General features: G+C 39.5%; 1 protein-coding gene and 1 long non-coding RNA gene across 8 annotated transcripts; both read left to right on the forward strand.

Moving 5' to 3' along the window:
• Positions 1-18,460: 18,460 nt before the first annotated feature.
• On the forward strand, positions 18,461-51,522 carry LOC131237110 (dolichol-phosphate mannosyltransferase subunit 1). 7 transcript variants are annotated; one of them, XR_009167037.1, is made up of 9 exons: positions 18,461-18,715; positions 26,787-26,886; positions 26,989-27,022; positions 27,117-27,193; positions 27,324-27,353; positions 28,719-28,879; positions 28,968-29,082; positions 38,677-38,835; positions 51,289-51,522. XR_009167037.1 is itself a non-coding variant. In XM_058234767.1 (8 exons), exons 1-8 carry the CDS (start codon positions 18,600-18,602, stop codon positions 38,779-38,781), a joined length of 738 nt encoding a protein of 245 aa, XP_058090750.1. In that variant the 5' UTR covers positions 18,461-18,599; the 3' UTR covers positions 38,782-39,001. The 7 variants fall into 7 exon arrangements, 1 of the variants encoding a protein (XP_058090750.1); XR_009167034.1 differs by lacking the exon at positions 51,289-51,522 and adding an exon at positions 47,768-48,164; XR_009167039.1 differs by lacking the exon at positions 51,289-51,522 and adding an exon at positions 47,798-48,164.
• On the forward strand, positions 27,360-28,557 carry LOC131237111 (uncharacterized). The gene is made up of 2 exons (XR_009167040.1): positions 27,360-27,839; positions 28,226-28,557. It is a non-coding gene; the product is annotated as an uncharacterized LOC131237111 (long non-coding RNA).
• Positions 51,523-72,089: the final 20,567 nt, after the last annotated feature.

Consider the following 72,089-nt stretch of genomic DNA (forward strand, 5'->3'; position numbering starts at 1 on the left):
CCCAAAGTCATCATTACTTTTTAGTTAAGCATTAATTGTCTTACATCTCATTATGACATGCCTCCTTACAATTAATGATGGCCTTACAAAGCCATCATTACATATCTTTCTCTTATCCCTCTCTCTCCTTCTCCATTTCTATTCCTTGCAATCTCCAACCGGCCATGAAAGCTCCCAAATCCAACAACTTCTAGCTTTAGCCTCTCCTAATCCAACCCTCCAAACCTCATCTCCACCATTGAAGAAGCCCCATTGGAGCTTTGGAGCATCAAGGAGGAATAAGGAAGGTGGGTGCTTCTCCTTCTCTCTCTTTCTTCTATTTTCATTATTATTATTATTATTTTATTTTTATGTTGCTGATGAGGTGTGGCCCACCTTGATGGTGATCCACGTTGTCCAAGTGAGACCCACATAGAATGAGTTTTATTCACACCGTTTAGCGTCCCTAGATGGATGCTGGACGTGTAGTGAGTAGTGACCAAACAGTGAGATGCACGCTGGACGTGCCATGTGAAAAAAAAATATCAGTTTGGTTTGAATCTTTTGGGTGGACTGCTCGTGCAGGCCCCACCTTAAAGTATATGTGTAATCCACGCCGTCCATTCTATTCCCCAACTCATTTTAGGCGTCGAGCCAAAATATGAGTCTAATCTGATTTCCTGACGGGCCATACCATAGAAAACAGTATTGCTGCTGTTGAAAACCCACCTTGATGTGCTACTCGCTAAAACATAGTGGATATTGGAATCTTTTGGACGGTATCGAGCCATGGAATCCAATGGATGGAGTGGATTCACTTGATGCGGGCCCCATAGGAGAAAAACCTCAGAAAAACTCTGTTTTTCAAAAAAAAAAGTACCAAGAGGCAGCAGGTGCTGCTGCTGGCGCCAGAGGACACTGCACAGCACTCCTGCGTTGGGCTTGAATGCTAGGGACATGGATCCCACTTGTAGGCCCCACCGTGATGTTTGTTATTCATCAACACTGTGAATTTGTTCGACCCCCTTTGGGACAGTGGGCCCTCTTAAAAATCAGTCACATTTGCAACTTTGGTGGCCCACATCACAGGAAATAGTGTAATTGAACGTCTCCCATTGAAACCCTTTTTTTTGGGTAACAGAAGTTTTGGATCTACCTGAAATTTGTTTTGCCCCTTGATTCAGGTCTCTGTGACCTTATGAGCGGATCGGATGGAGAATAAATGTTATGGTGGTCCCCACGTGGGACCCACCCTTTTGGAAGTGACTTGGCTGCTGTACTTGCACAGCTAAATAGCTGTTGTGTTGGCGTCATTAAGAGAGGTGGGCACCGTCATATCCCACTGCCCATTCACTGCTGGTGGGTCCCACACGTGTGGACCCACTCGGCATGTGTGGCATTCATCCACATCGCCCATGTCATGGTGGACCTCACTGTGATGCACGTGTGGATCCTCACCGTCCATGGCTTGGACAGTGGGCCACATCAATGTATGTGTTTCATCCAGCGTCCATCTATGTGGACGCTGGTTGCTGTTTTATAATAATAATAATAATAATATAAATAATAATATATATAATAATCATGCATATTATATATATAACTAATATATATATATATAATATATTATTATTATAATATGAAATATTATATTATTATGTTATTGGGAAGGGTGGCCCATCACGTGGGACCCACCTAATGGATTTCATTCTCATCTTCATTGGACCGTGGGACCCACTCCACACGTGTGACACATGTGGAGGTGGGGGCCACCTTGATGTATGCATTCTACCTTCACACTGTCCATGTGGACGGTGTGGTGTAAGGCCCGCCATGATGTGTGATATATATACATGTCGTCTGTCTATTTGCAAGGTGCGGGGCCCACCCCACACGTGATGCACGTGTGAGGGTGGGTCCTACCTTAGAAATGTATTGTATACCCTTACCGTCCACGTGGACAATGGTAACCCACCTGTTGAGTGAGAGGATTGGCTAGCCTACCACACATACCAGCTAGATATTGCTGACGTGAGACGTCAGCAAGTTCGGTGGGACCCACCTTGTATGTATATATCTTATCTGCACCGTCCATATGGACGGTGCCATGTACGTCCCACCATGATGCTGATTTACCTGGATAATGTTTGGATAGTGCTGATCATCGTCGGTGGGCCATGTGTCCCATGGAATGGTAGTATACAGTGATACACATGTTACTCCTACAACTATTGAAATAATTTATGGTGTGGTCCGAGCCCACTTAAGGCCCATTGGTGTGGCCCATTCATGAGGCCCATCATGATGTGTACTTAAGGCCCATACGATGGGGCCCACCTGCTTGAATCTGAGGCCCATGGGCAAGGTCCATTGTGATAATGTATTAGGCCCGTTGGTGCGGCCCATTGTTACGGCCCATGTGATATATTTAAGGCCCGTGTGTGGGGCCCACCTGTTGTGTATTTGAAGCCCATATGATGAGGCCCATTGTAACATATTTCTGGCCCATGTGCAAGGCCCACCTGTGATGTATATTTGAGGCCTACCTGTGATGTATTGAGGCCCATGTGCAGGGCCCACTTGTCATGTATTTCTGGCCCATATGTTATGGCCATTGTGATATATTTCTGACCCATATGTCGTGGCCCATTACGATGTATTTCGGCCCAAATGATGTAGCCTATTACAATGTATTTGTGGCCCATTTAGCAAGGCCCACCTGTGATGTATATTTGTGGCCATGGTGTTGTATATTAGGCCCATGTGTAGGGCCATGGGCCCACTATATGTTTAGCCGTATGAAGGTCACCCCTTGGGAGCAATGCTGGTTTGACGTCCACGTTGATGGGCAATGATGGTTAGATCCTCATTTATGACCTTCCCTTAGGCCTTGTTAGGCCCATTCTCTTCATGGATTAACCCAAATAAGTGGGCCCCATTCGCCGTAGACGAATAACTCCGTGCTATCGGATTTGATATAACAATGGTCAAGTGTCAATCCTTATACTATGGTTGATCGATTGATCATCTATGGACCCCGCTTTGTTTATCTGCCGATTGCCGATTCCAATTGTCGTGACCGATTTGTCGATTCTGACTATCGATCGATTCCGATTGTCGTGACCGATTTGTCGACTCTGATTATCGATCAATCCCGATTGTCGTGACCGATTTACTGATTCTGATTATCGACCGATCCGATTGATGTGACCGATTTGCCGATTCTGATTATCGATTGATCCCTATTGTCGTGACCGATTGCCGATTCCGATTGTCGTGACCGAATTGCCGACTCTGATTATCGATCAATCCCAATTGTCGTGACCGATTTGCCGATTCTGACTATCGATCGATTCCGATTGTCGTGACCGATTTGCCGACTCTGATTATCGATCAATCTCGATTGTCGTGATCGATTTACTGACTCTGATTATCGACTGATCCGATTACCGATTTGCCGATTCTGATTATCGATTGATCCCTATTGTCGTGACCGATTGCCGATTCCGATTGTCGTAACCGAATTGCCGACTCTGATTATCGATCAATCCCAATTGTCGTGACCGATTTGCCGATTCTGATTATTGATCGATCCGATTGTTGTGACCGATTTGCCGACCTGACTATCGATCGATCCCGATTGTCGTGACCGATTTACCGATTCTGATTATCGACCGATCCGATTGTCGTGACTGATTTGCCGATTTTGATTATCGATTGATTCCTATTGTCGTAACTGATTTGCCGATTCTGATTCAAATTTGTCGAGGCTGAGTATCGAGACCGATTTTGATTGGTCGAGGCCGATTGTATATGCCGATTTCGATTGTCGAGATCGAGTGTCGAGGCCGATTTCGAGTGTCGACTTCGTTTGTCGGGGCTAATTTTGATTGCCGAGGCCGATCGTCGAGGCCTATGTGATGAGGCCCATTGTGATGCATTTGAGGGTCAGGCAATGAAGCACATTGTGATGTATGTTAGGCCCATGTGAAAGGCCAATTGTGATGTAATTAAGCTCTTGAGTGAGGCCCATAGTGTTGTATATTTGGCCCTCGTATGAGGTCATGGGTCCACTATATGTTAGGATCTATGAGCATCATTTTTCGGGGGCAATGTTGGTTAAATGTCCACATTGTCGAGGTCGATTGTCGATGCCGGTTATTGATACCAATTATGAGTATGTGACAGCATAGCATCATGATATCTACCCATACGCATCATCTGCATGTTTGTTATGAGGTGTGGTTGATCTTTGTATATGTCATTGAGCATGTTGTTATGAGACTCCCTGATAGGCGGAGGTTATCTCACATGAGCGCACGGTATGCGTAAGATTAATGCATAACTGGATTGTATGACTCATGCATCTTGCATTATGATTACTATACGCCATAGCGACATCAGGGTCATAGCCTCCACAGGCATATCGTGGATGGCCAAATGGGGACACCGGAAATTTGTTCTACATGGGGTGCTATAGATATCCCTGGGTGAAAGTCCCTAAACCCTCTTGGTTCCAGAGGTTGCTCCAACGTCTAGACCGAGTGGATGCATGAGCGCATGAGGGCCGTATACCATTAGGCTGCGTCTCCCACTGTGTCGTGGTCGGTTGGAAGGGGGTGCGGCCTTACCTGCCCGAGAGGAGGGGGCAATGCTAGGCTGAGTCTGACCAGCTCGAGGAATGGGTCCGCTATCGACGAGCCGGGCTCGATATTGGCAGGCGGATAGTGAGGTCTCTTCCACTTACCTTATTGCGCGCGATGGGGCGGCAATCTGGTTTGGAGTGTAATAGACCCCGGTGATGATCCCAGAGAGTAACCGTACTGATATGTGGACTTATGGAGCAGGAATTGCATATTCATTCATTCATTCATTCCTTCACTATCCACTCGGGCTGGTGGTGCGTAACTATTTGTTACGTGTACCTTCGCATGACCAGGATTTCGGTTGGGCGCGCGACTAACCTGAGATTAGGAGTTTACCACATTGAGTCTGACTATCCAAATTTAGGTATGGGACTGGTTTGGATAGAAGTCCTTTGTGGTGGACCCCGTAGTCTGCGATACTACGTACTATCATCCCGACTTCACACGCCCGCAGGGTCATTACATTGCATCCACAGTACTTAGCATTTTGGTTACTATGTTTCTGCATTTATATGACTGATCTGAATTGCGTACTCTGATATCGTATGACTCAGGGGCATACCAATATAATTCTACTTACTCTGATTTCATATGATTTATCATCTTACTAGTGTTTCCGATATTGTATCATTATGGGTTTATCAGTATTTCCACTTACTCTGACTACTCTGATATTGCTTACTTGGCACTTACCTTGTGCACACACTTTCACCACCCACTAAGCTTTCTATAAGCTTACGCACGATAGATGCGTGCATGTGATGTTAGGTTGCAGCAGCATTGAGCCTGGAGCGTGCAGCGGTCTTCTGGAGCTTTGATTTCGATTTATGTATTTTTTTTCCTTTCAGCATTGTACTCAAATGATTATATTAGTGGATATGTGATGATGATGTTGCCTTTGTGAATTGGGTAATCTTGTGGTTATGCTTATTATGAGTTAAATGAACAAAAAAAAATAATTCTCCTTGTAGCATCTCAAGATCGGAATCTGGCGTATGGACGTTAGGAGCCGAGAATGGGGTACTACGGAGGCTGTCGGCACCGGACTCGGCGATCGTGATTCTTGTGAATCCGATTACCGCGTTTGGGGCGTGACAAGTTCCCTAGGTCTTCCTGAAACGGCCTAGCTATACGTCCTAGAGAGGGGCTGAATAGGACTGCAAATTATAATTATAACAGTGGAATAAAATAAAGAGATAGCTAAATAAAATAAATCAATTCACAATGTTAAAATAAAATTAACCTCAATAAACAAGTATTGAGAGGTTGATACGAATTCAGTTCAAAGGATAACCTTATACCATAAAAACCAAGGGTTTATGGTAGGACAACCTTATTTCTAGAACGTCCTTTGTATCAAAAACTCAATCTGAAGAGAAATAAATAAATAGTAAGGAATTGAAATAAATTGTAGGAATTTAAATCTAAATTATTACACCATTTCACACACTTGCTTGAAATATAAATTTTATAACATTCACATCCACACATACATCCCACAAACTTGAATGATAAAAGATATAAAACTTAAGCAAGCATTCAAACCACAAGACAAAGAATTATAGTGGTTCACCTATGTGTACACCAACTGTTTCACAACAGCCACACAGAATGCTACTCCACTCCTAATATCCTCACACAGGGGATATTAGCGTTCACTAACAAAATAGGTTTCACAGGTTCACCTAAAACCTTCACAATTGTGTCTTTTTAACTTGGGCTTGCACAATCCAAAAACCCACACTTTCTGAGTTTTCTGGCTCTCTCAGATAACCACACAATGAGATTTTTCTGGCGAATCTCAAACAAAAACCAAAAGAATAGAAATTTTACATAAACGTAAAATACCTGGATTTCTCCTTTCGTAGCAGCCCGGAAGAACCAATCAGAGTAGAAGTTCGAATCAATGTTCAATGTCCAATACTCACTTAAAATGGTTCGAAGTTCTAATTGATTTTAAATTAAATCAAATGGGCTAGCTATATTTGATTTTGATTCCAAGAAGAAGGAATTACAGAATTTTCCCTTTTCAAATCAGATTGGAATGTAAATCAGAATCAAATAAAAATAAGTTAACAAAAGGAAATATTAATTATGCACAAAGTAGCTTAAAATGAACACTAACTTATCTCAGAGTGGAGCCTTGAATTTCTTTAAATTGAGTTATGAAATTCTGAGATTCGTGCTCAATTTATAGAAGCAGAAATCACGTCTATGACTGGTCTTAGGGAAACGTCGACTGGTCGTAGCTTCAACAACATTTTAAATTTTTAAGCGCGATCTTTGAAAACAGTTCTACGACTGATCGTGGGGTGTCTACGATTGGTCGTGGACCACCTACGACCGATCGTAGATGACCCAGGACTGGTCATAAATCGCATGAGTAGGTCGCGTAGTTTGAGTCGAGGACCCACGACTGGTCAAAGTTCGAGTCGTGAACATACATACGACCGGTCGAAAGACCTCCAGGACTAGTTGTGGGCTGACCAAAAAATTCTAAAAATCTTCAACAACTTAGGACTGGTCGTGAAATTTCTTAGACTAGTCGAACCAATGCTAGGACTAGTCGAACAAGGTCCAGGACTAGTCTTAGAATAGACCAAATTCATATATAAACATACAGTTTGAATTATGTATCCGAAATGACCTACCCTAAGGTCAATCTAAGGTCAATCATACCTAGGACATGAAGTATGGACATTGAAACTCTATTCAATCAAATGATTATTGACCTTTGAACTTTACAAAGCTTGAGATCTGTACTTAATGTAGCTTGATCTTGAGATCTCCGAAAGCTTGACATCAAACTTCAACTTGAGTTGCTCTTAAGTCTTGAAATATACTTGAGTCTTGTACTCTTTATTGATGTAGCTCTGAACATTGATGTTTACAGTACATGGCTTGACTTGGCTTGAAGTCGATCATTGTACTTAACTTGAAGCACTTGTGAAGCAGTGTCTGGAACATATATAACAACATACAAACACAAGACACAAATAGAGTTTTGGCACAACAAAATTTGACAACCAAAGGAGCATGAGATCATAACACTTACACTTCCAAGCAGCAATCCATGGCTATTGCGCCTACCATATATACTGAAACTTGGTGGACATGTTCAAAGACAAGTTGTTAGAAATCTACTACTGACAAGCTGTAAAGATTTGCAGGAAGGCTGGGTTTGAGAAGTTATTGCACGATATCGAACTTGCCAACCCCCCGGTACATGCATGGTTGAGAGAAATATGGTATGAAAAGTAGGCATCTTTGTACTTTTCAGGAAAAAGATTCAATTTGGTCACTATAAACATAGTTGAGTGCGTTAATGCTCTATTCAAAGAAGCACGAGAATATTCCATGATTATGCTGATGGAGACAGTCAGAATTAAATTTTAAGAGATGTTATATAAGAGAAGAAATCAATATCATCATTTGTTGGACCGTTGACACCGTGGGCTGAGAAACAATTAAAAATCTCATACCGAAGGCACGAGATGTTTGTTGCCATGAAACTTCTCTAGATGAATACTATGTTGTGGGAGACTACAATGATACTGTCAAGCTCAGTGAGCTTTCGTGTACATGTTGCGAGTTTGAAGTAAAGGGGTTCCCTCGTTTTCATATTCTTTCAACCTATATAAACTATAATCTTCTTCATTATTCATACTGCTTCCTGTTATACACGACGAGAAATTACCATATCACGTATGAAGATTCTGTACACCCTGTAGGACCCATATTCTAGCCCGTACTATTCTGTAGGTTTCGCCGGTCATTCCGGTTGAATTATGGCGAACCGCGATTGGTTATCATCATTTGTGCACGACCCTGAGATGTGTCCCGTATATCAGAGTCGGCTTAACCTGAGACTTGTACCAGTGTGACCGCGCCGTCGCCGCGGTTTCGATGTCGCGTCTTGCACATCGATACGGTACCCTGGCCAGGAGATGTGGGCCCGCGTTCAGTTCAAGGAAAATACCGCACGTTACAAGTCCAGAGAGAATCCATCACATCAATTACCTCACTTATCAAAAGTACACCCATCACTCAACCCCTTACTCTCCCTATTCCTAAGTACAAAAGCAACTCCCAAAAGTTAACTTTCCTATCACCTCACCCTCTCTCTCCCATCACTTCTTTTACATCACTCTCTCTCATCTCTTTCATTCTCCAAAAACAATCCCAAGAGCTCTAACGTCCATGGCTTCCATGGAGAAGCTTGGTGTGGCCCACTCCCTACCACCCGATCCCATCCTCCAAAATTAATCTCGACCATTAAAATCCACCCCTTGGAGCTCTAGATCGTGTTGGTGGAAGAAGGAAAAGAAGATCCTATGGTGGGTGTCTTCTATGGTTAGATCCATCTTTATCTCTCTCCCTCCTCTCTTTATTTTCTTTTATGATATGATGATATGTGTGTATGGCCCACCTGATCGACAATCTGGACTGTCCAGATTTTCTGGATGTCTAGTGAATGGGGCCCGTCTTGCTGCCTGTTTTGAGCCAGTTAGGATGGAGGGAAATAACAAATATCGACTTGGTCCGTGTGGACCCCACCATGATTGATGTATTTCATCCATGCTGTGTGGGGTGGCCCCATGTACGTGGGACCCACCTTGATTAACATGTTTACGCGGTCCGTCCAGTGTCCCTGGATGCTGGACGTCTCCACTGAAGAGTGAAGAGACAGTGAGGTGCACTCTCTTAAAAAAAATAAAGAAGAAAAGAAAAAGGAGGAAAAAGGGAAGGGGTTTTAAGTCATTTGGGAAGGGCCACCTATGCAGGCCCCACCTTGATGTATCGGTCTAATCCACACCGTCAATTCCACTCCCCAGCTCATTTTAGGCGTTGATCCGAAAAATGGAGCCAATCCGAGGTTTTGGCGGGCCATAGCATAGAAAACAGTTCTTTACCATTGAAAACTACCCTGCTATTTTTGTACCCCGAGACATGCCCAATATTGGACTCGTTGCATTTTTAATATATTGCAGGAACCAATGGATGGAGTGGATTTTGTTAATGTGGGTCCCACCTGTGAAAAACCACAGGAAAATGAAAAAAATAAAATAAATAAAATAAACATGCAACAGGACGCTGCTGCTGCCAGTGGACGTGCAGGCAGTGCCTGCTGTGCTGAAGTGGGCCCCACCATGATGTGTTTGGAACATCAATGTTGGCCCTTTTAGGGCAGCGGGTTCCCCCCAAAAATTAGCCATATACGGCTCTCAGGTGGCCCACATCACAGGTAACAGAGTGATTAAACGTCTGCCATTGAAACCCTTTTGGGTGTCACAGATGTTCTGGATTAATATGAAATTTGTTTTTCCCTTTCATCCAGGTCCGTGTGACCTTATCAACAAGTGGATGAAAAATAAACGTAAGGTGGGCCCCACGTGGGACCCACTGATGTGTGTGTTTTATTTACACCGTCCACGGCAGTGGACGGTGGAACCCACATTAATGTATGTGTTCTGTATCCATGTTGTCCGTGGAGGGACGCTAGGTCCCAGCTACGCAGTCAGTGGGCCTCAGTTGAGGTATGTGTTATACTCACACGTCCATCCATTTGGCTGGAGGGGCCCACTATGATATGTGTTTCACTCATGCCGTCCACCAGGAGGTGGAACCCTCCGTGAAATATGTGTTTTTCCACACCGTCCAGACCCTTGGGCCGTCATCTTATGTATGTGTTATATCTCATCATCCATCTGTTGGGCGGCTGGCATTTTGCTGTTGTGAAGATGTCAGTAAGTTTCATGGGTCCCGCCTTGATTGTATTTATTTTGCATCAGTCGTCCATCTGACAGGCTATGTGGAGCGTGCCACAGTCCATTTGTGATCCACACTGTCCAGTTATCAGGTGGACCACACTATAGAAAACAGTGGTGAATTAAATGACCACCTTTGTATGAAATTTGTCTTACCTCTTATTCAGGTCTTTGTGGCCTTATAATTAGATTGGTTGGAAAATAAATGTTACGGTGGGCCCACTTAATGAAAATATATGCCCATTGTTGAGGCCCATTGATACGGCCCACTTGATGATGTGTGTGGGGTCCAAACCGTTCATGGACCCCACCTTGATTAATGCATTGCATCCGCACCATCCAACCCATGGATAGTGGATGCGGTTTGGCTGGGGAACCTCACACCAGCTATATAGCTGGTCATTTGACGTCAGCAAGTTCTGTGGGTCCCATTTGATATATGTGATCCCCAAGCCGTCCACCTATTTTGCCAGTGTGGACACCACCATGATGTATGTTTTATTCCTGATATCCGTCCATGTAATGCACCATGGTGTATCTATTTTATCATCGCCATGTTGTATGTATTGTATATCTATGCCATCTATTTGTACGGTCCGTCGTGATGCATGTATTGAATATTTATGTTGGACCATGTGATTAAACCCACCTTGATGTATCTTGTGGCCCATTTATCGGGCCCACCTTGATGTATCTTGTGGCCCATTTGTCGGGCCCACCTTGATGTATTTTGTGGCCCATTTGTTGGGCCCACTTTGATATATTTTTGTGGCCCATTTGTCAGGCCCAATTTGATGTACTTTGTGGCCCATCCGTCAAGCCCACTTTGATGTATTTTGTGGTCCATTCGAGGTGCCCACCTTGATATACTTGTGACCCATCTGTGAGGCCCACCTTGACGTACTTGTGGCCTATCTGTGAGGCCCGCCTGCCTTGTAATTAAGGCCCATATGATGGGGCCTACCATGATGTATCTTTGGCCCATGAGTGAGACCCACCTATTGTGAATTCATGGCCCGTTGGTGCGGCCCATTAACATGGCCTAACCTGACGTGATGAGGCCCATGTGCAAGGCCCACCTGTCGTGTATATGAGACCCATTAATGTGGTCCACTTGATGTATATTGAGGTCTACGAGTCGTAGCCCATTATGATGTATCGGAGGACCATGGGTCGTGGCCCATGATGATGTATATTAGGCCCGTGTATTCGGCCCATTGTGATGTATATCAAACCCTTGCATGAGATCGTAGGCCCACTATATGTTCGGCCATATGTGGGCGACTCCTTAGAAGCAATGTTGGTTGAATGTCCACATTGATGGGCGGTAATGGTTAAATATCCACATTGTGACCTTCCCTTAGGCCTGGATAGGCCCATTCTCATTGTCCTTTAGTGGGTTAACCCAAACGCTTGGGCCCCATTGATATTGTTTAATCCATCATTGGTCGTCCATATATAGACTTCGCCTTGCGACGAGGTCGATTACTGATTTCGATCATCAAGGCCGATTATCGTGACCGATTGCTGATTCCGATTGTCCTGGCCGATTCGATTGTTGAGGCTGATTATCGAGGCCGATTTCGATTGTTGAGGCTGATTATCGAGGCCGATTCTGATTATCGAGGCCGGATATCGAGGCTGATTGACAAGGCCCAATGTGATGTATATGCGGCCCGTATTTGAGGCCCGTTGTGATGTATATTCAGCCCGTGTTTAAGGCCCAATGTGATGCATATAAGGCCTATGTGATGAGGCCCATTGAGATGTATTTAAGGGCCAGACGATGTAGCCCATTGTGATGCATGCTAGGCCCATGTGAAAGACTCATTGTTATGTGTATTAAGCTCTTGAGTAAGGCCCCTGGTGTTGTATAGTTAGCCTTATGTGAGGCCATGGGTCCATTGTATTTAGGCTCTATATGGGTCATTCCTTGGGGGCAATGTTGGTTAAATGTCCACATTGTCAAGGTCGATTGTCGATGACGGTTATTGATACCGATTATGAGTATGTGATTGCATAACATCATGATACATGCCCATACGCATCATCTGCATGTTTTGAGATGTGGTTGATCATTGCATATGTCATTGGGCTGGTTCTTATGAGACTCCCTGATAGGCGGAGGTTATCTCACATGAGTGCAGGTATGCGAAGGATTGATGCATGACTGGATTGTATGACTCATGCATCTTGTATTGTGTGCCCTTACGACATCAGGGCCGTAGCCTCCACAGGTATATCGTAGATGGCTAGATGAGACACCGAAAATGTTTGGTTCTAGCATACGGGCGCCATAGATGTCCCTGGGTGAAAATTCCTAAACCTCCGAGGCCAGGAAACGCCCCCACGTCGAGATCGAGTGGATACATGAGCGCCCGAGTGCCAAATACCAGGAAGCCGCGTCTCTCACTGTGTCGTGGTCGGTTGGGAGGGGGTGTGGCCTTACCCGCCCGAGCATAGGGGGCAATACTAGGCTGAGTTTGACCAGCTCATGAATGGGTCTGCTATCAACGTGTCAGATAGGTATTGACAGACTATTGGCCAGGCGGATAGTGAAGTTTCTCACGCTCACTTGGACTGTGAGGCTAGGAGAGCGGCAGTGCCATTGGGAGTGTACTAAACCCCGGTGATGATCCCAGAGATGAACCATACTGATATGTGGACTTATTGAGCAGGAGTTGCATACTCATTCATTCATTCATTCACTATCCACTCGGGCTGGTGATGTGCAACTATTTGTTACATGTACCTTTGCAAAGGCCAGGATTTCGGTTGGGGTGCGCGACTAACCTGAGACCAGGAGTTTACCACGTTGAGTCTGACTATCTAAATTTAGGTATGGGACTGGTTTGGATAGAAGTCCTTTGTGGTTGACCCCGTAGCCTGCAAGACTACATACTATCATCCCGACTTTACACTCCGGCTTGGTCATTTCATTCGCATCGCATATTGCATTGCATCCTCCGCACATAATATTTAGTTTACTATTTCCGCATTACATAGCTGATCTATATTACTTCCTTAGTATATGATATTGGTTTATTATATTTTTGCATCGCATAGCCTGGATAAGGCTGATGGTATTTATGGGTCTATTAGCATGTATTCGCATTACTCTGATATTGAATGATTTATGAACTTACCAGTATTTCTGATATTGTATGATTTATGGGCTTATTAGTATTTCCGCTTACTCTGATTACTCTGATATTGCTTACTTGGCACTTACCTTGTGCACACACTTTCACCACCCACTAAGCTTTCTATGAGCTTTTGCAAGATAGATGCGTGCAGGTGGCATTAGGTTACAGTAGCGTTGAACTTGGAGCATGCATCGGACCTCTGGAGTTTTGATTTTTGATATATGTATTTTCCTTTCAGCATTGTATTCAAATGACTATATTAGTGGATATGTGATGATGATGTTGCCTTTGTGACTTGGGTAATCTTGTGGTTATGCTTATTACGAGTTAAATGTATAAAAAAAATCCTCCTTGTAGGATCCCAGGATTGGAATCTAGCGTATGGACGCTAGGAGCCGAGAATGGGGTACTATGGAGGCTGTCGGGACCGTATTCGGGGATCAGGATTCCTGTGAATTTGATTTCCAGGTTTGGGGCGTGACACACCCAATACGTGATAAGAGCCAATGAGAACTTTCTACTGAATTCAGACAGTATTGTGCGAGTATCAAGCCCCACGATAAATGAGGTTAGCTGGAAGACTGAAGAAGGCACAGATCCTTTCCCATGGAGAGGAACGAAAAATAGTAAAGTGCAGACGTTACAAACACAAATCCTTTTCCTTCTCTTTCAGCATTAGTTCCCTCTCCTTGAGTGATAGTTCTCTCTCCGTCTCCATCGATTCTTCTCTCTCTTTTAGTACGAGTTCCCTCTCATTGATATGCTTTTCCTTTTGATTCAACTCTTCTCTATCTTTCTCCAACAAAAGCCTCTCTGCATTCAACTCCTCCCTATCCTCCCTCAACTCTCTTGTCAATTGTAATCCCGCTCCCTCTCCCTCTCCCTCATCACCACTCTCTTCCTCTCCCCCTTCCTCTCACTCTCCCTCATCCTCTCCCTCATCACCACTCTTTTCCTCTCCCATTCCCTGTCCCTCTCCCTCTTCCATATCTTCATCATTATCATCTTTAATGCCTTACAAAATGAAGCAATGTATATATCAAATATGTAACATGTCAAAATAAATATAAAATCTCAACATAAAAGAAGAATTTTAGACATCTTACACAAGATTTATTGTGGACCTAACGAACGGCCTCCATCTTCAGTCCTTTAATGGGGGGTTCTAAGGTAAGAATTATCTCAGTCTGCAAGAGAACATCCTTCATATTCATGTACAATACAAAACATATATATTTCAATAAGTGACCACTTAGCTTTATATAAATTGACTTACATCTTCACTCTCAAGTATTTGATGAATTTTCTTCTACCTCCAACCATTCCATCTTCGATATTGTATGAATCTTGAAATTTGGGAAGAAACGTATGAAATGATGCATTCTTGAAGGGTTAGTACTCTCTCAAGGGACCATATCTGTTATAATAAAATAACAAGATGGTCTTAAATATCTATAGTTTTGTATAAACTCTAAATTCAAATAGACAAGGAAAGAATCCTTACTTGTAGAGGAAAGATGCAGCCGTTGACATTGTAGTGAAACCCATGTGATGCCATCACGACACTTTTGATCCCTTCGGCCATCGTCTGGAAGGCCGAACTACCCCAAGGGTAGATATTAAAGTCTTCCAACGAGTCCACTAGGTCAATATACTCCATACTGCACATAATATTCGTGTCGGTTCCCCTAACAAACCACTCTATGCATAATATTAGGGCTACCTTCACGACATCTTCGTATTTATCGCTATCAACTATCTTATTGAACACCTCCTATACGTGTTTCTTTAGGATAGAATATTCCTTGAAGTATTTCTCTCTTATTGACTTCTTGGAACGATGAATATTAGGTATGGAGAGGTCACCAGTCTTCAGCCATGTTATTAGGGTGAAGTCCATCTCCGAAAATTTTAAACGGTTCCCTTGTATCTCGAATACAAGATTACCTTTGTATCTCTCAATAAGTAAGTAAAACAAACCTCCTATAAACCTAAATGATTGAATGTGTAGTAAAAAAGAGAATGGGGACTGCCTAAATATATTTAATCTACTGTCATTCTTTTCTAAACCACTCTTCACGATATAAACTATCACGTTAATGAACATTTGCATGACAGATTCGAGACTGTAGCACCAAATCCCTTATGGAAGGGCTTGTCATCTACAAGGATGAATTAGAAATTATATCAGCAATAATGTTGAATATTTAATGAAGCATACTGTGAAAGTTGACTTGTTGTGGTGAAAAATCATAAAGTATACTGTTAGTTTCCCAAGTTGGCGGTCATTTTTGGCGAATTCCATGTGAAAGTGCCCAACTTATAAGTGAATTTCAACAAGTTTGTGGCCTGTTTTACTCATTTATCAATCAATTTTATGAAGTTGTTGGTCAATTTTCGCAACTTCTTGGTCATTTTGACGAATTCTAAGTCAAAGTGGCTGACTCATAGGTGAAATTCAACAAGTTCACGACCAATTTCACTCAGTTATCAGTTAATTTTCCAAGTTATATGTTGCATTTTGACTCAAGAACGTCGTGAAGTTGATCGCGAAGTGAGTCAAGTTGACCGCAAACTGACTGAAATTAACCGTGAAATCACTTCAATTGACCACGAACTAAGTTAAATTGATTGCGAATTGACTGAAATTGACCATGAAATCACTTCAATTGACCGCGAACTAACTGAAATTGACTGCGAACTAAGTTAAATTAACCGCGAACTGACTAAAATTAACCGCGAAATCACTTCAATTGATCGCAAACTAACTGAAATTGACCATAAACTAAGTTAAATTGACCATGAACTAATTGGAATTGACCTCGAATTGAATTCACAGTCCACTGAGTTAAATTGACCGCGAACTAATTGTGTTTAACCACGCACTAAGTGAAATTCATCAGGGACTAAGTAAAATTGATTGGAGACTGTGAAATTGACTGATAACTACTTTAAATTAGCATCTTGAACTGAGTTGAATTGACTGCGAACATCATGGAATTGACCGAGAACTAAGTTAAATTGATCGCGAATATTATGAAATTCACCGCGAACTTAGTGAAATTGATCGTGAACTAGCTTAAGTTAGAAAAGTTGACCGCGAACTAAGTTAAATTAACCGATAAGTGAGTGATAAACAGTTATCGGTCAAGTTCACACAATTATCAATCAATTTCAAGCGGTTATCGGTCAATTTCACACAGTTCTCGGTCAAGATGTCAGTTTCAAGAAGTCCTCGGTCAATTTAACTCAGTTCTCGGTCAATTTAACTCAGTTCATGATTATTTTAACTCAATTCATAGTTAATTTAACTCAGTTCACTGTCATTTTAACTCAGTTTGTGGTCATGTTAACTTAGTTCGTGGTCATTTTATCTTAGTTCGCGGTCAATTCCATTCACTTCGCAGTCAATTTAACTTAGTTTGTAGTATATTTAACTTAGTTCATGGTCATTAAAACTTAGTTTGCGGTTGATTTAACTCAGTGGGTCCTCAATTTATTTTACTCGGTCTTCGTTCAGTTTCACATCAGTCTTCATTCTTTGTTTAAAAAAGTCTTGATGTGGGTCATTTGAGCATTAAATTTGCCTCATTTATTAGGACATGCCATATCATAAAATGTAATTAAAAAAAAACTAGATTGTGGACCATGCAAATATGTCATATAAACTACGGTGGGGTCCACATAATAAAGTCGAGGTTTGAAATATATTTGCCATTCGAAGCTTTTTTGATGGGGGGACTAATTTCGTCCTATCTTTAGTTGACAAAAGTCGAAAATGACTGTATGAGGGATTAAAGAAAAGTATACCGAAAATGAGAGTTTTACTATTAGGGTGGACAATCATAAAATGAGGGAGAGAAAAATAGAAAATTGAAAGTTTTACTATTAGAGTGGATAGTCAAGGGTGGGGGGAAGTAATCGGTAGAGGTTTTTCTGCTAGGGTGAAAGATAAGATGAGAAAAGAGGAATAAGAAAATGGAGTTTACAAGCGGCGTCTCTGAAGAATTGGAGGCACTCGGGGCATTTTGGTTCGGTGAGATTTTGTCCGTACAGCAGGGGAATAGTTTGGGAAGGTAAGTTTGGACAGTCTTAATAAGGTGCCTGGCTCAGAAAGAAACTCACGTAGTACTTCGAAAGTTCCTCACCAAGTTGCTATTGACGTTTTCCTCTCTTCCAGGTTGCGGGCCCTAGGACGTTTTTAATGGTGCCTGTTTAATGATCACTGTTTACTGTGGTGTGGTCCACTTGAGATTTAGATCTTCTTCATTTTTGAGACCTTGCCCTAAAAATGAACTGAAAATACTGATCGACCGCGTGGATATATAACATATAAGTCAAGGTAAGACCCACGGTCAGGGAAACACCCACAGCTGTGTCACCCGAGGGACGCGGTTTAGCTACTGACAGGTTGAGCGGCGGGATTCGTGTATTTATATGAGCCCCACACATAATGCATGTGTTATATCCACACCGTCCATCATTTTGGATAGATCATTTTAAGGAATGATTCAAAGAATGAAATAGATCCAGAGCTCGAGTGGGCCTCACCACTGAAAACAGTGATCATCAGTGATGTCCACCGTTGAAACCTTCCCAAGGCCATCATCATATTTATTTGAGATCCAAACAGTTAACAAGTTAATATAGACATGAGCAAAGGGCAAAAACAAATATCAGCTTGTTCGAAAACTTCCGTGCCCCTAAGAAGTTTTTAATGGCAAGCGTTCAATCCCCACTGTTTTTTATGGTGGGGTCCACTTGGACTTCGGAACTACCTCATTCTTTTGATCATACCCCAAAATGATTTCTCCAAAATGATGAACGGTGTGGATACAACACACACATCATGGACGGGCTCACAGAACTGGGTGACGTCACTTCAGTAGCCAATCTCGGTACTCAAGAGTCAGTAGCGAATCCGCGTCCGTTACTCGGGTGACACCTGACCCGCTCCCGACGGGAAGCGTCTTTCTTCCTTGGTAAGAGACGTAAGAGCGAGCGGGGCAATCCGTCTCACGAGAAATTGAAGACGAGAAAAACGAGAAAGAGAAAAAGGAATGGAGGAGACGCAGCAACAACCGAAGAAGAAGAGCAAATACAGCATTATAGTCCCCACCTACAACGAGCGTCTCAATATAGCCCTCATCGTCTACCTCATCTTCAAGCATCTCAGGTTTCCTTTCGTCGTTTTCGTCGTCCTCGTCGTTGTGGACGATCTCGTCTTCTTACATACACTTCTTTCGATTATTTTTTAGAAGAATTAGGGCATGCTATTCATTTATTATTATTATTATTTTGAAGATTGATCTTTATTTAGGATGTATTGTCCGTCGCAAATGGTAGCACCTAATAAAGTGTTGGATCAAGACCATCCAATTAGCGGATCGCCTCCGGGAGGTATAAGGTCATCTTGTGAAGAGCGATGATCAGATACAGCAGATGGGTGTTTCTTTCTTGCCGATGTGTCAGCTGTAGAATCTGGTTGATGCAACCAAGGGCCTGTTTGGAATGCAGGATTAGGTGGTATTGAATCGCATTAGATGGAATTAACATCATTATTACACAATGATTACATGTTTGGAAATACTGTGGTATTTTGATCATCCAATCCCACAATTGGGATTGAATTCTTCCTTTGAGAAAAACACTGTTTTACATAAAACTAGCATTTGGTGGACCTTGGAATTACAGACCATAGTTCATAACTGATGCCGGTCACCAATATTCATATGCAACTCGAGTGTCACGTGTAAAGGGCTCATATGAATGGACGGCGTGGATAAAACACATGCATCAGAGTGGGGCCCACAACTGTAGTGGATATCGAATTCCACCAGAAATTCCGTTGTAGCTCCTGCTGGGACTAGAGGGTCAAATTACCTAGATTAATCCAATCCTTCCCATCGATTCCAACCATAGGATGGAATTTTCGTCAGACCAAATTGTAATTCCATACCACCTAATCCCACATTCCAAATAGGCCCCAAATAACTGCACAAGCTATTTCCAACTGCTCAGATTGTCTTGATTGATGATCTAAACCAAATCAACGATCTGATGATCATTTGATGGGATCAACTGTCAACTTAAATTGTGGAGCTCATGGGATCAATAATATGATCATCAATTTCATAGGGTTTTATTTATGGTGAGATTGGGTCATGATTTAGTTAATAATTTTTTCTTTTGTATTTTTGTCACCATTTTGATGGGCCATTTTTGGGGCATCAAACGATGTCTGAATGACCCGAAATTGGTCCCGTTTTATAGCTTCTTGAATTAATTTTCGAGCTCATGATCATGTAATTTTGAGGCCATTTGGGTGAGTTATGGCCTATTTACATATGACCCAAATGGTGGTGACAGGATTCAAGGGCATTGTAGTCATTTCCATAAATTAGGCCTTCCTTGTTTGTCTAAAGTCTATATAAGGCTATGTTTAGAGGTGTACAAAGGCATCTAAGCATGATGGCGATGACGACAATCATGGTGATGATGAAATAAAAGTTCTTTGGTTTTGGTGTTTATTTGTTTTTGAAGAATATTTGGAGGGGATTTTCGCGATCTCTAGCATCTAGATTGTTAGGGTTCTTTCTAAAATCTTGTTTGTTTTCCTTTTGTCTATTTGTATTCCCTTTGGCGTTTGCTTAACTGAAAGGTGAGTTAGAACATTGGGTTGTCCACAATGCCAAAATATACTCTACGGGTTATGGATCGGGTAGATCCATTGAGAACAAGACGCATTAATGCCCTAACTCATTGATTAAAGCAGACAAAAGGTTTGCCTCCGACATGGCTAGGAGCTATTGGTTTGGGCTCGTGGAAGGATTGCTCTACTAGAGTCGGAGGGAACAGAGCCCAACAACTAATTTTTAATGTTTGAGTGATCCCAGAGTGAGAAGAGTTATGGGATGAATTAGAATAGGTGTTAGTAAGTTTGAATCTGCCTTGGCATGTCGGCAAATGTTTTAGCACAATACATCATTCCTACGAAAGAATTGGTGAACTTGTGAGCTGTTATTATTGATATACCAACTCAAGGAGGATCATTAATGTGGTCCAATAATCAAGAGCATTTTGTGAAAATGCAAGCTTGGCTAGTTTTTAAAGTCACCATTGAAGGAATATGGAGTGGCGTTTAGAATCCAAAGGATTTAAAATTAGTTAGACTAAAAATGAGTATATGGAGTGCAATTTTAGTAATAAAAGGAGTGAAAACGGGGAATTAATTAATTGGTTAAGATTGCTGGCAAAGAAGTTTCCCAAAATGAACACTTCCGATATCTTGGGTTGATTACATGTGAGTGGAGGGATTGAGAAGGATGTTGCCTATAAAGCTCAAGCTGGGTGGAAGAAATGGAAATGCACCTCTGGAGCTTTATCTGATTATTGTGTACCATTCAAATTGCTAGGGAAATTTATAGGATAGGTATAAGATCAGCCATGCTTTATAGGACAAAATGTTGGGTGGTTAAGAAACAACATGTTCATACGACAAGTGTAGCTGAAATGAGGATGTTGAGATGGATGAGTGGCAAGTCGAGGGAGGATGGAATAATAAATGAAAGCATTTGAGGGAACTTCGTGGCATCGATAGGTAGTAAGATGAGGGAAAGTGGACTTAGTTGGTTTGGTCATGTTGCAAGGGAGACAAAGTATTGTGCCAGTTAGAAGGACTTGGCATAAGTTGAAGGCTTTAAAAGCGCAAGGGGAAGGCCCAAAAGGACGTGGGTGGAGGTAGTAAGAAAAGACTTGATGACCTCCGGTCAAACTGAAGTTATGGCCCTTTGCAACATCACCACCCGATTCAGCCCAAATAATAAAAATAAATAAATAAATAAAAGGAACATAATCAACGGGAGAAACTTATCTCCCCTAACTTAGAAGACCTTGCCTAACAAAATTTGGAAAACCTACTAATTTCTCTTGTTGATCCATACGATCCAATGAAAAACAGAGGTTCTGTCGCAGGATGATAATTTGGAAACTGTGTATGATTATTTTCTAATAATCACGTGGTATCCAAATTCTAAGGAAGTAAACAGCATGAAACTGGCATAACAACCCCATGTGCCACTCAAAATACGTCATTAGCATTTTCACTGAGTACCCCATTCATTGAAGATACGCTTAGGGGTGAAGGATTGATGAAGATCATCTAGCTCCTACAACAACTATTTCTCAAATACCCTTGTGAAAAAGGCTTTTCCTTGTGATGGGAAATGCAAAATATTAGCCCAAAATTGAGCTAATTCACATTATTTTCTTGGCCTTCTCCCAGCTATCTCATGATTGCTTGGTAAAAGTTCAACAACCAGCTACTGGGCTGACATCAACACCATCCTTTACCTAGGCTTGGGACCGGCTGTTGCATGGCTGCAAGGCGGAGTTCTTCAACTTTTCAGCACACATACAAACATACATATGAACATACATACAAACATACACACAAATATATTCATACAGACATACACATACACATACATAAATACATACACATATACAGAGAGACACACATACATGCAAACACATACATCCATATAGACATACACAGACATAAATACATACACACATACCTCCACACATACATAAATACATACAAACAGACACATACATTTAATACATACATCCATGCATCCATATACACATATAAACGTGCGCGCGCACACACACACGTATTTATAGACATACACACACATTCGTACATACAAACACACACACATCCATACTGACTGACTTAAACACATACATGCATAGACACATACTGACAGACATAAACAGATACATACATAGACACATACTGACAAACATAAACACATACATATAGACATATGTACACATAAATACATACATACATGAGCATACATACTGACAGACATAAACACATACATACAGACATACTGAAAGACATAAACGCATACACACATACAAACATGCACACACACACACATACAAACATACACATACATAGATGTACACACATACATGTAGACACACACATAACACACAAACATACAGTGATACAAACACACACATATAGACACATAAAACACATACATACATACATCACACATAGGCACACAGACACGCACATGCACACGCCCACGCCCATGCACGCAACCACCCGCCCACACACAGAGACATACATACGTACGTACATTATACATACATATGGAGAACTTCTCAAGTCCAAGTGGTTAGACCACAAGTTATGGTCCACCCAGCAAATAACTTCTAATGTTTCATGGTGTGTGGGACATTCAATCTGTTCAGTAGGTTAGCCCTGACCATGAGGATCACTTTGTGCAAAAAATCAGCCACATCTACTTATTGAGTGGTCCCAAACTTGTATTTTTGCCTTTTATCAATGGCTAGACATTGTTTTCTATAGTGTGGGCTGTGTGGCCCACCTGATGAGTAGATGGAGTTGATCCTTACACTAGGTGATCCTTATGGTGGGGCCAACCTATTTTTTTTTTTTTTGAAGCAACGCAGGAATTCATTAAGAAGGAAAGTAGAAAAACAAAGAAAAGGAGGGCTGCTGAGATGGCAGACCACACCTAACAAGCAAAAAAGAGAAGATCAACCCTATTCAAATCTTTTACATTAACCGCCCAATCTAAGACCAACGATTTAACCCTAGAACCCACCCTCTTCGCAGAAGAGGAATGATCATTAAAACATCTATCATTTCTTTCCTCCCAAATAGCCCACCAAATGGCCAAAATAGTCATGCGCCAGATGATCAATTTGGATTTGCCAAGGATGGACCCATTCCACTCAATCAACAGATTGGCAGCCGACTCCGGAACGCACCAGGACATCGAGAAAATTTGGCAAAACTCCATCAAAATGGCCCAAGTAAAGGAGCAATGAACCAATAGATGGTTCACAGATTTCGCCTGCTGCATACAACAATGGCACCTGTTAACAAACTGCATTCCACGCTTGATAAGGTTATCTATAGTAAGAATTCTGTTGCGAACCACGAGCCATCCAAAACATTTGATTTTTGGCGGCACTTGATATTTCCAGATAAAAGGGGTCACTTGAAAATGGGGTTGAGCCTCAGGATAGATAGCCGCATATAGGGATCGAACTGAGAAGGTTGCGTCTTTTTCAAGCGGCCATTCGATACTGTCTTGATGCAAGGGGATAGGCTTGGATTTGGAAATGAAGTGAATGAGGGCCATAAATTCATCAGCCTCGTTATCGTCGAGATTCCTGAAGCAGTTGATGTCCCACACGAATTGATCGGACGAGAAAGCACCGCAGTTTTTTTTTATATTAAGATCCCTCTGTTAGGTGAAAGGCGATAGATCTGCGAGAAAAGGAACTTAAGAGGCTTGTCTCCAATCCAAACATCTTCCCAAAAGCGGATCGTTGAACCATTGCCCAAGACGTGTCTGCTGTTAGCTATGATAGGAGTTTTAGCTTTGAGAATTCCTTTCCAGATATGAGAGGCCTTGTATTGAGACTTATCTGAAGGCCACCGGTTTCCCTTGGAAGCACCATACTTTCCTCTAGCAATCGAAGACCAGAGGGAATGTTGATCTGAAGCGAAGCGCCAAGCCCATTTCCCCAACAGTGCCAAGTTCATAATCTTCAGACTTTTAACATTCGCTCCACCCTCTCTAAAAACCTTGCACACCTGGTTCCATTCAAGGTGATGAATCTTCCTCTGATTTTCCTTACTGAACCATAAGAAATCTCTTCGAATTTTTTCAATGATTCTAAGAACTGACCTCGGGCATTTGAATAGAGACATGAAATAGAGAGGAAGACTAGACTGAGCAGACTTGATTAGAGTCAGACGACCACCCAGCGAAAGATAACGACACTTCCATGAGGCTAGATGTTTCTGGAATCTATTTATAACCCTATCCCACATACGTATTGGCGGCGAACCCATAGAGAGGGGAAGGCCAACAAAGAAAGTAGGGAAGGAATCAATGCGACATCCGAGCGTGGAAGTAAAACTCTGGGGGGAATTCTGAGGAACGTTGATACCAAGGATCTTTGATTTGTTAAGATTGATCCTTAGGCCCGGGACTGCTTCGAAACAGCGAAGGGCAGTGAGGAGATGTTGATTTTGTCCTCTGAAGTTTCCAAAAATATAAGGGTATCGTCTGCAAACTGAATATGAGTTAAGGGGGCGGGTAGGCCCGGCATCGCGATTCCATGAAGAAGTCCATGCTCCTGGCCTCTCGTTAGCATTTGGGAGATGGCCTTGCCAACGATTAGAAATAGCAACGGGGAGAGAGGGTCCCCCCCTGCCTTAAACCTCTCGAACTCCTGAAGAAGTCCTTTGGCAATCCATTTAGAATGATAGAGAAATGGGCCGATCCTAAACAGGCGGCGATCCACTGTTTCCACTTAGTACCGAAACCCATCCGTGACAGCATATACAGCAGAAAGTCCTAGTCCACATGATCGTAAGCCTTGGCAATGTCCAGTTTACAGAAGACAGCTTCGTATTTGGCCTTAATGCAGGTATGAAGAACTTCATTGGCGATGAGGGCACCATCAATGATTTGTCTGCCTCTAATGAAGGCATTCTGGTTACTTGAGATGAGACTCCCAATCACTTTCGACAATCGAGTAGACAGAACTTTCGCCAATATTTTATAGGGACTCCCTATAAGGCTAATCGGCCTAAAATCCGCAAAGGAGGAAGCCCCCGCCACCTTAGGGATTAGAGAAATGAAGGTGGCACCCAGACCTTTCGATGGTCTTCCTCGATGATGGAATTCGTGAATAAATTGGAGGACTTCCTGCTTCAGAAGATCCCAAAACTTTTGGAAGAACGCAATTGGAAATCCGTCTGGACCTGGAGACTTGTCCCCTCCTAGGGCGTCCACAGCAGCCTTGACCTCAACCTTCGTAATTGGGATTCCAGAAAATCCGCATCCTTTGGATGGAGCCTGTTGAAGGAGATCGAATCGAGAGTCAGTCTAGGCCAATTGTTTGAAGAGAGAAGCTCCTGAAAGTGGGATAGGGCGAGGTCTTCAATCTCCTTTATATCTTCAATTCTGCTGCCTTTGTTGTCAATGCTGAGAATAGACTTCACCCGAGAGTGCATATTTTCCATCTGATGAAAGAACTTGGTATTTTATCTCCTTCCGCAATCCACTTAGCTCTGGATTTAATTCTCCATGACGCTTCTTCTTGTAAAGCTTTATTCGACAGGTCCTGGATGATGGAGATACGCCTGAGTAAGACTTCTTTGGGCAGCGGATCTTGTTCAGAGTCATAGTTGATACTTTGTAACTCAGATAAGAGAGAATCGGTCTCAGCTTCATGTTTCCGCATTTCGTCCCTACGCCAGTCCTTTAAATTAACCTTCAGGAGATAGAGTTTACGGATCAGCTTCTGATCGGCAAAACCTTTCACAGTGAATGACTTCCACCAATCGATAATTTTCTGGTGAAGACCCTCCGAATTAAGCCAAGAGGAATTGAACCTGAAAGGTTTTGGGCCCCAATTGACGTCTTCCATGGTTAGCATGATCGGGCAGTGATCGGACATGGTGCGCGGCAAGGCAATTTTCTTGATAGATGAGAAAACCTTGAGCCATTCAGGGGAGATGAGGAATCTATCCAGGCGAGATTGGATAGGGGAACCCCGACTGTTGGTCCAAGTAAACCTTGCATCCAATAGAGGCAAGTCAATGAGTTCTTCTTGCTGGATCCAATCAGAAAAGCGAGACATGGCAGTGGAGGTTCTTTTGCGTCTGGAATGGTCCTCCGGAAACCACGTAACATTAAAATCGCCGACTACACACCACGGACCAGAGAAATTCCGTCTAACCTGTGACAATTCATCCCAGAACGAGGCCCTGAGAGATTGACTTGTAGGCCCGTAAATAACTGAAATCAGGTATTGAGAAAAAGAAGACTGGTGGGGCCAACCTATTGGAAGGGTTGAATGTTGTGTGCATATGATAGGTTGGTAGTTATTTGCTGGCTGGATGTAACTTGTTGTCCAACTGGTTGGACTTGAGACCTTAATATGTACAACACACACACACACGCACACAGAGATACATGTGTGTGTGTGTGTGCGTGTGCACGTGTGCTCACGCGCACATAAGCAACTGATATTGTCTGTCATATGGAAGTCCTGATATGTTTTTCATCGACACGCACATGTGCTCACGCGCACATAAGCTACTGATATTGTCTGTCACATGGAAGTCCTGATATGTTTTTCATCGACCTGACAATGATATTCCTTGGGTTTAGGGATGTTGATTTCGAAGTCATTGTGGTAGACGATGGGAGTCCTGATGGAACTCAAGAAATTGTAAAACAGCTGCAACAAGTGTATGGGGAGGATCGCATAGTAAGTTGTTGGGTTGATATCCATGTTTGGCAATTCTTGGCTGTCAGTGCATTATCAGGTCATTTATTTGGCTTGTAATAACTGCTTATTCTTTTACTGCAGCTATTAAGAGCAAGACCAAAGAAGCTTGGTCTAGGTACACTATTCATCTCTGTTTGATAAAGGACTAGGAACTAATCCCATGAGATCAACTATTTTCATCTGATGAAGAAAACCTTAACTGTTTTCAGGAACTGCTTACTCTCATGGACTGAAGCATGCGTCTGGCGACTTTATTATAATCATGGATGCTGATTTATCCCATCATGTAAGTGGTCATTATCATTTACTACATTTTGCATCGCCAATGCAGTAATGGCTCTGGATTGTTAATAGCTATTCAGTTTGCGGTCTGCTTGAAGCTTTCTTGTCTGATGTGTTTGGTTCTTGTTCTGCAGCCGAAATATTTGCCAAGCTTCATCAGGCAAGTGCTTTCCACCTCTCCATTCAAATAGCCATTTGCCCAACATACATTTAGACATTCAAATGCTTCTCCCTTTCCTAAGCTGTTTCGTTTTGACCGTTGTGGGAGTATCTTCGAATTTTCTGAATTGAGCGAGGGATCCTTGTTCTTTCAATTTGTCATCCTGATTTTGGAATTGTAGTTTTTTTTAAAAACCTATTTCTGGAACTGACTTAATCGCTTTCTTTGCACTATTAGAAAATAATGTTAGCCTATACATCGTCTCTTAAAAAAGGTGAAAAAACATACGGCACAGTGGCACAGCCTGCTTATTAGAAATGCTTGGGCTTTTTTCTTTATGTTGTCTTTTTTGTTTGAGGTGGAGCTGTTCCCTTATTTCCCAGAATGCCGTGAATATTTTGCCTATAACGATTGAAGGCTAATTGTCTGCATTTGGCACAATTGAGAGTATTTTTGTAGCCAAGAGCTATAATTCAGTGTATTTGAAGAGGTTAGACTTTGATTTGTGTTTTTTATTTTATTTTTGTTTTTTATGAAGATTTGATTTGTGTTTTTTATGAATACTAAATTGCAGGAACTCATGCATGGTACATGTGGCACATACGCAAGCCAATATCTATTTGAAAATTGTTGGTGTCATAGTGGATGGAGCATAGCTAAGAGTCACAGTCTTAACCATATGATTTCACCTGTTGAATTTGAACCTTTGGCCAGTTGCTTCTTAACATTTGATTGCCGCTAGTTGGGTGGTTAGAATCATTGGATTAGTGTGATTCTTGGACTATGTTCTATCCACAATCATTACCATCTAAGCCATGTCCCAACTAATTGAGGTTGGCTAATGCTCTATCATAGTTTGGAATGTCATATTGTCAGGATTCATGATGAAAGTTATGGCAAAAGTTTCACGCTGGCTACCAACCTGATGCAACTCTCCTCCTTTATCTGGGCTTGGGAACGTCAATGAGTGCACAAAACTCCCACGGGCACTGTGCTCTATCCACAATGTGTTACACAATATGTAAGGTCTGGATGTGCGTGAACGTATGCCATCTGTACCATGGATGAGTTACGCCAGTTTCTTTTGTTGTAGCATTGGCACAATAGAGCCTATGCACTTGAAGAAATCAAGAGTGTGTATTGCACTTGAAAATTTAATTTGCACTTTGATCATTTCAGTGAAGACAATACAATTTATGTTTTTCTTTTATTTCCCCAAGGTAGTCCTATAAATAGCTGGCCCCTAATAGGGCTGTGATGATGGTGGTTGTGGTGGTAAAATGATTTATGGTCACTGTTGCCTGGTTTAAGTATGTTAATTGGAATATTGCTGTGAGCTTCATTGTTTTGCCTCATGTTCTCTAGGAAGCAAGTGGAGACTAATGCAAGTATAGTTACTGGGACCCGATATGTACGAGGTGGTGGTGTGCATGGATGGAATCTTATGCGCAAACTGACAAGTAGAGGAGCTAATGTGCTTGCTCAAACACTTCTATGGCCTGGAGTGTCAGATTTGACTGGTTCTTTTCGGTATGTTGCTCAATGCTAATTATCTTGTCTTGCAATTCTGACATATTAAATTAGGATTCAAAATTCTTAACTGTTTCTTGTTTTAAAGGCTTTATCGGAGATCTGTTCTTGAAGATGTCATCAACTCATGTGTCAGTAAAGGATATGTCTTTCAAATGGAAATGATTGTTAGGGCTTCTAGGAAGGGATACCACATTGAAGAGGTACTCACAAATTATGGTCCTTATGGTTATTAAAGCAAGTTGTTTGCTATTTATTTTCAGCAGACCATGCATAAATGGCACACACACGTACACACACACACACACATATATGTTTAAAGAAATTTGGTAAGCAGCAAGGACTATAGTCCTTTCCTTGCTATTGGTGGATGTCATGGGACCCATCTGAAAAGTGATAGGACCTTTCATGTTTTGTATAGCCTCCCATTTCAGCAGCCAAGAGCAGGGAAAATTTGTTGTTAGGAGTATACTCTAGGCAAGAACTACAGTTCTCATTGTAAATAGGATGTCTTTTTAAAATTGTTGCTTGAATCTATGAGAGGGTTGAGTTTATTAGATGTGTTTAAGAAGGTGTTGGCTTAACAACTAAGAACATAATCCTTACTTTTTCATTTTCTTCGCTAGTTTTTCTGTTATTTTTGATCATCATGATCATGACATTGTTCCCCAACTATATGATGATGATGATCATCATCATAGCACTGTCTCAACTATATGGGCATAGCTTTGTGAATCCTGCTTTGCCATTCAATCATGTCTAAGGTCCTATCCTCAATAACTGAACAAACCTTCACATCCCTTCTCATCACCTTGATCCGTCCCCCTAGGTCTTCTTCAGTCCTCTTTTTGGGCCCTTCAACCCTAATCAATGTTACCCTCCTTGCTGCAACTGTCTATGGACTTGTTGGACATGACCAAACTGCTTCAGTATGCTCTCTGTTATCTTCTCTCTTTAGGATGACTAGGCTTCTTTGGCTTATCTCCTTAATTCTATCACTCTTTCCCCTTATCGATCTCAACATTCTTATATGTATGCAACACAAAATCTCTAACCATGTTTCCTTTTAATCCCCCACCACCTTATCTATAACCGATCATGTAGCTCTCTTATAAAGAGCTTTAGTTTCATGGGCATGTTGTGGGTCACACGACACTCTAGAGCCACATCTCCACTTCCTCCACTCATTTCTAACTCTATTGGAAATGTCCTTGTCAATCTTCACCTCCTTTAAAATAATCGAGCCAAGGCTGCAAAACTGATGAGGACATGGACGACCTAATTTTGATTGATTGGGCTGATTTACTTAATGAGTTTTGGCATGAATTCGAGCGTGGAAAGGGGCCCAAATATCTTCTATAATGGGCCAAACTCATAGACCCATCAATGGACCATGCATTATGGTACCCGTGGTATACTTTCAGGTCCACAAAAGTGTCTTTTGGTGGCATTTTTATTTACTTACGATTTTTACTTTATTTTTGGACGAATTTTAGTTTATTTTTCTTTACTTGTGTCTCACTTAAGTAGATAGGGGTAATTTAGTCTTTTCCCTTTAAAATAAAATTGTAGGGTTGAGATTATAACATCCAACCCATAGTTATGCTTTGATGTAAGGCCTAGATTAGTTCGAGGGCTTTTCTTTTGTTCCCTTTTATATAAAACTCAATAACAAAAATTATCCAACAGTTTTTTGGGATAGTTTCTTATCTTTCCTACAAGCCTTGTCTAGGGTTTGATACAACTGTGTGGTTGTGGATTTTCATCTGTTAGGTACATCAAATTTGGTATCAAAGACTCCGTTTTCACCAGTATTTCGTTCTTGCATGAGCTTCTTCTCTTACGATGATGCCGTGTAGAGGTAAAGGCCATGGTGCACGAAGAATGGACGAGGAAGACGCAAATCCAGTAGAAGAGAGATTTGCTACGTTAGAGAGGCAAATGCAGACCATCTCCCAATAACTTGCTACGCCATTAGCGAGGAATGAACCACTGACTTAAGAAACCGATGATAATGAGTCGAGTGGGCATGACATTAACCTGTTCCATTGTTTGTTGAGTCGCGATGGTCTGCATGAATTTGAGTGTGGAGAGGGGCCCAAATATCTTTTATAATGGGCCAAACTCATAGACCCATCAATGGACCACGCATTATGGTACCCGTGGTACACTTTTAGGTCCACAAAAGTGTCTATTGGTGGCATTTTTATTCAGTTATGATTTTTTACTTTATTTTTGGACGAATTTTAGTTTATTTTTCTTTACGTATGTCTCGCTTAAGTAGATAGGGGTAATTTAGTCTTTTCCCTTTAAAATGAAATTGTAGGTTTGAGATTATAACATCCAACCCATAGTTATGCTTTGATGTAAGGCCTAGATTGGTTCGAGGGCTTTTCTTTTGTTCTCTTTTATATAAAACTCAATAACAAAAATTATCTAGCAATTTTTTGGGACAATTTCTTATCTTTCCTATAAGCCTTGGCTAGGGTTTGATACAACTGCATGTGGTTGTCGATTTTCATCCGTTAGCTACATCAAATTTGGTATCGGAGACTCTGTTTCCACCATTATTTCGTTCTTGCATGAGCTTCTTCTCTTACGATGATGTCGTGTAGAGGTAGAGGCTGTGGTGCATGAAGAATGGACGAGGAAGATGCAAATCCAGTAGAAGAGAGATTTGCTACGTTAGAGAGGCAAATGCAGACCATCTCCCAATAACTTGCTACGCCATTAGCGAGGAATGAACCACCGACTTAAGAAAATGATGATAATGAGTCGAGTGGGAGTGACATTAACCTGTTCCATTGTGAAGCTCCGTTTGCTGAGTTGCGATGAGCGGGAAGGAGGGATTATTTTAATCAAAGTAGGAAGTTGGATGTGAAAGTAAAAGTTCCTGAATATCATGGTAGAATGTGCAGGGACGATTTTTTAGATTGGATTGATGCTGTGGAGAGGATCTTTAATTACAAAGATGTAGACGAAGCAAAAAATGTGAAAACAATTGCCATGAAGTTGAAAGGTAAAGCTTCTGCATGTTGGGAACAAGTTAAGGCCACCCTGAGAAAGGCGCGAAAAGTCCAAGGTGAAAACATGCGAGAAGATGAAGTCTCTCATGAAGGAGACCTTTCTACCCATCGACTACGTGCAGTCTCTTTTCCAGCGATTATAACATATTTGACAAGGGGACAGGACTGTAGAGGAGTACATGGAAGAGTTCCATCATCGGCTGGCCTGAAATAATTTGTCCGAGACCGAAGGGCAGTTGGTTACTCATTTAATGGATGGGTTGCGGCCCACAATTGCTGATCAGTTGGGGATTCAAACCAGTGTTTACTGTTACAAAAGCATGTAGGCAAGTTGCCTTGGTTGAAAAGAGGAGCAAAGCTACGTATGGTTGCATGGAAGCTTCTAATCGATCCATTGGCGTTTGAGGTAGCTGTAATAAGCCTGTAAGGGATTTGAGTCCGGCCAAGAATGTTGCTCCAATGTCTGGGTCACGAGTTCTAAGCAATGGGGTAGTAGGATGAACGAGTCAGGAAAATATTCGGTGCTACAAATGCAACGGAATTGGGCATATTTCCTCTGAATGCAGGCAACAACAAGTCAATATTGCCGGTAGCTCCAAAGTAGTTGTGGAAGAACAATTAGTTGACGATAAGGGTGAGACCACATAGGGAACACATAATGCGGATTATGATACTGATGGTGGGGATGACAGAATATATATTAATGATCCAGAAACGTTGGTAATATGAAAGGCTCTTCTTACACCCAAGTCGCCTAAGGAAGATGATTGGTTGCAGACTGATATCTTCTACACTAGCTGCATAGTGAATGTCAAAGTCTGTGGGGTGATCGTTGACGGTGGCAGCTGTGAAAATGTCATCTCTGAAGAGGTAGTAGAAAAGCTTCAGTTGAAAACCGAGAGGCTTCTATCTAGTTCCATATAAACTTGTTGGGTTTAAGCAAGGCAGTGAGGTAAAGGTTTCTCGTCATTGTTTGGTTTCTTTAACGATTGGTAAAACCTATCATGACAATGTATAGTGCGACGTAGTGCAAGGGATGGATGTGTGCCATGTATTATTAGGTCGACCATGGTAGTACAACTGGCGAAGCATTCACGATGGTAGAAAAATACATATACCTTCATAAAAGATAATTAGAAAATAGTATTGAAACCCATGAGAGAGGATTTGGGTGAAACCCCCAACCATGGGGGACGTCAACCTTTTGTCCCATGCAAGATTTTTGGAAGAAATTTAGGGTCATGATGTGGTTTATATGTTGATTGGAAAAAAATGCTAATGTTGCCACCCATTGTCCCATGCAAGATTTTTGGAAGAAATTTAGGGTCATGATGTGGTTTATGTGTTGATTGGAAAAAAAAAAAAATACTAATGTTGCCACCCATATGAGCAAACCGATGAAAGACTTAGTTGGTGAATACAAAGATGTGTTCTCGGATGAGCTACCTCCGGGATTACCACTAATGAGGGATATCCAACATTGCATTGACTCGGTGCTGAGCTTAAGTTTACCCAATCGAGCAGCCCATAGGATGAGCCCGAAAGAGCATGATGAATTGAAATGGCAAGTCACCGAGTTAATAGAAAAGGGCTATATTAGGGAGAGTATGAGTCCGTGTGCAAGCCTGACTCTACTAGTTCCTAAAAAGGATGGCATGTGGAGGATGTGCATTGGCAGCAGGGCCATCAACAAAATCACCATAAAATATTAGTTTTCGATACCCCAATTAGATGACATGTTGGCTATGCTTTTGGTGGCATTTTTTTTTTTCTAAAATAAACCTACAAAGTGGATATCATCGAATTCGGATCTACCTAAGTGATGAGTGGAAGACCGCATTCAAGACGTGGGAAGGTTTGTATGAATGGTTGGTGATGCCATTTGGTATCTCTAATGTCCCAAGCACGTTCATGAGGGTGATGAACCAGGTGCTACGCCTCTACATTGGAAAGTTTGTAGTGGTATATTTTGATGACATCCTAATTTATAGTTCAGATATGCACACTCATGTACATCATCTATGAAGTGTATGTGACACTTAAAGACATGAGCAATTATATGCTAATTCAAAAAAATGTAGTTTGAGGACATATCAGTTTGTGTTCCTTGGCTATGTGGTAGGTGTCGATGGTATTAGTGTGGATTAAGAGAAGGTGCAGGCAGTATAGGAATGGCCTGCGCCCAAGACAAAACATGATGTGCGGAGTTTCCTTGGATTGGCTACTTTCTATCGCCAATTCATTCAAAACTTTAGTACATTGGCAGCTCCTTTAACAGATTGGTTGAAGAAGGGACCGTTTGGATGTTCTACAACGACACAAAAGAGTTTTGAAGTGGTGAAGAAAAGGTTGACAGAAGTACCCTTTTTTTAAATTTATTTTTTTAATTTATAGCTTTGCCAGACTTTGATAAGGTGTTTCAAGTGGATTATGCCGTGTCCTACATTGGCATTGGGGCGGTACTCAACCAAGATGGCCTGTCCATAGCTTTTTACAACGAGAAGCTAAGTGGTCCAAGGGTGTGGTACTCTACATTTGATTTGGAGTTTTATGCAATTGTGCAGGCCCTCCGTCATTGGAGACATTACTTGGGGCAACATAAGTTTGTATTATTCTCCGATAACGAAGCTTTGAAATATTTGAATGGGCAACAAAAACTTAATTGGTGACATGCAAAATGGGTATCTTACTTGCAAGAATTCACCTTCAATTTGAAGCATAAAGGAGGCACACACAATCCAGTAGCAGATGCATTGAGTTGCAGGAGGAGCTTATTAACTACATCAAAAGCTGAGGTGGTTGGCTTTGATTGCTTTGTGGATATATACATTGGTGATCGAGATTTTGGACAAATTTGGGCTAGAATGGTGGGTGGACAAAAAGGGGAATATACTTTATAGGATGGTTTTCTCTTTTAGGGCACGAGATTGTGCATCCCTGATTGTTCGTTATGAGAGAAACTATTAGTAGGGATTCATGCAAGATCGTTATCAGGGCATAGAGGTCGAGATCGAACTCTTGCGTTGATTGAAGAAAAATACTACTGGCCACGATTGAAAAGATATGTGGCTAGGTATGTGGAAAGGTGTCAGATATGCTAGACAGCTAAGAGCCACACACAAAATGTAGGATTATATATGCCATTCCCCATTCCACAAGCACTGTGGGTGGACGTGAACATGGATTTCATATTACGGTTGCCACGCACACAGCATGGTAATGATTCTATTTTTGTTATTGTGGATCGGTTTTCTAGAATGAATCATTTTGTTCTATGCAGGAAGACTAGTGATGCATCATAAATTACAAGGTTATATTTTTGGGAGGTAGTGAAGCTGCATGATGTACTAAAGAGTATTACTTCGGATCGTGATAGCAAGTTCATGAGTCACTTTTGGCGGACATTATGGAGACAGTTAGGCACTTATTTATGTTTCAGTAGCGCCTATCATCCACAAACCGATGGGCAGACTAAGGTAGTAAATCGAAGTTTGGGCAACTTATTGTGCACATTGGTACGGGACAATCCGAAGCAATGGGACTTAACCTTGCCACGCATAGAGTTTCCATATAATCAGGCGAAGAACAAAACTACTCAGAAGAGCCCGTTTGAAGTGGTCTATGGCATTAACCCTTCGAATGTGGTTGATCTTATACCAATACCTAGTATGACCAAGGTGCTTGATGATATTGATGAGTTGACGGCACAAATTCGGCAAGTTCATGAAAAAATTCGTAAGCATATCAAGGCATGCAACATAAGTTACAAGCAAGCTGCAGATAGACGGTGTCGGAAGGTGGTTTTCGAAGAGGGAGGTTAAGTGTGAGTCTACATGCGGAAAGAAGGGTTTGGGGCGGGCACTTACAACAAGTTAAAGCCAAAAAAGATTGGCCTGTGCAAGATCTTGAAGCGAATTAATGACAACGCCTATTGCATTGAGCTCCCACCTAGAGTGAACATTTCTTAGTGCTGTATAAACAATTATGTTTATTGTGGGCCTGCATCACATTGTGATTCTATTTTAACTGTCTATTTGTAGGCCACCATTCAAGGGTTAGGAATTTCCAATCACGGAGATTTTCAGCACATTCCCCTTCCATTGAGGGGGTCACCGGATCAAAGGTCTAGAATCTGGATCAACAGTCTGGAATCTGGATCACTGAACCATGACCCGTGTTCTTTAGCAGAAATTGGAAGACTGAGACCCTGGACCTCATTGATAGTATAAGAAGTTCAAGGAGAAAACTAGGGAAGCTGTCCCAGTTAGGGACAGTTCCAGCTTTGTCTATATTAATCATAGCATATAGGAATGAAATAAAACTGACGAGGAATGCTGAAACCCTGGACCTCAGGATATCATAAGCAGTTGAAGGAGAAAGCTAGAGAAGATGTCGTGGATGGGGACCATTCCAAATTTCTCTATATTAATAATAGCATAGAAGACTGTAAAATAAAACTGACAAGGATTACTGACAACATAATGTCTGGTCATAGTCACACGACGATTTGGTTTAAAAATAACATTTGATATTTAGCTCAATTTCGCTTACTTGTGGTTGTTTTGGTAAAGCTAAGAGATCAGTACTATGGTGACATAACTACTACTTTAAAGCTGATAAATGATATGCAGATACTGGACTAGGGCATATGCATTTCCTCAAAGTGGAGGGACATGTTTTATGCATGCTTGTTTTACGAGCCTGGAAACCACTCCAATGGATCCCAATAAACTTGTTGCAACGTCCTCTGTTTTATTTTGTGACAGACGGTTCATGATAACATCAATATAGGTCGCATGTGACTCAAAACAACCAAATCAACTACAACAATGGAAGAAGCTAGGACAAAAGAAGGTCAATTGCCTATCCAAAAATAAAACGAATCTTATCACTCAAAGGAGGATACACCCTTAGGATGGAATGGCTAAATGAAAACACCACTCCTGCACACTTATTAGTTCTAAGAAAGATAGAAGGGAAAATGACAAGGAAATCTTAGCCAACTGCAGCATGATGATGAGATCCTAAACCACTATGCTAGAAGCATGAGCATGGAGCTTCGAAGTGCTCATCCCTGACTTGAGGGCTATGCTAGAATCATGAGTATGGAACTTCCAGTCACTGTCGCTTACTGTCCAAGCAACAGAGGCTTGGAGAGAGAGTGGATGAATCTCTGGAATAATGTAATTCGGGCAGCTCTGTGGTCAATCTGATTAGAATGCAACAGAATGATGGTCAAAGGTAAAGCTCACCGAGTGTAGCTACTATTGTGAACAGGATTATCAATTTGGTAAAGATATGTGCCAAGGCTGATAAGAGACTCAGTGATATACCTCAGGTTTTGTTTGATGCTAATTGGGGTGAAGTTTTAAATTATAGGAGGATGAGTCAATTGAATATTTCGTAGCGGCCTTCATCTCCCGTAGGCAGTGTGAAATCAATTTCAATGGGTGCTCATTTGGGAACCTAGGGCCTGCTAGCATAGGGGGTATTGTGCATGATAGCAACGGGACTGTTCTAACGACCTTCTTTGGCTCAATCGGCATCAAACATTTCAATATCTTGGAGGTTACAGCTCTTTGTCAGGCAGGGAGATTGGCAGTTGATTTTCTGTAGGCCCTAGTGAACGTTGAAGCCTTGAAGGTGATTCCCGTAATGTTATTTCATGGGCCAATTCACAGAATTTCCATTGGCAAGTGTCTGATTTCAAAGAAGAAAATTTTGACCTCTGTGGCAATCACGAGGTATGCTTCTCCCAGGTCCTGACTCGAGAGAGCCAAATAGCAAGGCAGATGAGCTTTGCAAAAAAGGTGCCACCAGTATTCGCACTCAAATTGAAGATACATTGTGATCGATTCATTTGGCAGGTGTCATGAGAGTGCATCGAGCTGTTCAGTTTGTATATTGTCTGTTATTGTATTTGTAATCTCAGAAGCTGTTTTGCAGATCAGATATTTTTGCTTCTTCGACTTTTAATAAAATTGGTTCATTAGAAAAAAAAAAAAAAAACTGTATATATGCATGCAAACACTATATTGGCAGTCTTGAGGAAATTTATTGCACCGTCAGGATCATAATGCACGGATGATCTTAGGCGAGATTTTTTTATCATTTGTTTTTAAAAATTTTTGAAGGCATCTTATGCGAGAGATAATGAACAAAATCTCTTATAGAAAGGTAACTATTTCCATGAATGGTTCAAGGCACTATTCGAATGTAGGCAGGATAGTTACCTGAGGAATGGTATGCTTGAAGGTGCCAAACTCCCCAACAAAAGCATCCAGAATCCTACCCTACAGAAAAGTAAATAATCCTGTGTCATTCCAGCTAAAAGAACATGCTGCAATTCTTTGTTTATGAAATAAATAAAATAAGAGATAAAGTTAATAAGCGCTAGAGCAATGATCTATATTTCATATGAACACGTCACAGTAGGATGTGGATTGGAAATCATGTTGTCAATAGATGTTGAAGTTGTTTGGTCAGACACATTAATGTAGATAGAATGATCTGCTTCTAATGTTTCCACTAGCAATCTTCGTCTGATTTCATGAATGCCAATGATTTTAACTATGTGTTATGATAATTCCATTTATGAATTGAGCAGGCGCTAACAGATACATGTATGAAACTCGTCTGTTCATGCAGGCACTACACACACACGCACACAAATAATTAATAATTGCATTTGTTTATGTTTTGATAATTTTTAGCACCGTATTTTGTATCCTTTGGTGTTGTGTAAAGAGCTGGGTGTTGTATTTCTTGTAGGTTCCCATAACCTTTGTCGATAGAGTTTTCGGTAGCTCGAAACTAGGAGGATCAGAGATTGTCGAATATCTCAAGGGCCTCATGTATTTGTTGCTCACGACCTGAATTGGAGGAGAAATGGTCCTGCTAAGCTCACTTGCTGCTGTTGCTATGCACGAGGTTTTTTTTTTTTTTCAACTCTCTCCTTTCTTACTGCTTACAGAATTATGGGTGTTCAAGATGAGCAAATAATGAGGCTACCAGTGCTTACTACAAATGTCTCTTGTATGGCCATTTTTTGTTTTTGCTATACCTTAGTTAAAGTCCATGAACTATTTCATTTTCATAGGACTGATAGTTAATTTGATTGTACATTTGTGCTATGCTCATTGATAATGTGCTTGCTCAATGCTGTGAAAGGTTGTAGATGGGAAAACTTGCACTGAGTCCTTTTGACAGCTTTCCATGTTATTAGCTTTCATTGTCCATAGGCTAACTGTGAAAATCTCACACAATGATTTGATAGCAGTGTTCGAAATATTGGTATCGCGTTATGTATCACACCCTTGGGATATGGATACGTATTGGTTATCGCATGGGATATATCGGTTGTATCGTTGATTTGGAAACATGGGGAAACATTGGAAATTGGCCGAATTTTTCAATGAAATTTCATTGATTGTTAAAAAAGACATCAATACACACTGACAAATCAAAACATTACAAAAAGCAAGTGCACATAATAGGTTTTCTTTGTATGGGGTCCTAATCTATGTGTTGTCTAACTGAATAGATACAAATATATTCAAAGTTTATTCATATAATTTATAAATGTAAGAAGACGTGTGGAAACACAAGCAATACATTTAAAAGCAAAAGAAGGATCACTAAATCAGGTTACATACATGTTTGATTTTATGTTTGGACACAAAGATTGCAACCGATTTGTGAGAAAGTTGGAAAATTTTAATTTTTTTCAATTTTTTGTAACTTGGTCATTCTCCTCCAAATCTCAAAATTGAAGCTCCAAATCCATGATTTTTCATGCAAACTATGAAAATTCATGGATTTGTAACAATTTGACATTGATTTAACATGATTTATAGAAAAAAAGGATTAAAAATAAAAAATGCTCATCGGATCGAACATGTGAGATATATCCCACTACTTGTGCGTTTCGTATCGCACAGGTGGGATACAAGAAATATCGTGGGATATATCAGCTGATATCGTCGATATTTAAAACACTGTTTGATAGTATTATGAAATGCCTACATTCTTTGCTTGGAGTGGGTTTTGCATTAGGAAGATAATTGTTTGCAGTAGGGATGCAAGTAAGGCGTGTTGGGTTGGGTTGATGGTCAACCTGAGTTGACCCGACCTCAAGAGCACCCAACCCGACCTGAATTCCAACTTGAGGTGCCCAAACCCAAATCAAGTTCCATTGTACTCAATCCCAACCGACCCAAATACATGTGACTATTCCCAACCTGACCTGAATTTGATCAACCCGAACCCAACCTGGCTTCAAATTGGATTGGAGCATTCCAATTCCAATGGTAACCTGAGCCCAGGGCCCTAACAACATGACCCAAACTTGGGTTGAGCCGAACCCAAGTTGCGCAGGCACTAGGTATGTGTTCATGTATACATTACACCCTTGAAAAGAAAGAAAAAACAAATGAAAGGCAAGAAAACTTAAAATTTTAAATTTGACATGCCCGCTTGATTTCTTCCTATATCTTTCAAATGTTGGGAGAGAGGGAGTTTGGCTCCACTCAAGTCGTTTCCATAGCTTACATATTAGAAGTGGTAACTAACATTGGATGCTCGTTCCCATGGAACAAAGTGTTGGAGGCTAAGCGAATGGACCTTGACGGACAACTTACATCTGGAGTTAGCTTCTGATAGGGTAGTGTTATTTCCTTTGTTGCATCGACATTTCCTTTTTGTATAAAAGAGCCTGTCCCTGTTAGTTAGCAGGGTTTACAGAAGTTTTGGCACTCTATCATGTTATCTAACAGAAAAACACATGTTAGATAAGTCCAGGCATTTATTTTCTCAACAACAACCATTTTGGTGACAACTAGGTCGACCCAGCCAACCATTTCTGGCTTAGTGATATCTGATCTGGTTGAGTTGACTCAACTGAGTCCAACGGAGTTTTTTCAAGTAATTGAATAACAGCTGTTTGGAGATGTACCAATTATCAGAATTGTCTAAGATGATTCTTACCATTGATGTGTAGCAGAATTTGACCGTTGAGAGTGGTTAAAGGAGGGTGTTCTCCAGTCGGACAGCGGTGAAGCATGGAATTTGCCTAAAGCCTATCTAGTGATAGCCAGAGAGGAAAAGCCACAACCATAGTGGACTCCTAAGGAAACAAGCAGGAAATAGAGATTAGATAAAAAAAATTTAAATGGCTTACACATCTCCACATATGAGTGGTTAGGACATGTGATGTAGGACGTGGATCAAGTACATTCCTAGCACACATGGACCTGAAGAAGCCCAAGGAGAATTCCACAAAATTCAGCATGATTTGACCGGTTGACAAATTTGGTCGACATGTTGACATTCCGCCAGAAATTCTAGATTGCTTGCTGGATGATTTCTGTCAGTTTAGACAAGTCGAAATTTTGTTCCAGATTGCTTGCTGGCTAATTTCTGCCAGTTTAGATAGGATGGCAGATCTTGTCGACGCGTCGAAATCCAGTTCGACAGGTTGAAAATCACAATATTTTTGGCTTAAATCTCTGGACACTTTTTGGCTGTTTTGACCTGTTGACTCGACAAGTCGACAGATGGCGAAAATTTACATGTTTTTTGGAATTTGTTTCCTTATTTGATTAGAATTATTTGATTACATTTTTAGGGTTTGTTTTAAGTATTCAAAATCGGTTACTTAACAGCCATAACGGCCATTATGTAATGGTAACGGTTACGCGTTACGGGGTCGAAACGGCCGTAACGCCCGTTACAGAAAAACAGGCCGTAACGGCCCAATAACGGACCATAACGGCCCCATAACGGTCCAGTAACAGTTTTTTTTTTTTCAAAAACTAAAAAAAGATCGTAACTACTGATACGGGGGCCGTAACAGTCATTATGGCCCGTATCATAACAGTAACAGTGGTGGCCGTTACGGCCGCCGTTACCGTTTTGGAACACCTTGGTTTGTTTAGGGTTATTTAAAGGGTGTTAAACTCGTTTTTATTATTCATTCAATAAATCAATTCCTTGTAAAATTTTCCCTTTCTTCTCGTGGATTCGAGAAAGCTTTTGTGGATTCAAGAGAGCCTTGTGGATTCAAGGTATTTATCAATTGAGGAAGACGGTGATTGACCTCATCATGTCCTCTCCCGCGTCAATTGGTATCGAAGAGAGGCTTTCTCTTCGGATTTATAGCTTCTGATGACAGGTCGGGCAACATTCCCATGGACGATGCTCTAGGGAATTTTCCTTTAACAACAGCGGCTTTCGAAGCGGCGTAGCGAGAGAATCGACAAGTCATGCAATGGTTGCAGGCTTCCGTCGATCGCTTGATGAAGGCCCTAGGGTAGCTCCGTGTTCGTGGTGGTGATTCGCCCTTGGTAGGCATTGAAATTCGTAATCGTGCTGATTGTAGGGCGATGCTAGTGGTGAATCGGAGAATCACACCCGAGAAGGTGGGTTCTAGCGACATGATTCTCTAACATCTTGGGCAAGGCATTGATTGGATAGATCGGACAGATTGATAATTCAGGATGAAAGTTGATCTTCCTAGTTTCAACGACCAACTCCACATCGAGGACTTCCTCGATTAGCTGTTTGAAGTTGAACATTTCTTCAACTACATGGACATCGCGGAAGAGAAGAAAGTTAAACTTATGGCTTATAAGTCGAAGGGTGAAGCTTTGGTTTGGTGGGAACAACTTCAGCTCGAGCGGACGAGATAAATGAAGGTGCCATTCCGCACGTGGTTGCAGATGAAACAGTTGTTGCGCACGCGATTCCTCTCTCGAGATTATGATCAGGTATTATTTCAAAAAAACCAAAATTGTTGACAGGATAGCTGATTGGTGAGGGGTTATGTAGAGAAATCTCATTGTTTGAAGGAAAGAGACGACCTAGTCGAGGTGGAGTCACAATAAGCCACCGGATTCATTAGTGGTGTACTTGTGACCCCTGTGGAAGTGGAGACCCAATCCAATACTTCTAAAGTGGACGAGCATCATCTCGTAAACGAACGAGATTTCATCAAACACTCTGAAGAGATGGGAGTGATGTCCGTGACCATTCCGAAAGATGTAAAACCCGTGTTGTAGGAGTTTAAGATGATTGTGCTCACAGAACTTCCCAACAATTTGTCTCCTATGCAGGAGATTGATTTGTCTTAGGTTGAGTTTGTGTCCAACAACAGTCAATTTACCGACCAGGCCCAATTTGAGGTTGTGTATGCACGAGTTCCTAAACATGCACTTGTTTCTATTGCCTAAACTACATGAAATGAGTGTTACAGCGGAGAATATGGCAGTTCGGGTAGCAACTATTCATGCTAATGTCCAAGAGAAATCAAAGAAGTCTATTGCAGAGTACGAGAAAGAGGCTAATAAATGTCGGCACCTGATGTTGAAGAACTCGAGGAAGTTGAACACGTATTGTGAGCCAAACTCGAGGACGAGTTTTTTCCTGAGTGGAGGGGTCTAATGTAGGACGTGGATCAAGTACATTCCTAGTACACATGGACTGGAAGAAGCCCAAGGAAAATTCGACAAAATTCAACATAATTCGACTGGTCGACAAATCTGGTCGAAATTTCGCCAAAAATTCCAGATTGTTTGTTGGTTGATTTCTGCCAGTTTAGATAGATCGACAAATCTTGTTGACAGGTTGAAATCCAGTTCGATAGGTTGACAGGTCGAAAATCACAGAATTTCAGGTTTAAATCTTTGGACACTTTTTGGTTGTTTCAACGGTGGAAATTTACATGTTTTTTGGAATTTGTTTCCTTATTTGATGAAAACTCTTTGATTAGGTTTTTAGGATTTTTTTAGGGTTATTTGAAGGGTGCTAAACTCATTTTTATTTTTCATTCAATAAATCAATTCCTTAGAAAATTTCCTCTTTCTTCTCGTGGATTTGAGAAAGCTCTTGTGGATTCAAGAGAGCCTTGTGGATTCAAGGTAGTTATCAATCGAGGAAGACGGTGATCGACCTCATCACATCCTCCCCTGCGTCAACATGGGACCTTAGGCCATTTAGAATAGTGCCCAAAGGATGGTTCTGATTATCAGCCAACTTCAGCATGTGGCCCACCTGAAAACTGCAAGTAAAAGGGGAGTGAAGAATAGCAGGCATGAGCAAGAACTTTCAGGAGTATGCTAATTTTACTTACTGCATTGAGATTGACAGCCCTTTGAGGCATGCGTGCCAACATCTCACATGTATGCTTCATCTGTGACATTTATCATGTACGACCTGCCATGAACATGCTCTGGCTCAAAAATTAGGCCCCAGTTTGTTAGGCTAGTCCATACATTGAATATGATGCAAGTGGAATATGTCCATGGTCAGCTTGTAATCATCCATCTATTTTGTGCATTTGTAGGCCAGCCTGATCTTTTAGGGGCCAAGTAATTTACATGAGCTGCTTGGATTTCTCTCATGTGTCCAATAGTGCCATGTGTGAGAGGGTCTGGTGCCGAATAAGTGAACTTGCTCAACTTCACCTTAGCATTCTTTATTTTGGAAAGAGGTTTGCTTGCACCACTTTCATCTTGAACCTCTACACATGGCACGCGAAGGCATATGAGCTGTGTATTGGGTGGGGCATGCCATCTTGTTTATCTGGATAAAAACTCAGGCCTTCAAAATATTAGCCTATTAAGGATGTAATGTATTGAGACACGGGAAGATCTGTGTTTTCTTCAGACTGTCCAGTATTGATAGCCTACCCAATTGCCTGACTTCTTGGCCAAATGATATAGGTAGTTGGTCCGAGCTGGTACAGGTTTCTGATGCCACACAAATGCCGATTAGAATGTCCTACACATGTTCCGGGTCGGCATGTGCATACAAACTTGTGGGAGATGGAAAGCATAAACCTTGAACTGATAGGAGATACATTGATCCGATGGGAAGCGGATTGCATCCAGCAGCTCGCTGGGTGCTCTCCGTCCAACACGAATCAGGGAGTGCCACGCCACTCTTGTCAGACTTGGATCCAACTACAACCTAATGGGGGTACTATCCCCTCCCATGGATGTGCTCGAGCGTTAAAAAAGAAAATGAAAAAAAATAAAATTGAGAGGGCTCTCTCTCTCTCTCTCTCTCTCTCTCTCTCTCTCTCTCTCTCCACCCACCATCGCTGGGGTGATGCAAGCGCTCTTCGTCTCTCTGTCTCTAGCATTTTCAATGTTGAATGTCGAAACTCTAATTATGTTTTTGCAATGGTGAATCTTTAATTAGGGATTTCCAGTTTCAATCCCTAATTAGGGTTTTTGCATTGTTGAATCCCTATTTAATGATTTTCAATTTTCAATCCCCCACAATAGTAGGATGCGGATTAGGGATTTAAAACTAAAAATCTCTACTTAGGGATTCAAAAGTGAAAAGTACTAATTAGAGATTTACAATATTAATGAAGCTTAATCATCATGCCTAATCAGCAAAAATGAATATTTCCCATTTCTCTTTCGTAATAAAATTGAAGGAGCTCAGTGTTTTCCTTCTTGAAAGCTTTGAGAGGAAAGATAAAAAATCGTTAGAACTCTTACTATATTGATCCTTAATTTGATTTCGTGGCTTTAGCTCAGATCAAATGATAATGGTTCCAACATTTTTAACTTGTTTGATTTTTTTCTTAGTCATTTAGAGATTGAATGAAATGATCAGGTGAAGAAATGACTGATTGGGATAAATTGATTTTGGGAGATGTAATGATTTTAGATGCAGAACATATGAGATCTAGAAGTTCTATTTTTTAAAAGTTGAAAATACTAAAAAGGAAGGTTTTGAAAATTGGTCAGATGGTGGGTTGAAGGTTTTAGAAATTGAGTATTTGTTTGATTTTGAAGAAAAAAGGCGAAAATAAGCTTAATAATAAGAAAAAATAGGTGAACGTGAAGTAATAAATCACAGATCAAGAGAAGGCGAAGATGACTAGCTTCATCAGAGAAATGGATCATAGTGTCTCTCCTCCTCCTCCTCCTCCTCCTATGTACTATCCAAACCATCCAAATTGTAGGTCTCATTTTGGATTGAACATATATCTAAAATGACGCTGATCTATCAATCCTAACCATCCAACTAATGCATACCAAATGCATGGTTAAAAGTAAAATAGTGATTGGGCAAAATTCAAAATGAATAAATTTGATGGTTAGTATTGTCTTCGTATTGTAATTTTTTTGTTATGCTACATTCACAGTTGGGTCAGCTATTTGGATAGTTTGGATTACCCTATAACAATGCCATATGTAGGCCTAGAATGTTGTCTTTTTGAAACTGCAAAACTGACATAAGAGTCTACTGCACACCACCCATGTGGCACTTAGCGAGCAGAAGTCACCCAATCCATATTCCTAAGCAAGTTATGTGATTGTGGTCCTAACATATTGAGGCATGATAGAAAATGAATGTGCATATATAACTCAAGCCTATTATTCTGAAATTCAGGTTTTGTAAATGTAATAGGAACAACTCACATCCGAAATCTTGATTTTTTTTAGAAACAATTTGTGAAACTAGATGGAATACTTAAAAATATGAAAAATAGGATGTCACCCTATGAACTCGTGCCATTTTTTAGTGGATGTGGATTTGGTGGTGGTTTGTTTTATTTGTGGGAGTGGAGTCCTGGAGATTGAGGTGTTATACATGTGCAATGATGGATTTTGTAAAATGGACCCATGAATAGATGCGAATTTGGTTTAGTGGTATGATTTATGGATCTAGGATTTCAGCTTTGTCATGATGGTTTTTTTTTCCCCTTGAAAAGCCTTGATGCTCAAATTGAATTTGGAGTCTATTTCTTGATAAATTGAAAGAGCCCATTGAGCTTCTCTTGACAGAGAGGGCCCCCCCCTCCCCTCTCTCTCTGAATTCTGCTAGAGAAACCTTTGATGTTCATGATGAATCCAGTGCTGACAAATGCTATCCTCTCAATTTCAATAGAAATTTTGTTGCTCCCAAATCCCTAACTTTGTAAACACTTTAGGGTAATCGTAAAGTGTTGATTTTGATCCAAAATGTATTAATCCTGCTAAACTTGAGACAAACTGGTAATTAACCATGACTAAAAGACCGAAAGGGGAACATTGCGACAATGATTGCTGAAAAGTCCAAAAATGCAAACATTCTAGAATCAAAGTCTTGCCCATTCTCAAGAAAATCTCAATCAGCTGTTAAAATGCGGTCCATCTTATCACATTTTGATTGTCATAAATCATAATTGTTTATTTAGTAGAACAGTAGAACTGTTGTTGTAGTAGTCAATTTTATTTACATTTCATGCCATAACATTATATGTTAGACTGTGAAATTATGATAGCCCAAAATCTTATTGGCACCAAGCTACAAACCATAGGACCCCACCTGAATAATGGGTCCCACCATTCACTGCAATAAGATCGGGTGTAATGTGGAATTGAGTGGAGTTACAAAACACAACTGGCACTCTTAAAACCAATGCATGTTTTCTTATCTAATAGGTTAATGCTAGCTTTTCTCATTTAGCCCCTTAATCAGTTTCAGTCTAAAGCTTGGTTATGATCCATATAAATTTAGGGAGTTTCCTTTTGTAGTTTGGAATATGGAGAGGCTGTTTTCTCCCATGTAATGTCCAAGCCATCTGTGTTGAAGAAAAATAATAGTGCGTCTAATGTTGTCGATGGTGTTGCACTTTGGGGTAGAATTAGGTTTCCAGTTTTTCTCATTGGAGATATCTTTGTTTCGTAATTTTGTACTTTATGTAGAAGTATATTTACTTTTTAGCAATTTTTGTATTATAAGTTTAATTTAGAGAATAATTATTTTTTGTGCATCAAACTGGACTTTGTTTTTACATTTTGTTATTGTTAATTATCCGGTGTTGGATACCGATGACAAAGCTTACTGTTGTGAACCTTAGCCAACATCTGAGATCAGCATTTAACAACAGAAGCCATACTCAAGTGGAGGTTGTTGCATACCACTGATGCCAAAGCTTGTTGGTGGTGGACCTTAAGCAACATCTGAGATCAACATTCAATAACAAAAGCCATGATCAGGTGGAAGTTTCTGTGCACCGCCTTGTGATAGCAAAGTTAAAGTTAACGTGTCCAAAACCAACAAGTTCAATTAAAAGTAATAGCAATATCATCATCACCTCTGCCTTCTTTCCTTTTCCCTGGCTGCTGTGCAAGTGAGATGGATGACAAGACATTGTTGCACATATATGAGAGAGACTAGAGCCATTCATCAGGTGGGATGAATGCTCTGATTCAAAACATGGGAAACCATCAGATAAGTGGACTTAATTTTCTATATGTCGGTCTGTCTTCTGGGCTATGGACCGAAAAGCTCCTACTTTAAAATTATTTCCCAAAACTTGCTTACCTATTCCATATACGGTGTTCACAACCCTAAGTGCAGGGTCGCGATGTAGTAATAACTCAGTGAGAACGAGGTCGAATCCACAGGGAATGGGGAACACGGTCTAGAACTAATCTAAGCCTAACTTGGTTGGTCTGGGTTTTTAATCTAGCAATTTAGAAAAAGGTTTTGAAATAATAAAGATGAAAGACTAAAGATCCAGGAATTCACTTATAACAATCTCAATATTAATGTACTTGATTTAATGATAACTCGATTAGAATCGAAGTCTGATCCTATCCAATCGGATGATGGAGCGGTTAAAATAGAATTTGAAGTTTCATTGGATTAGTTCCCTCATGAAGCACCAATGCGATGATCGTAGGGAATTCAACCATCTACCATGCCCAGGAGACAATGGTAAATCACAAATTTTACAGATCACACAATTGCAAAATAGATAAGAAGATATCAAAAGCTTACCAAGCATCTACTGTAATTGGAGTCACAATAAACCACAGAAAACTGGAAATATTCCTTTATTCAAACTAGAAATCAATGGAAGTTCAACCATAAATTTGAATCTAAGTAAGATAAACATCAAAATAAACTATTAAGTTTCATCCCTTGGCCTTAGCTAAGAGATTAGCCTAACAAGACTAACATCCTAGAAGAAAAACAAAAAGATCAAGTAGAACTCGTGAAGAAATCGAAGTGGAAGAACGTTGTCGGCGCTCTACCTTGGCCTTCTCTCCATTTTCAAGCTCTAGAAGATGCTTTGGAATGTCCTAGGGACTCCTATTTATAGTTGTGGAACTCCAACTTTCATACAAACTTGGAGATTTCGCAAACTGACCTTGGAATTACTCACTTTTGTTACACTTCGGTTGCACCAAAGTTGCCTTCGGTCGGATCGAAGTTGCATATGAAAAATCTGTGCAGAATTTGTCAAATTTAGGTCGGACCAAAGTTGATTTTGCTAGGACTGAAGTTGGCTTCGGTTGGACCGAATTAAGCTTGAAAATCCCACTTTATCGCTGGACTGTTTTGCGCAATTTCAGTCGGATCGAAGTTGGCTTTAGTCGGACCGAAGTCTGTTTTTGGAATTATTTCAGGACTACTCTTTTTAGACTCGGATTTCCAAGATATGATTTTTTTGGCCAATTTTCAGGATTCCTTTTCTTCAATTCAAATCTTCAGTTCTCTTCATTCCTCACTTGGTTTCCTTAGATCTTTAGCATATGAATTCTTCATTAATTACTTCCATATCTCCAATTCTTCGTTATCTTCTTTTAAGCTCTAAATCCATCCTTTTAAGCGCATATTCATCATAAGCTTCTGAATTGCCTCGCATGACAAAAACATATATAATTAAATTGAATTAACACTTAAATGCTAGGAAAACTAATGTGATTGAAGAGTTAAATATGCAATATTTGAGTCTTAACATACGAACATATAGCTGCTTCCATTGACTTTGACTAAGGAATCCTTAATAGAAATAGCCGTTAACTGCCAAAATGACAGTCTTGCCCCTAGTTGACTAAATTTTTCATTGATTTACCCCTTTGCATGAGGTGACGTTCTCTGTATGATGAAATGTCATTTGCCATGCATGGGAGAAGTGGGGTAAGTTTGGTGGGGCCCATTGAAACATGCTTTTGACATCCACTCCATCCAAAACGTAGGTGGGCCACACGAATGCCATTGGAGACCATCCATTCTATCCAAAATGTAGGTGGGCCACAAAGGCCACTGGATTGGATGTCATGCTTATATCATGGTGGGCTCCACCCACAAAAAGTGCCCATGATCGGGCCTCATAACATAATCTTTAAGTCCTTAACCTGAGTCTACATTTCCATGGCTTGGATAAGATTGTCATGAAAGACAAGTTACCTAGGGCTCATTTGGGTCACAAGTCCTTTTGGTTAAGCCTCAAGTAATTTATCTTGCTTTCTACTTATCCAACCGATGTGTATGTTTGCTTCCCCAACATTGCATAAGTAATTTTAAAATCTCTTCCATTAATCCCTTTCTTCTTTCTCTTCTCTTCCAATATATATTTTAAATACCTTCCATTAAAATCTCTTCCAACTTTTATTTATTCATTTGGGGTCCACATTTAATATCTATCATCCGTCATGTAGGGCCAACTTCGATGTGGACTGTTCATTATGTTGGGCCCACATTGGCCCTATCTTCAATTTGAACCGTCCATTATGTGGGGCTTACCTTAAATATGGACCATCCACCTTGTAAGGCCCACCTTCGATGTGGGCTATCCATCATGTTGGGCTGCCTTGGATGTGGGTTGTCCATCATGTTGAATATTGGATGTGGACCATCCATCATGAAGGGCCCATCGTTCATGTGGATCGTCCATAATGCAGGGTCTAACTTTGAAGTGGTCCATAATTCGTGTGAGGATTTACCGAACCAATTAAGTATTGGGCTGCATAACAAAAGAGTTTCAATCTCTATCAAAATTCCACCGTGTGTACTTATTAATAAAATAGATTGATTGATCCTACGGTCCAAACATAGGATCTATTTTGGATTAAGGAAGATTGACTTTGATAATTCTCTATTCCAAATATTTTCATTTGGATATTTCCCCGTATCAGTTATAGCTCCTCCTAGATAATACTAATAGCTACATCCCTGGGTCTATAAAATGATTTGGGTTTAGGTTTGTTGTAATAATATGGAATCTCTCGGTCTCCATTTACTTGTAACGGTGATCCATGAATATACGAGTCCTTGTCCTCGTAAGGAATATATTTTTGTGATAGAAGATTATATCTGTAATGATTTTTTTTATTATTTAAATTTAAATTTTTTCTCTTTCTCTTTTTGACTTGGTAGTGAATTCACTACTTAATTATTTTGTTTCTTATAATGAATGAATTGGTCCTTTTCTTTTTCATACGAAGTTTTTTTAGTCTTTATTTTGAATCCTACGACGTTGATTGACTCTATTTCGCCATTTTTGCGGTACTAATACAGACCATCTAATATGAGATAAACTGTATTGATAATGACCCCGTAACTGGTTTTTCCATTCATTCATTCCAGAATTCAGAAGTTTCTTAGGCCTTGATTCGGCATCCAATATTCCTTGTGTCCCAAGATGGTCCTTCATTCTATCCTTAAGAAAAAGATATACTTCACGATATTGAAGTACAGATCTTAAGTAATACTTATTAATAACTTGTGATAAATTGTAAAATACATGCTTGGGACAAGGAAGATAAGTCACTATAAATCTGTGATTTCTTATTACTAATATTAGAAAGCCACTTTATTATAGTCAAAATGAAGTAAATTGCATTGATTTGTTTCATCAATTACTTTTTTATTTGTTTCATATTTGTAAATTTCTTTTTGATATATATTTTTTTGTTGATTCAAGGAAAAGTTGTGTTTTTATTCTGGGAATATTAATAGTACGTAGAAAGATGTCCATGTATTTTCTTTCAATGAAAGATTTTATAAACTAGTGCCATTTACATATTAATTGGGCACATCTTCTTTTTGATATCTGCCAAATATGTTTTTTTTGGACTCCGATCTTTTATTATCACAACCTTTCGATCTTTTATCATCACAACCTGTCTCGTTATGACTAATCTTTAGATCTGGAGTTAGAAATATTTTTCTTGTATCTTTTGTAATCCTTTCTATTTTATTTCGGATCGTGGTTGTCTTATCAACCAGTTCATTTTTTTTTTTCTGTCAGTGGATAATTTGTCCAATCATTTCAAGGTTAATCTTATTATTAATTATAGAATCTTTTCTATTTTCATTGAGTTCATATACTTTTCTCAATTCAAATAAGAAAATTGGATTTACTTTTTCAAACTCTTTTATTATTCTTTTTATAAATAGAACTGTTTTGAGAATCCATCTTGTTTTTTCTTTTAAGACCCTTTGAAACAATTTTGTTCCTTCTCCTAAAAGCTCTTAGAACAAGAAAACATTTCTTTTTCAAAATTTTTTTGTGAGTTCTTTATAAATGGGTTCTGAAAAGGAAGGTCGTTTTTGGGGAGAACCAAAAGGTAGTTCACTTTCCATTCCCCAGACTTGAAAAGTAAAATTTTTCGTTCCTTCTTTTACATTCGATTTCTATGATGAGATCGTTGCTTAGATCTGTGCCAAGGTTTTAGACAGAAAGGAAATAGGATCTTTATTTGAATACCGTCTGTTAGCCAGTCTTTCGGAAATTCTGTTTCTGATAATTGAACACCATTATAGGTGCATTTAACATGCATTTCTCTATTCCACTCCTTCCAATCCTCGTACCACTCGGGGAATTGAAATAATAACATACGGCCGAGATTTTTAGCTATTATCAATGAAGGCAATACGATGTATTTTCTAAGAATCGATTGTGTTACTAACATAGAACCTCTTATTGTTTGAGCAAATAGAATAGTATCCCAATTTTCTGCTATTGTTATCCGTTCATTCTCTTCCTTTTTCTCCTCCTTTGTTTTTTCCTTTTCTTTTGCCTCTTTTTCCTCAGAATTCAGAGTTTTTAATTCCGGACCTCTCCCCACCCAATTCCTAAAAATTAGGTTCATCATTCCGGAGATATCAAAAGAAAAAAAAAACGTTTTGTCTATTCTGTCCAAAAAAAGTGGGGAATGCACATTTGCTTGAAACATTTCCCAAGTAACTGTTTTACGTCTTTGAGCGCGCATGGATCCTTTGATTAGATCCCTACGAAAATCCGATTGTTGCGAGTAACGTATCAACGCCACCTATTCTGCTTTATCACTATTAGTACTGGTACTAGTATCAGTATTGGTATTCTGATCATTATTGGTATTCTGATCATTATCAGTATAAATTACCACAAGTTTGGCTTTCATTGATGCTTCCTCATTTCCTCCTGTCTTCCAAATGGTTGGTCAATTTGTATGATCATTGAGGAACCTTTTTACCAATTTCTTCTATTCCAATATATTTATTTCTTCTTAATCAAGTGTTCTTTGTTCGCCCAATAAAACAAGTCTTCAAATTCAAACTAGGTGTTGATTCCCCAGCTAATTCACTGATTGAGGTCAAGGAATGGCCAATGTCTGTCGATAATGATTCTCCATTAAATAAATCCATTTTTTGTTCAAATTCTCGGTAATCGTTAGGAAAGATACCATGAATCTTATTTATCCAAACCATTTTTTTTAAAATTATGAAATCCCCCGTCAATATGATTGAATCTTCCATAATTGAATGTAAATGTACTTGTTTTTTTTCCTTCTGTTGTTGTTGGTACAAACCCAATGATAATGTCTTTCAGGGATAATAGTTTTGTTTTTTTTTTTTTTTTTGGTTGTCGTACATTGAGACATCTTTCCGTATTATTTCCCAAAAAAGTCTTTTTTTTTTTTGTTTAAATTTTATTTTTTCAAGTTGACAAACTAGTCGGTGGATATGTAAAAGATATTCGTCTTTTTCCATCACTTGGACATTGGTGAATTTTTGTTTTTTGTGTTATATATATATATATATATATATATATATATATATAAACAATCATTTATATATAGCAATAATGGACAATTCTGACGGTTATGGTCGAAAAGAAGGCACAATAGATTTTTAAAACCAGAAGAGGCCTTTATCCTCTTTTTCGAATTTCAAACTTACAATTTTCTTGATACTCTTGATTCCCATATAATTTATCGGATCCTCCTTTTCTTCCTAACAGAGGAAAGTGGTGGATGCCTCTTTTACCTGTTCTGTCCTTTTGTTTAAGAAGTTTCTATTTTTACATCCGGTTTTTCCACCCTTTCCTCCTATTTATTCCCTTTCTAAGGTTTCTTTCTGTTTCTTAGTGACAATCCATCATATGCGGGGCCCACCTTGGATGTAGGCCATTCATCTTAAGGGGCTGACCTTTAATGCGGGCTGTCCATTACGTAGCACCCACCTTGATGTGGGACATCCATCACGTGGGGCCTACCATTAATGTTAATTGTCCATTATGTGGGACATCCATCACATGGGGCCCACCATCAATGTTAATTGCCCATCATGTGGGGCCCACCTTCAATGGCCACTGTCTATCATGTGGAGCCCACCTCTGATGTGGACCATCCATTGTGTTGGCCCTACCTTCATAATGAGCTGTCCATCATGTAAGGGATGGCTTGGATGCAGGCCATTCATTATTAGGGGTTGGCCTTTGATGTAGACCATCCATTGTGGGCCCCACCTTGAAGTGGGTCATCCATCATGTGGGGCGCACCTTCAATGTCCATTGCCCATCATGTGGAACCCACTTTTGATGTGGACCGTCAGTCATGTGGGCCCCACCTTTGAAGTGGATTATCCATCATGCAGTGCCTGCCTTGGATGTGGGCCATTCATCATGTAGAGCTGACCTTTGATGTGGACCATCTATTATGTGGGACTCACCTTGATGTGGGCCATCCATCATGTAGGGCTCATCTTCAATGTCCACTCCCTGTTGTGTGGAGCCCACCTTTGATGTGGACTGTCCATTTTGTGGGCCCCATTTTTGAAGTGGGTGTACATCATACAGAGCTCACTTTGGATGTGGGTAATTCATCATTAGGGGCCGACCTTTGATGCGGGCTGTCCATTACGTAGGACTGATCTTGATGTTGGTTATCCATCATGTGGGGCCCACCTTCAATGTCGACTGCCCATCATGTAGAGCCCACTTTCGGTGTGGACCATCCATCATGTGAGCCTGACTTTAGAAGTGGGTCCTTGATCATATGGGACTCAGTCTGTATGTGGGTCATTCATCATTAAGGGTTGACCTTTATGTGGACCATCACCAATGTAGGCCCATCTTGAGGTCATCTATCTTGTGGGCCCAAACTTTGATATTGGCCATCATTTGGGCCCACCGTCAATGTGGACCGTCAGAGAGAGAGAGAGAGAGACAGAGAGAGAGAGAGAGCAAAAGTAAAAAAGCAAGAATTTTTTTAATTATCAGTACAAGGTTAACTAATAAGCTATTTTTACAAAATTGGTTACCAAACTAACTTTTATTAAAAAAAGTAACTTATTTTCTGCCATAAGTAGAAATAGCACACGTGGCATATATTAACTCTAAAAGGAAAAAAAAAAAAAAAAAACCAGACTAAAATGTGGAAACCGCACTCTGGCTGAATAATCCTAACCTCTGATTCGTGAACACTTGTTTGTTGAAATAATATTATTAGATTTTCCATTTTTAACCGTCCAATAGATGTCCACCAATCTCATATTCATAAAACCAAATAAGAATACTCTTTTGGTTAATCAAACATCTAAAATGGTAATGCCTAGTTTGGAGGGATTAATTTGAATTACTTGTAAGCCAGTAATTTCTGAGTGCCTGTGTATCATCCATCATTCTGTTAGAGTAACGAAATTTCTCGGAAAGGAAAAAGTCTCGCAAACAACTAGCTGGACGATTGAGATTAACGTTTAACTTGTGTATAGATGTCAGAAGTATCAAACGTGTACAACATCCAATCCGTTAAAATGGTGTAGCCATCCGGAAAAATATTTTGGTGCAAAAATATCACATTGCCGGTTGTACCATAGAAAACAATAGACATGCACTGATTTCGTTCAAATTAAATGAATGGCCCACCTGATGTGTAGATCAATCTGATTTATGTAACCGATAATATTGGGGTGTAGCAAACATGTTGGACAGCTTGGATCTCACACATGCATAGCATGTAGGGATTGAACAGACGCTGTTGAAACATTCGCTGGACCACAGGCGTTTTCTAACTTAGGAGGTCCATCCGCTCTGCCAGCTCATTTTAGGGTATGATTTCAACGATGAAGCAGATCCAAATCTCAAGTGGGCCATACGACAGGAAGTGGTGGGGATTAAATGCCCGTTGAGACATTTGCTGGGCTGTGGACATTTTCTAAGAAATCTAGTACGTCCACCTGTTTTGCCAGCTCATTTTAGTGTATGAGCCTAGAAATGAGGCAGATCCAAAGCTCAAGTGGCGCACGCCGTAGGAAATAGTGGAGATTGAACGACCATCGTTGAAACAGTCACTGGGTCACATTTTTTTCAGAAAAATTCAGGACGTCCGTCCTTTTTGCCAGCTCATTATAGGGCCAGACGACAGAAACATTCGTGGGGGCTGCATACGTAGTGGAATTAGGCTAATATTTCGTGCTTTCAGTTTATCCAACTGAGAATGAGCTTATGAACAGTTTAGATGGCATATAAATAACACTGTTGGCCCAGAAAGGTTTCAATGGTAGGCTACTCTCTTCTCACTCTTTCTTGTTGTGTGGACCACTTGAGTTTTGAGAATAGTTTTAAAGCGTGAGATTTTCAGTGCATGACTTACTTGGCAGGTGTTCATATGAAAAAATTTACTCCCTCAGTTAGATATACGCTCAGAGCAAAAAACTTGGGCTGACTTGTGATTCAGGATGGAGAGAGGCATCCGCCCTTGATTTTAACAAGGCTCACCTTAATAATTATAAGAAATCTACTCCAACATTAGATGCTATGCTAAAATTCAGACTTAGGACCCTAAAATTGTCTCATTTGTGATTTAGGTGGGCTATACCAAGGGAAACAATTTGCAAGCCCTATGCACTGTTTCTAATCATGTGGTTGGAGTGATTTTTGTACTGTTGCTTACAATAAGGTGACACAATCATTAGGATGTACTTTACATAAACCAGAGCCCCTCACCATGTAACTGAGCTATTTGCTTACATGCCCACCCAAGTGGCCATTAAGAATTTAATGGAGGTAGTTGAATGGTAATTCACTTTCACATATAGTACTAAACTGCAATATGTGTCAATTGTTGCGAGTTTAGTTAGCAAACAAAAATTTTCATTTGGCCGCTTACCTTTAAGGCTATGGACTAAAAACCGACCGCTTTATATTAATTTTCAGAACATGCACATTGTTTTCACTGTTAGACATATAACCGCTTACTGTCAATTACCCATGGGTCTTTGTATCTGCGTACTGATGAAACTACTCTCACTTTACTTAGCAATCTCTGTAACGTTAGATTCATAGGCGTGCCACCGTAACCCTTGTCCATAAGTAGGGCTCACTTTCTTCTTTGTTAGAAATCCACTCCTATCATATGTTCTGCCTCATATGTTCTGCCAGATCATTTTAGGGTACTAGCCCAAAAATTGAGGCAGATGAGCCCGTGATGGCCTGAAGATTTTTCAAGACTATTTTTTTTTTTTTTTTTTTTTAATTAGCTTGTTAGTACACCCTATTGTCAATTCACACTTCACTGTTAGCCACCCAAAGGGATCGATGACAAGACCTCAGTGTTGAAACGAAGAAACGAAGTATCGTTTACTCAGTCTACGACTTGAGCCATGGATTAGGGTGTGTCGCCCTTTGGACTTAAATGCCCACTAAACCTTTTATCGTGACGTTGATTATTGTGCCAACGTGACTGATTGTACGTGGTCTATTTTTATGTTCGTGAGAAATTTATACCGTACATCTGTTTTTCCAGCTCATTTTAGAGTAGGCAGATTCAAAGCTCAAAATGGGCATCTATGATAGCCCCAATATTTTTGAATGGTAGGCATTCAATCCCACTGTTTTGTGTCCTGTAGTTGACTTGAGCTTTGGGTTCAATTCTCTTTTTTTTTTTTTTTTTTTTTGTCCCTTTCATATAATGGGCTATTAAAACAGATGGACGGAGTGGATATGTCATAAACATCATGTGGCCCTACGAATGTTTCAATGGTGGGCATTCAATCCCCAATCTTTTTAGTTCGTTTGGCCCACTTGAACTTTGCATCGACCTCATTTTAATTTGTGGCCATGCCCTAAAATTATATGGCAAATTCAATGGATAGGATGAATTTTTTACTTTTAGGCTTATATTTTGAAATTATGCAATGCATTGGTGGTACTTCTATTTTCATATTATCTACTTATTGGCACAGGAAGTTGTCGACGGAGGCGTGTGAATTTAGACTCGAATTGCACTGTAGAACCCAACATGGAACATGGCAAAGTTCTGTGGACTCGACGATGATATATGTTTTATATTTACACCGTTCATTCATCTTTTTAGATCATTCTAGGATAAGTCCAAAATTGAGGTAAATTCAAAGTTCAAATGGACCACACCACAAGAAACAATGGAAATTGAATGCCCACCGTCCAAAACTTTTTGTGAGCAACATAATTTGAAACAAGCTAATATTTATATTTTCCCTTCATCTAGGTCCATGTAACCTTTATTTATTATTATTATTATTATTTATTATTTACACGTGCACATACCCTCACACACTCACGCCTTAGTGGGATTCACCACCTTATGAGCAAGTTGGATGACATATAAACATTGTGATGGGCCCTAAGAAGGTTTTGACAGTGTCCCTGATTGTCCCCAGTTCTTTTTTTATGGTGTGGTCCACTTGAGGATTGTATTTGCATCAGTTTTGAGCTCACGCTTTAAAATGATCTTAGAAAAGTGAATGAACGGTGCAAATATAACACATACATCATGGCTAGATACGTTTGACCGGTGTAAATTTGACGATCCTGATCCATGACTGCCACGTGGACAGTAGTTGTTATTTCAAAAGATGAAATTAGCAACATTCACGTAGACCGTATCTTTCTTTATGTAGATATGGTTCATGTGGACCCCACCTATCCTCATGCGTCATCATGTGAGGACGTTCTTACAATTGATGAACCGGCTGACATAGGGTAAAAAGACAGGGCAGTAACGTCATTTTGCAAAGTTAAAACCATAGGAATGGGTAAACAATAATATTTGTGGTTAACTGTGTAACTTACTTTTTAGTAAATAACACCTCATCTATTAAGCATATGTAAATAAAAGCGGCTATAATATGTATGTAAAATAGGTAGGCCGGTTTTAAGATGTAGGTTTAAAGTAAAAAGTTTTTGGTCCATAGCTGAAAAGACAAGTGAAAATTTTCGGTTTATTTTTTGTTTTTACTAAATTAGAAGGTCAATAGTCACCTGTCAAATCTTCCTTCAGTCGACTAGTTGCTCTCTTTGGTATGGACGTGGATCACATGGTGTGACGTAGTTAGTCTGTTGATTTTGTTAAGATAATTTTATTTTAAAGGCTTCAGCGTAAAAATGAGGTAGATCCAGAGCTTAAGTGAGTCATGCAAAGAAAAGCAGTAAGAATTTTACATCCCCTGAAAACATTTGTGAGCCCACGTTAGTTTTGGATCGGACTAATATTCCATGCTTTCAATTTATCCAGCTCAGATTGGCCTTTTGAATAGTTGGTTGATGTCATGTGCTGTTTAGATGGCATATAAATATCATGATGGAGTCATTTCTCACTGTTTTCTATGGCCCACATGAGTTTTGAATATGTATCATGTTTGGTCTCATTTCCTCAAATGAGGTGGCAAAACGGACAGATGGAATGAATTTCTCACAAATATCATAGTGGGCCTCACCTACAATGAGAGGGCAGGGGAGCCTTAGCTATCGGATGGGGTGCTACATGAGCTCACTATAATTTATATGTAGAGCTGGGCATCAGACCGAGTTGGATCGGATTAGGTCCAACTTGGTCCTATCTAAAATCTCATTGGCTTGAACCAAACTCGATCCGTTCCAGGACTGAGTCTAAGCCACCTGAGTCGAACCGTTCTGAATTGTACATGGCCTGATCCGATCTGAGTTCCACTCGGTTAGGAAAACCGAGTCAGATCGGATTAAGTACGGTACGGATCGGTCTAGATTTAAATTTTTTGTCCATAACTCTCCTTGTTATCTCTTGGGTTTCACATGTGGCCCACATGGCGTGCAGGACATCAGACGAATATTGATTTATTGGGTTAATCACAGCCACCCAATTGATGGATTTTTTCTGTACATACATTAGGTTTCGGTGCTCCCAAGGAGCATATGAGATCTAGGCTAAAAGCTGCTTTTGAAGAGAAAACCTGTGGCTAAAAACCGCTTTTGAAGAGAAACCCGTGGGCGGTATTTATTATTGAAGACATGCTAGATTGAGAAATGATCAAGATACAGTGGTTGTATCATAACCTAAGATACATCCATCTTTTCGTCATCAGCTGATTACAATGCGATGATTTTCTCCTATGAAAATCAGAACTATATATGTATTAGGTACGCCACATCAGCACATGAAATGATATCAATGGTTTGCAGTAATAATGTGTCCTACCGTAAGTTTCTTTCAGATTACTGTACAATTGACTAACAATGATAATGTAGCCCACCTTTTCTACGGATAGGATAGTCTATATATAAGACATATTGGCAGAAAATAATGGCTTTATCATATCTTATGATACAGGCACTGCACCTGCTAGATTTGATAGTGCTAGACGCGGATGTCCTGCGAAAGCCTTTCGCAGGAAGTTCCTGCGTAAGGAATCTGGGTGGGGCCCACTGCGATGTTTGTGAGAAAGCCACACCATCCATCCGTTTTTAGAGATTATTTTAGGATATGCAGCCAAAAATAAGGTATATTCAAAACTCGAATCGACCACACGAGAGGAAATAGTGGAGATTTAGTGACCACCGTTGAAACATTTATATGGCCACAAAGGTTCTGTCTCAGTCTAATTTTTGGTATTTTCACTTCATCCCAGTGAAAATGACCTTGTAAACGGCTTGGATGGAATATAAACATCAAGGTGGAGCCCAGGAAGGTTTCAACGGTGGGCATTCCTTTCCCACTGTTTCATCTCGTATGGCCCACTTGAGTCTTATATCCTCCTAATTTTTAGTCTTATTTGCTAAAATGAGCTAAGAAAGTGGATAGACAGGTTAGATTTCTCATAAACATCACAGTGGCCCCCACGATGCATCCCAGCGCAGGACTTCCTGCGAAAGACTTTCGCATGGACTCTTTGTCCGATGGTGTTGCTTCCGCAGTTGGAGCTTCCGAATTTAAGTAGAGAGATAAAAGGTCGTTACAAAAGCTCTTTTCGGCATATCGTCGTCGATGCGAGGATGGAGAAGGAGATGAATGTCCTAGACTCGGCTAAGAGACACAGCCAGAAGAAGAGAAGAAGAAGATCGGGCAGGCAGGGCAGCGTTCGATCATCCGGGATGGGAGAGGGTAGGCTAAGAAAAGAGGGAGAGGTAAAAACAATTTGGGTGGGTTAGGGTTTAGGGTAAAAATAATATTTATACTACCCGACTACTTGCTCCGGGTAAGGTCGGGTCAGATCAGTCCGGATCATTTCGGTTCGGGTTTTCGGATCGGATCTGTCCGGATTGACCACTATCTGAACCCGACTCGAAAAACGATTGGATCTGGATGGACAGACTCGACAGGCCCGATCTAGGCAGTCGGTTCTGTTCGGAATGGGTCTGATCGGGTCGGATCCACCGGATCGGGTCAGACATGCCCACCTCTATTTATATATATATGTATTTTATCTAAGAATTTGACGCAAGGATGAACTTGATGAGGTCAATCACCGTCTTCCTCAAGGATAACTACTCCGAATCCATGGAGCTTTCCTAGACTCATCTTCGAGACTTTTTAAATTCACGAGAAAAAAAAAGCAAGAAAAATATAAATAAATTCTATAAAAATCATAATTTGATTGATGAATGAAATAAACGAGTTCACAACCCTTTAAATAGGGATACTAAGACATGTGAGAAGTTTCGGAATCAAACTACAACTACAACTCTTAGAAATTGCTACTTACTATAAATAGTAAACTTACTATTTTATAAATGGTCGTGATTTCCACGAGTGCGCAAGGTTTTCGGCCAAAAATGGTAAGCGTCCTATTTGGCTTCACCACGTTGTTCTCCTAATTATTCTAAGTACTTTTCACTTTGGGTGCAAGTCCTAAAGCTCAACGGATGAAGAGTTGTAATCAAATTAAAACTTACTATTTACAGTAAAAACGGAATTAAAATAAGGAAACGATTGTCGATCTAATGGTATTTCACAAATCTGGCTTGAGCAGCCGAGTTGGGTGGCTAAAGTAGCTCGTCCTACCCTAATATCATATATTTTAGGTCCGATAACTCATTCTGAATTGCGAGATACCCCTGATTTAAGGTATGATGGTTTGAATCACTTTTGTTGTCGACCGAACCTTTACCGACCCATCTTGGCCTTGATATTGTCTGCGACCAGCTCTAAATTAGAAATTTGCCCATTTTTTAATATTATTTTATTGCATGAGCATAAAACTATAACAATTTCAAATCTCATATGGACCACACAGTATACACCATAGGATGCAGTGGTGATTAAGCCATTAAAAACTTCTTGGGAGACGCATCAATCAAGTGAGTGGATCTCTGACAAAGATCTTGGTGGGCCTCACCTACCATCCATATTCAAACTTGGTGAATGGATTTCTCAATAACGTCAATCCAGTGAGTGGATTCCTCCTATCAATGAAGCTAGGGGTTAGGGTCACCACAACAATCAAGTGAGTGGATTTATCACTCCAAAGCATCACGGTGATGCTTGTGTGTGGTACATCAGCCAATCCGCTTCCGACGGTGAGCCTCACCATATGAGGAGAGGTTAAGTGTTATCACATCAATCAAATGTCAATGACCGTGATATGCATTGAACATGGAGATAAGATGTACTAGCTAGATAATGTAACTTGGAAGGGGAATTCTAAGTTTGGTTGTATGCAAGATTGAGGACCCAATTCTGTTTATATAAGATAGTTGATTGAGGAGTTCGAAACCCATTGAAACTCATCTCCTTAAGGTTCTATATGAATTTGGTAATCCCAATTCAACTAAAACACTATGTGTGTATCATGGTTGTAGCACACTACTCTTTACACGATTTTAGAGGCATCATAACTGAGTGGGGTCCACTAGTATTCCCAATCACACTATTCAACCCTTAGGATAATCCAGATTGTTAATCAATAAGACCCACTTTACAGAATTCTTACATTCTCTCACTTGGGCCACTTTGATCAATGTCAATAATTAAGCTTTGAAAAAAGATTTTGAAAACATGTTTTAATTTGAAGAAACATCTAAATGGTTAACCAATGTAATTATTGGATAATACAGGCAATGCTATTATAATCTGGTTCATCAAGATCGTTAGTATTGGATCACGGTAGACATCACAACATTTAATTTAAGTAAAGTAAGACTAAGTGTAGTCACAAATATTATCAGTCTTAACGAGATATATCAGATACTAGGAAGTTTGGTATAAGGATTACACACATAGTGTGATGATATGTGCTTATCCTTAAGAGGTCCTGGAGCTTTCAAATGTCTTCAACGAGACACGACTTTATTTCTACTTACTCAGAACATATTTAAAGAGAAGCAGAAATAAAATTTATATCAAAATTATCAAAACTTTATCAAATGAGATCTCTTTAATGTCTATGAAAATAAAAAACGCTTAACTCTCACTAACTGAAAACATATGTGGGATCAATGACTCCCATGGATGTTACATGTTCCTGAAATGACGTGATAAGGAGTCCTTTAGTGAGCGGATCTATAATCATTTGCTTAATGTTGATGAACTCCATAAACACATAACGATTATTAACTTTTTTTTTCTTTTACAACAAAATACTTTATGTCGATATGCATCGACATTGTTGAATGCTTTTTATTACTAGAAAAAGAAATCGTGGCTGAATTATGGTTTAGGGATATGCTCTAGTACTTGCAAACTTGAGAAGAAATGTTGTAACTACATTGCCTAATTTGATGCCTCATGACAAACAATGAATTCCATTTCCATGGTAGATGAGGCCGTGGTTGATTATTTCACGCTTTTCAAAGGCACAACCTCACCAACCATCATAAACATATAGCCTAAGGTGGACTTCTTTGTAGCAACGAAGCCAACATAATCTGCGTATGAGTATCCAACCAACTCTAAACTATCAGATCTTCTGTATGTGAGTCCGAAGTCCTTTGTTCTTTACAGATAGCACAACATTTTCTTTGCTGCTATCCAATGTTGTATTCATGGATTAGATAGATACTTGCTCAACATTTCAACTGCAAAAGTACTATCCGATCGTGTGTAGACTTGAGCATACATGATACTCCCTACTGCTGACGCGTACGAAAAATCTTTCATTCGATTCTTTTTCAAATCATTTTTAGGACACTGGAACTGACTAAATTTATCACCCTTTACAATAGGTGACTGTCCAGGAGCATGGTTTTACATGCCATACCTTTAGAGTACCCTATTAATATAGGCCCTTTGTGACAGGCTAAGCAGTCTGTATGATTTGTCACAGTGAATCTCAATATTGATGACATAAGAGGTGTCACCAAGGTCTTTCATCTCAAATCTTTGAGATATGAATTTCTTGGTGTCGCTTAACATCCCGATCTCAGTGCTAGCTAACAAAATGTTATCAACATACGAAACCAAAATGATGAACTTACTCTCATTATTTTAACATAAATACATTCATTTGCAGTGTTTTCTACAAAACCATATGAGAAAATCATTTCATGAAACTTTATGTACCATTGTCGTGATGCCTGTTTTAACCCATAAATGGATTTCTTTAGTTTACAAACCATATGTTCTGAACCATTAACTATAAAACCTTTAGTTTGTAACATATATACGTTCTTATTTAGGTCCCCATTGAGAAACATAGTCTTTTCATCCATCTGATGTAACTATAAATCCATATAAGCTATAAGAGTCATTATGATCATGAATGAGTCTTTCTTAGATACTAGTAAGAAAGTCTTCTTAAAATCAATGCCTTCACGCTAGTTAAACCCTTGGCAACAATTCTGTCTTTATATCTTTCGACATTACCCTTAGAGTTCTGTTTGGTTTTAAATACTCGTTTACAACCAATCGGCTTTATTCCTGAGGGTAACTTAACAAGATCCCATACTTTATTGTCTTTCATGGATTTTAACTCATCCTTAATGACATTGATCCAACGAGAAGGGTCAGCACTCTATTTGACTTGTGAAAAAGATTCAGGATCCTTTTCCACTCATATGTCAAACTTGTGCTCCTATAGATATACGATATAATTGTCTCGATTCACAGACCTCCTCTCTCTTTCAGATCTTCTCAATGGCTAACTTTCTTGAGTGTGATTTTGATTTCCTTTATCATTGGATTGTATTAGAGGTTCATCGTGGTGATCTGTAGTGAGTACATGCTCGACTGGAGGATTTATACTAACTTGATCCGTAATGACTGTGATCGGAGTTACAATCCTTTCTTCCTCAAATATAAAATTCTTAATGTTCGTGCTCTTAATGTTTTCAGTGTCATCAATGAATCTGACATTCCTAGTCTCAATAATCCTGATAGAGTAGGAATGACAGTAGAATCAATAAGCTTTTGACCTTTTTAGGTATCCTATAAAGAAACAACTTATGGTTTTGAGATCAAACTTTCTTTCCTGCGGGTTATAAACTTTGGCCTCAGTAGGACCTCCCCAAACATGAAAATATCGAAAACTTGAATTTCTCCCATTTCACAACTGTAAGTGCTACTATGTTAAGCACACATAGATTGTTAAATTTCGTAAGACAAGTTTGTAAGACAAAAGCGATTCAAGATCAGTTCACAAGTATGGATTTGCAACAATTCTACACGCCCTAAGATCAACTTAAGATTAGCTCAAGATCGACTTATAATCAAGTTAAGATCGACACATCTTCTCAAAGAAATCGTTGCCCGTATTTAAGTCAAAGTTTAAAACAAAATTCAAAACAATGTGACCCAGATATCTGCTATATCACAGGTGGTATAACCCTAGAAAGACCTTAGGAATAAGTGCTTTCCAAAATTCTATATTTTGGGTTTTTATAAGTGTTTTGGCTTTCGAATTCAGTCAGCCTAACTTCTGGTTCGGCCAGCCTAATTTTCTTGGTTAACCCAACTTTAAGTTCAAGCTAAATAACAACTTCTATTGAAAATTCGGCTAGCTTAAGCTTAAAATTTGGCCAGCTTAAGAAAGTTTAGGTCAAATTGCAGCAATGCAATCTTTTGGAATTTGCGGGAATTCGGCCAGCCGAGTTGCAAATTTGGCCAGCCGAATTTGACCTCGAGCCAGCCGAATTTTGGATAATTCTTATCCCACGCAATCTAAAATCTGTTAAAAAGAATCCGGTGAACTCGGGCTAGTTAAAGCCTATCTTAGGCTAGTTGAAGTTCTAACTTCTTTGCCTATAAATTGAGTCTTTCTCTCATTCCAAATTACAATGAAAATTTACTTTAATCCTTCTGCAAGAGAGAGAAGGAGAAGCTCAAGTCCTTGGTGAAGCTATCTGTTGGTATTTATATATTTTGTTTTAATAGCTTATTTGATTTCCTTTTTCTCAAGATTATTTTAGACTTAATCTAAGAGAGTAAACTATACTCTTCTTTGAGATCTAGGAGAATTGAATCAAGTAGCATTTGAGTTTTCCATTATTAAAATCTATGTAACCCTAGATTCTTTCTGTTTGATTGAACATTGCACCATCTATGTTCAAGAAAGAGATCATTCTGCTATAAGCTTCTGCCACGTCTTCTACATTTGAAGATAAGTATACTTTCTAAAATTCTTTTTAAGGTTTTGTTTGAGATAGCCTGTGAAAATCTTAGTAGGGCTTTTATTGTGATAGCCCGTGAAAATCACAAGGAACTGTATTAGGTTGTTAAGGTGACCTTATGAAAACCTTTTTATAGTGAAAGCTAAAATTATGAGGGTAGTAATTTTTAGAGTGGAGTAGGTGTGGTTGTTTTAAGCATCGAACCAATATAACTCCTTGTGCCATATGGTGACTGCTTTATTCTTTTCAGTGATTAGATGTTATTTATTATTTCATTCTTGTGGTGAATGTTGTAATCATTTTATATACTTTTACTAGTTTGAATGATTGATTTTAAAGACAGTCATGAAATAAGGTTGTCCTGCCTAATATTTTAGGTGAAGGTTGTCCTACGAATTATTTGGAATCAAGGTTTCAATACTCAAGTGATTGAGATTTTTGTAATCTTTACATATTTCACATTTATTTCAATTATTTAGCATTGTCCTATTTACCCCCTCTAGGACATTGCTAGCTATCTATTTTAAGTGGTATCAAAGCAGCTTGCTCTTTTATTTTTTGGATTTACTTCATTGAGCTAGATCCAGAGCTATAAGATGTCAAATTTTGAAAGCCTATACATTACTAAGCCACCTCCATTTGATGGCTCTAATTATTCATATTGGAAGGCTAGAATGAGGATTTTCCTAAAATTCATTGATGAAAGTGTGTGGCAAGCTACTGTAACTAAATGGATCCCTCCTATGATGGAAGTAGTAGCCGATGATGAAACCATATCTATGAAAGAAACCACATATACTTTTTGGACTACTATTCAGAAAAGTGAAAGCACTGCAAATGCAATAACCTGCGCTCTATAGCTAGATGAATTCAAAAGAATCATTTCTTGTGATACAACTAAATAAGCATGATATATTCTCGAAATAACACATGAAGGAACTGCTATTGTCAACAAATCTAAAATTCAAATCCTCATAACCAAATTTGAGAAAATTCGTATGGTAGAAAACGAGTCTTTTATGGACTTTTATACGAAACTGAATGACATAGTAAATTCCATATGGGGTAGTGGAGATAAAATTGCTGAAAGCATGGTTTGGGCAAAAATACTGCGATCACTTCCTGATAGGTTTAATTCAGATGTTACTACTCTACATGAATTAAGAGATACAAATATTATGAAAGTTGATGAGTTAGTTGGTTCTCTTCAAACTTATAAGCTGAATCTTAAAGCTCCTAAAATCAATTCTATTGCTCTTAGATCTTCTAAATCTAATTCAAAAGAATCTAATGTAAGTTCTAGTTTTGAAGAAAACGATGATGATATGGCTATGTTATCAAATAAGTTTTATTGAAATTTTAAAAATAAGAAAAGAACAAATTTTCAAAAACTATTTGTTAAAAGAAAAGAAAAATCAAATTTTTAGAAATCTAAAATAAAAGACAGCCAATGTTTCAACTATTCTGAATATGGGCATTTAGCTTCAAAATGTCCTAAAAAGGATAAATCTAAAAGAAAAGGTATGATAGCTACTTGGGGTGAATCATTAGAATCTAAAACTAACTCTGAAACTGATAAATCAGACCGGGAAAATGCAAACGATTTGAAAGTCATTATGATTATATCCAAAATCACTTCTTCAGATAACTGTGATATATCTGATTATGAAACTCTAAGAAGTGACTCTGAAAATGAAGATGATCTTCAATATGCATATAATGCCCTATACAGAGAAAGTCGTAAAATTGCGGCTAAATTGAAAATTTAAAAAGAAAATTATGCTAAACTACAATTAGAACTTGAAAAAGTTATTTTAGAAAAATATCATTTTTTTCGATTGTTTTGAAAAAAGTAAATTAGATTTGAGTTTTAAGTCTTCCAAATTGTAAAAACTTAAAATAAAAAATTATAAACTAAAACTTAAAGTTTCATCCCTTTAGAGTTTAAATGACACTTGGAAATATACCCTTGGTGATTAAAAACTTGAAAAATTACTAACCTCATCTAGGCGATGTGGTGACAAGTCTGGACTAGGTTATATTAAAAATAACTCTTTGAAATCTAAAGATTCTGTTCCTACCTTTGTAAAAGGAGAATCCTTGAACACTAAAGTAGAGTCTTTAAAAGATTCAAACTATAAAAGGAATGACTTCAAAAACTCGAAACCTTTTCAAGTCTTTAAAATAAAAAAATAATGTCAATTTCTATAAACATCAAAGGAATTATAACCGAAATCCTCATTTAACAAAAAAAAATTGTAGACTTGCTTAAAGAGTTATTGAAATCTAACTCTAATAAGGCTGGAATATATAGGAAAAGGAGAAATCCTAGCTCTTAAACACATCGTAAAGCAAGAGATTCTCCTAAACCTATTAATGTATTGAAATGAGTTCTAAAGGTTAAGTGTCTTGTAATCCACATAGCTTTCAAAGCAAGTAGCCATTTAAGATGGTACCTGGATAGTGGATGTTCGAGACACATGACAGGTGATAAGGCTATACTCTCAAACATCAACCAAGTAAATGGCAGCTCAGTTACATTCGAAGATGGAAGCAACTGCAAGATAATTGGCCAAGGTAATGTACAACTTCCTAACTTATCTCTGAAAGTGCCCTATTTGTCAATATATGTGCATGATAAGCCTGTCAGTCAAGTAAGCCCCAAATTGAAGACAACAAGTTCAAGACTCATCAAGATAAAGACATACGAATGTGCTTAAATGGTAAAATAAGCCTTATCTAACTAAACAAACCCTAATAGGTATAAAAGAACCTAACTTGTTTTTTTTGTAGTTTTTTGTTTGGGTTAGCTTATTAGTACACACCCATGTCAGTACACACACTTCATGTTAGCCACCCCCGCTAGGGATCGATATCAAGACCTCAAGTGTTGAAACGAGGTATCTTCACTCAGTCTACCAGTTGAGCTATGGATTTGGGTGTTAAAAGAACCTAACTTACCCATAAATTACTTGTAAATATCTTTTAGTAAGATTGGTTCTTTGCACTATGAGTATTGGAGGAAGTATGAAATATACAGGTAAAACCAATGTCCTGATGATTGCATTGATATACAATGGAGGACAAGTTCGATGGAATCGAACATGGTTCGATTGCATTGAAAACAAGCTTATATAGTCTGGCAACAAATTGAACAAATGTTGGGTATTGTCGATGACATCGAACCTATTTTGATTAAATCAACCTTAGGCTTATTTCCTCTATATCTAAAAATACTCTAAGTGCTTCTCGATGTAATTGAACCTTCTTCGATATATTGCGAGTAAGTTATCGATGGCATTGAATATTGTTCGATTACATCGATATAGGGACCAGTTTGTCTAACAAGCTTTCAAGGAAAATTAAATATTTTCGATCACATCAAAGACCTTTCGATGTTATCGAAATTCAAATCTCGATAACATCGAAGGTCTGATCGATGACATCCAAAAAGTGATAAAACTGTCTAGTAACCTGAGTAAATTTTACAAGGAAAATCTCCATGGCATCAAGTTACCTCTCGATGACATTGAAGGCATCTTCGATGAAATCGAACAGAGCTTGCCTAGCACCTATGTGAAAACGTTGGTGAAGGTTGTCGATTGCATCGTAGACCTTTCAATGACATCGACAAGAGCAAATTTTTGCCCCTTTTTTGATCATTGGGATTCAACTTTATATATACCCAAGGGTTACTTCTTGGTAAGATGAGCAAGATTTGAAGAGAGCTTGGGAGAGTTATTGTAATAGTTAATACTCTCATCCTCTAGCTCTTTTTTCCATAAGAGTTCATCATTCAATCCATAGCATAAGCATTTATTGTCACTTTCATTGCTTGGATTGAGTTATGAACTCTGTCATTTATTGAGCTTCCAGTAGCATCCTTTAATGGCAAATCATTGTGCTGGGACCTTGAATGCTTACCTCATGGGAATCTTTTTTAAACTCTAAAGACAAATCATTTATTAGAGAAGATTAGACCAAACCCTAAACCAACAATCTCAGTGCATTGATTAGAGCATCAAACGGACGATTGTGGTTCAAGGGAGATGAAGACTCTTTATCAACATGAAGATCTTCATCAACATGTGCTTATAAGGGGCTCACTCACCTACAAGTATTAGAGTCCAAAGAATTTGAAGCCTATTTCTTGTGTAAGATTTGATTTCAGAGTTTGTTCTCAAACTCAGTAAGACCTTTTGAAGGCCTCCGACGGGAGAATATGTATAGTATCCATGTGTAGGACCTATTGCCTTGTGTAGGCACATGTGTTTGCCTTGTGTAGGTATAGCATGTTTGCCTTGTGTAGGCTTCTAAGGTTGCTTGTGTAGACTCTTTAGCTAACCTTGTGTAGGTTGTAAAGGTTGATGGTTAACTTGATTTAAAACTATTAGATAGTGAAATCCAGCACACTCTAGGGTGGAGTGCATCAGCTGGGAGTAGAGTAGGCAAGTAGCCGAACCACTATATATTACTGTATTTGTGATGATTGATCTTGCCTATATGTATTGACTGTTTGAATGTTTAGATTATACACAATACATGTTTGGTATAATGTAGCACTTATATTTTCACTGTCTTAAATTGAATATAAATAACTTCTTGATAATCCTACTTAACTCATTTTAAAATTGCTAGAATTTACAGTTAAGAAGGATTAAAGTTTTAAAAGTCCTATTCACCCCCCTTTAGGACACTTGGTCATATATCCATACTTCAATAGCAGTAGTCCTATCGCAATTTCAACCTCTCTTTGAAAATATTTTATATGTTGAAGGATTAAGACATAATCTTCTGAGCATATCTCATATATGTGATAATAAGCATAGTGTAAAATTTTTAGATCACGGATGTGAGATAATAAATGAGAAATGAAATGTAATATTAAATAGTCGTAGAACGTCTAAAAATTGCTATATAATTGACAACTCTTACTCAACAAACCATTCGTGTTACATGGTCCAAACAAACGAGACTGAACATGGCATCAACGTCTTGGACGTATAAATTATAGAGATCTATATAATTTGAGCAAAAGAGATCACTTACGTAGCCTACCCAAACTAAAAAAAATAGAAAAAGTTTGTGGCACATCTCAAATAGGCAAACAAATTAGGAGTAGTCACAAGAAAGTGAACTCCTTAGCCATGGCTAGACCTCTTGAACTTCTTTATATGGATTTAGTCAGACCAAGTAGAATGGAGAGTAGAGGAGGAAATGACTATACTGGATACTCTTGAGTAGTCTTTTTAAGAAAAAAAATCAAATACTCTTGATGAAGTTAGAATACTTATAAAATGTATCCAGATTGAAAAAGAGTTATCTATGGTCAAAATTATAAGTGATC

The sequence above is a fragment of the Magnolia sinica genome, chromosome 2 (genome assembly GCF_029962835.1).
Source record: "Magnolia sinica isolate HGM2019 chromosome 2, MsV1, whole genome shotgun sequence".
In the NCBI taxonomy this organism is placed as follows: domain Eukaryota; kingdom Viridiplantae; phylum Streptophyta; class Magnoliopsida; order Magnoliales; family Magnoliaceae; genus Magnolia; species Magnolia sinica.

Excerpts from the sequence above, each read along its gene's own strand:
- LOC131237110 (XM_058234767.1), top strand. The coding sequence starts at position 18,600 with ATGGAGGAGACGCAGCAACAACCGAAGAAGAAGAGCAAATACAGCATT. Across the intron at positions 18,716-26,786 it reads CTCATCTTCAAGCATCTCAG|GGATGTTGATTTCGAAGTCA; the intron begins GTTTCCTTTCGT and ends CCTTGGGTTTAG. Across the intron at positions 27,354-28,718 it reads TGCCAAGCTTCATCAGGCAA|CAAGTGGAGACTAATGCAAG; the intron begins GTGCTTTCCACC and ends TTCTCTAGGAAG.